This window comes from Aythya marila, assembly GCF_965140915.1.
Source record: "Aythya marila genome assembly, chromosome: 9".
Classification (NCBI taxonomy): Eukaryota; Metazoa; Chordata; class Aves; order Anseriformes; family Anatidae; genus Aythya; species Aythya marila.
This window is the reverse complement of record NC_139050.1, coordinates 7,684,851-7,756,939: the sequence shown is the minus strand read 5'-3', so window position 1 is coordinate 7,756,939 and position 72,089 is coordinate 7,684,851. Positions and strand designations below refer to the sequence as shown.

The 72,089-nt window shown below is 38.0% G+C and overlaps 3 protein-coding genes across 3 annotated transcripts in view; 1 reads left to right on the top strand and 2 right to left on the bottom strand.

Annotated features, from left to right (window-relative positions):
• The first annotated feature begins 27,400 nt into the window (after window positions 1-27,400).
• MRPS22 (mitochondrial ribosomal protein S22) lies at window positions 27,401-32,917 on the top strand. Its single transcript, XM_082766787.1, has 8 exons — window positions 27,401-27,552; window positions 27,716-27,870; window positions 28,508-28,672; window positions 29,863-30,006; window positions 30,491-30,574; window positions 31,120-31,265; window positions 32,415-32,523; window positions 32,748-32,917. Exons 1-8 carry the CDS (start codon window positions 27,423-27,425, stop codon window positions 32,838-32,840), a joined length of 1,026 nt encoding a protein of 341 aa, XP_082622913.1. The 5' UTR covers window positions 27,401-27,422; the 3' UTR covers window positions 32,841-32,917.
• Window positions 32,918-32,934: 17 nt separating this feature from the next.
• COPB2 (COPI coat complex subunit beta 2) lies at window positions 32,935-47,507 on the bottom strand. The gene is made up of 22 exons (XM_082766786.1): window positions 47,424-47,507; window positions 46,629-46,766; window positions 45,901-45,987; window positions 43,803-43,929; window positions 42,682-42,830; window positions 41,684-41,830; window positions 40,499-40,598; window positions 40,217-40,359; window positions 39,800-39,999; window positions 39,121-39,231; window positions 38,763-38,851; window positions 38,525-38,631; window positions 38,094-38,237; window positions 37,324-37,454; window positions 36,819-37,026; window positions 36,477-36,587; window positions 35,470-35,684; window positions 35,130-35,222; window positions 34,870-35,050; window positions 34,668-34,736; window positions 33,899-33,991; window positions 32,935-33,461 (listed from the first exon to the last, which is right to left on the bottom strand). The coding sequence occupies exons 1-22, from the start codon at window positions 47,424-47,426 to the stop codon at window positions 33,366-33,368; spliced, it is 2,742 nt and encodes a 913-aa protein (XP_082622912.1). The 5' UTR covers window positions 47,427-47,507; the 3' UTR covers window positions 32,935-33,365.
• Window positions 47,508-66,348: 18,841 nt separating this feature from the next.
• The window catches only part of RBP2 (retinol binding protein 2), a gene marked incomplete at both ends in the record, with an annotated part of 9,870 nt that continues 4,129 nt past the window's right edge, over window positions 66,349-72,089 (bottom strand). Inside the window, 2 exons of the mRNA XM_082767164.1 lie at window positions 66,349-66,402; window positions 68,086-68,187. Coding sequence (XP_082623290.1) covers window positions 66,349-66,402; window positions 68,086-68,187 — 156 coding nt within the window. The remainder of the gene's footprint in view (window positions 66,403-68,085; window positions 68,188-72,089) is intronic.

Sequence of the window (72,089 nt, the reverse complement as noted above, 5' to 3'; positions counted from 1 at the left end):
GATCAAATAAATAAGAAAGCAAGTGTGAAGACTTACCTGCTCTGAATATTTTTGGAACCAACAAATGAAACACTGTACTACTCATTTGTTGCACCCACTGCAACTCATAATATACTTTGATAGCTTTTGATATCTTCTGTCAGACAATGTACTTAGTCATTCAAAGGTGAAATTAATTACAGTAAGAAGAAATTTGAGCTATATGCTATTACAACAAGCCTTGAGTCTGCATAGTAGAAAGCCTCCTTTACACTGATTCACATCCTTCAAATATGTTATGATCAACCTTGTCTAACTTACCACAGGAATTTTACATTTGCTAGTTCTGAAATTAGCTTGTTAATAGGCAGTAGGCTTTACTTCTATTGGGATCACTGCTAGTCTCATCTACCCCTCAACTTGAAGAGGACACAAAAAAAATAGAACTCTTCTGTAACTTTGCAATTACTACGGTAATGCAACCTTACCTTTGTCATAAGAAACAAATACAATAAAACATTTGTTATGCTTGTGCTTCTGCAACTTGTCTGAAAACCAAACTTACCTGTCATGGCAATTGTTCTCTAGACCATGCCCAGCATGTAAGTATATAACATTTTTCTTTGTATAGCCTTTATTTCTCTGGTTCTCTACGCAGTCTTAATGTAGTTACCTTCAAAGCAACACTGGGAAGTAGAGAAATGTGATTGTGTCCACTTTCAAAACATCTTTCTGTACCTTTGTTTGAAGAGAGCTGGGGAAAGGTGGACTGATTCAACCTACTTTTTCCCAATGCCTAAGCCTAGGTTAGCATTAACAGCTGAAAACCTTGTGACTTCAGCAATGCATGTACAACTAAGCCTGCAGAAACATGCCTGCACCACATGCCTGAGATTCAAAAAATGGTGTGTTGTATCAAATAGTAGAGATGCAGGAGCATGCATTTCAGGGGAAGCTAGCAACCCATATATAGGATCTGCAGGCTTGTGCACTAAGATCTTTGGAAAGTGATGTTTGAAGCCAGTTTTCACTGACAAAATTCTGAAGATTTTTCTGAAGCAGAATGCATGCAACACAACAGAACACATGCTGAAGACTCTTCCCTCTCATTCTGCTGTTTTGTGTTTAGAGTTTTATCATCAGTTGAAACCTTAAAATTATTTTTCAAATGCTTGTAAATAAACTGTTCTCTACTTTTACAAATAAATACTATCTATAATGTTTTTTTTTCTTTGTTTCTTTGTTTCTTTCTTTCTTTCTTTTTTTTTTTTTTCTTTCTTTCTGCTTTTATACTGTGTCTCATTGCAATGTATCTTTGAATATATCCAGAATTTTACCCAGGACAAAATACTGATACTCAAGCATCTTATAAGGACTGAGTTCTGCAGTTCACAAAAGTGAACAAGTTCTCCATTCCTAACTGCATAAATACAGAGCTCAAGTTTCTGTAGAACTAGATGGAGAGGAAAGCATCACAAATAGTATATAATTACACATTTAAAAAAAAAAAAAAAAAAAAAAAGTAGAAGACAGAGTATTGGCTTGTCTTTGAATGTGTAGGGTTAATATTTAGATAGAGAGACTGATGTTTATATTTACTAACCTGTCATTAATAAACCACAACCACAAGATCAGCATAAAGTTATGTCCTGATGACTGAGTAAACTGCCTCAAATATGTAATTTTTCTTTGACTACCTAAATGGGTTAGGGAATCCCAAAATTCTGTTATGTCAGAGCAGGCATTTGTCTAATGCCATGTAGTGACACTCTGATGTCTAGTAGGCAATTGGACAGTGTACAGACATTTCAGACAAAATTGCTACACCATAGAAAGAAACAAAGTTCTCATTGCAGCATAGTGTATTACCTGACTCTCAAGAGTTATGTGTATTACCTAACTCTTCAATAGAAATTCAGCTATAATTTAATCTTCAGGAACATTATTGCCCCTAGATTGTTGGGTGGCAAAGAGATTTTGTTAACCACAATTAGAAAAGAAGAAAGTTAACCCAGGAATGAGTACGTAAAACTCCCACATGGGTTAATGTAAATGTCAGACATTTTCACATCCTAGTAATATTGTATAAATTAGCCCTTAATGTTATACAGTGCTTTCTGTCCACACAAATTAATATTTAATAAAAAATACTTACCATGACATTGCATGAGTTACCGTTATCAACTAAGAATGAAGGATCAATCACTAGATCAATTTGCTCCAGCAACTGCAAGGTTTGATGTGTTAGAAACTTTTTCTACAGCAGTGACCTTTCTTCAAGGGTTTCACAATGGAATTTAGAGTACACAAAAAAGACACTATCAAATTGCTTCTAAATGCTGAAATTCTTATGGTTAGAGAAAAGAGGGAAAAATGGACATAAAATTTACTTTCTAATGAGAGATTAACACAGTACTTCCAACATCTGGGTAGTGGGACATTTTATAGTCATAATTTGATGTTAACAGCTGATATTTTTTCTCACGGCAATAAATCTAAATTAAATGGGTTTAAAGAGGAAAAGATCACCTCCAGTTATTAAGAAGCAGAACTATTCCAAGGGAAAACATCAGCTCTGTCTACTTTAGATTAATATTCATAAGTTTCAAGCAAAGTCTGTAACTTCTTTTGAACCAAGTCAATAATTGTTATGAAATACAAAGTTATTTTAAATTTTAGCTTTTAAAATTGTCTTTTCCTGTGTCTTCCCTGCCACAGGACAAAAATTTTTGATGCTGCTATTCTTCTGAAATATTTGCACTGTTCAATTTAAGCAGACTGAGAATAACTTTATTCTAGGCAAATACTACAATTAGACAACTGTATTTACATAAGATTGCATATTTAGGATTGACTATACAAGTTAATTGTCTTAAAATACTTTTAAAGAGCTAAGAGAACCAAAAGAAATAAATGTGATCTTTATGAGGCCTACTGTAGGAACAGTAAACTGATTTTGATGTTATTGCAAACTGTGTGCTGTATGCTTCATTATTACTTCTGAAGTTAACATATTCACAAGAAACTAACAGACAAGAGAGGGGAAAACTTGACAGCTGTGGGCTGACAGGTTAGAAATGACTCCAGCAAACATGTCTTGCTATGAACTCCATATGATCTGATAGCCTACCATGCTTATCATGTGCTTGGCTGCTTTATTGACACAATTTTTATTCCTTGGTATTTTTTTTTTCCAGAATCAGAGCTTTGAAGTATATAATTTTAAAAGATATAAGATTGAAAGAAAACCTTACTATTGTTGCCTCATCCATCTAGATGTTCATCAGGTTGAAAGCATTTGTCTGGGTTTTTAGGCTCGTGGATCTGATTCGTGTTCACTTTATCCTTCTGTCCCTTCACTAATTAAAGAGTTTAAAAACGCTTTTTGTGAGCTATGATCCAGCATCTCTGAGTGCAGTACAACTATGCTTCCTGTATGGGTACTGACCCATAACTGTGAACAGATGTGCTTCTTCGACACAGACGGAGGTTACAGATGTTCTGCTGCCAGAAAAAATGCTGTTATTTCAGTGAAGCAAGAGGAACTTAGAGCACCTTGACCCATCTAAGGAACACCTTACCCTTTGCTTTACTGTTCTGCCAGGTTTTTCTTCTTCTCATATAATGTCGTTGACGAAGCTTTAATGTGTGGGAGACAAGGCTATTGCTTTTTATCAAGCCCTTTGAAATGTCCAAAAGCTTTGCCAGAACTGGGAAGCGCAAGTTTTATTGAACTGACTCTGCAATGAACTCTCTACATTATGGTATTTTTACTTCCCCCCCCCCCCCCCCAGCTGGTTTTATAATAAAGCAGCAGTTGACTCAGCAGATATGCCCTGCTCTTTCCATTATCATTTTAATAAGTTTAGAGAAAGGGGATGCTGTATAAAGTAGTTTCTCCTTTAGTAAACAAGAATGGTGGATTCAGGGGGAAGAATATTTTCCAAAAAAGTTTTTCAGTAGCTTTGTTACCTTGCTTCTCATCTGATTTCCCACTCATACTGAGATACTAGTGACAGCATGAAGGGACACAAAAAGAAATTGAGGGCTGATCCTTCCCATTAAGGGATAGTCTTTTGGAAATTACTTATGCTGCTGTTATGGCTGGGTGTGCTCCCTGTGAACACTGATTTCTAAGCGAGCACAAATGCTGAACTCCAATTCTACATCAAGAACATTCCAGGAAGACTTTTATAAGAAGGGCTCAGTCAGCTAGAAGTAACAATCCTTGCCAAAATAAAACATACAGTGGAATGAAACTAAAAATTCCTTTTGTGATTCCAAAGCATCTAGTTAAGCAACAGTAGAATATTTTTGTTTGTTTGTTTGTTTGAAGCCACAAAGAGGAAGAATAACAGAGTACTTCTTACCTATTTCAGATAAATGTAAGGGTTCCTGCTTCTATATCTCTCTATCAAGAGGTTAGGCCAAAATTTCTGCAAACAAAACAGTCATCTGTTGTCTATCTGAAGTATTTTGGGATACAGCTGGTAAACTGAGCAGTTCTTCATTTACTTACTAAAAAGTAACTCTTGCATTACTTCTGAAAGAGGATTTTACATTTATCTTTCCTTACCTTCTGGGAAAATAATTTAGTTAACTCCTTTCACAAAGTAGCACAATAAAAATTCTCTAGAAAGACAGTGATTTATTTTCCTTTTCAACAAATCCTACATTAATGATTATCAGCCTACATTAAAGCATCAAACATATGGCTTAATGATAAATGCTAGGACTAAAATCTTAGCTTTACACATTGCTATTAGGCAACATAAAGAAAAATGATCAGCAATTAAAGGACTTGGCTACATATTAGCGTTTAATTAAGATATATTCATTCAAGGAAAAGAGATCCTACCTGCCAGCTTCAGGTGATTGCTTTACAGAGATCACAGAACTGAATGTATTTTTTTTTGGGGGGGAGGTGGTGGGGGACAAGGAATTAGCGTGATTCCATACAGTTTATGCTGTTAAGGACTTGAAGAATCCTTAACTGTAAGGGCTGCTGACACAGGAACAAGTCCACAAACTAGTAAACTTGACCAATAGGTAGACTATCGGGCTTTTTGATAAAACACTGCAGCTGCACTGCCTCAAATCCTGCCTCCCTCCTTGCTGCCAAATACATTCATCAGCTCAGTGATTGCACCCACCTGCAAAAGACAGAAACTTTACCTAGGATAACTATACTATACTATACTATACTATACTATACTATACTATACTATACTATACTATACTATACTATACTATACTATACCTTCACATAGGAAAGGTATGTCTTGTAAAAGTGGAATGGTCTTTTTAGAGGTGATTCTCCAGCCCTCTGCTCTATTTGTAAGCAGATACAAGTCTGGTTTTACAGCTCCTCAGGAGATCACCTGCTACAGCTTATGAACTAATTTATTTTTATTGCAGAAACGTAGTATCAAGCCAGCTCCATCACACCCAGCAGAACTGTCTCTGCAAATCAGGGAGGTGTTTGCAGAGTATAAAAAACAAGAGGATAAATTAATCTGTGAAATAGGCATCTAAATGACTGAATGCACTAGAAGGACAATGCTTGTGACTGTGTATGCTAGCTACATGGTGCAGTAATTTTGGAAGTGACTATTACACTACTTATTTAAGCTGTACATCCCTTACTGCACATGTAAAAGCAAGCGCCTTTTCCTGTGTTAAACCTTGCTGTCCGATTTGTTACTAATTTTATATGTATTTTTAATGCTTTATGTGTATACCTCCATACACCTATCCAAAATAAATAATATTTGAGTTTCCTTTTGCAAAGTGTGTATGGCTACAGGATGTTTTTATTTCTATCCTTATTCCTGAAAAGCATCTTAGTCAAATTTCATTTAGGAAATTAAATTGAAATGTAAAAAAATTATTTGCATCTCTGTTATATCAATTTGGGAAGAAATTAAAAGGATAAAAACTAACTCCTGTCATGAAGAAAGAAAATGTGGCTGTGTAACTCTCCAGATGTCCCCAGCTGTCATCAGGGATATATCCAATTCTGTAATCAGTAAAAATGTCTCACAGAAGTAAACGGCTTTCTTGACTACAGATCTATGAGGTTTTTTTTATTACATGTATGTCTTTGAACTCAGATAGTCCAAGTACATAACAGCTGCTCTTCACAAAGAAATCAGACTTACTAAAAACAACAGAAGGAAAAGACCTAATGGTTTACGGTAGCACCACTGTTGAATGCATTTTCATTAACCAGACAGAACCATTGTAAACAACTAGATTAAATGTGGAATACTTAATGTAAAAGATGTAAAATTCTAATGAAGGCTGTTTTATATGATCTTTAACTTGTTTTAATAGTAATCAAAATAATGTTAAATGCTAATCAGATCACTATAGATATTACTCTTGATTTATAAAGTACAATTTTAAGAACAATTCTGCAGCTACAGAGCTATATTTGTCTTTTTAAACTACAAAGATAGAAAGGAGATTAGAGGGTCAAATGGACACAGAGTGATTCGGATACATGTCAGTGAAAATCATTGCATCCCTGAAAATTATTTATCCACTTCAGATTACCCATGAGCAGCCATGAGCAGGTTATTTCCTGTTATTCATTATTAGATTACAGGGTCTTATCAGAAGTTGGCATGACTTTGGGGGGTAATGTACTGTTGCAGTGTGAGAAGTGGCAGCTCTTTCCCAACTACAACCAATGTGAAGATACAGGCTGCAAGCACTTCAACACGCAGAACCATTTACTCAGCATTTGTGCACTGTGCACTTACTCAGGATGGACTTCATATATACCCTAATAGGAATGACTGAAAGAATAACATGATTATGTCCATGCCCATTAGGATTTAGATTGCTGTAGCTCATGTAGTCTAGGATCCCCAGCTCAGAAATGAAGCAGATATAGAAAAATGTTTCAAAGACAGGGTGCCAGTTCACACACACCTTATTTGGAGCCTGCTGTGAACTCTTCATACATCATGAATAGCAAATACTGAGATCAATATAAAGCACCAGTCAGGAAACAGCAGGTAGGATGTCTACAGATTTCTATCTCATACAATTAAAAATTAATTTAGAAATACTGTATCCTTTTGCAAAAGCATATTCAGGCTAAAGTTTTATATTTTGTGTGATAACTCTCTTAATGCTTTGCTACAGCCTAATAATTTGATAATCTCACATTTTAGAAGCCTTCAACTTGATTCTGATTTAAGCCAGAGTTCAATATCAGGATCTGTGCCACTTCATTTTCATGTTCATCAGAGCTCTTCATGGAGCAAGAAATGCACACCACTGTCCTCCAACTCTTCATTAGCCTTCTGCCTCTGTAAAGGGCTCAATTGAGTGTTGTCATTCCTTGATTTAATATCTTATGTTTTATTTTGCAAGGCAGTAAATTCAGGATCAGTCATTTGTTGCCACCGTAGGTGAAACAAGTCCTCTTCCAACCCCAAAGAATAACCAGTCTTACATTAAAACAGCTGCAATACAGCTGATTCTCCATTATATACTGCAATGGGAAGCTATGACAGTAAAAGCCATGGAAAAAAACATGGGTAAAATGGTTACCTGACTGCCTGCTGCAGAAACAGCTGTTTGGATCCAGTTTAGATCCAACAGACATAATGATAAGTTGGAGGTGCCTCTGGGTTTGAAATGGTTCTGGCAGAGGAAAGAGTCTCTCTGCACAACAGTGCACAGTGCTCCTGGTGGAAGGAACCAGTGGATGTGGCAGAGCACCAGCCCCCTGTGGCCTCATGTCTGCTTCATGGGCAAGCTTTCTGGCACTCGTAATACTGGGAATAGTGCACAGATACCCCGGCAGCTCTCCTTGGCTGTCCCTGGAACAGCAATAGCTAGCTTATGCTTAGAATAGCTGCAGACATTTGCATCAGACTTTGCACTGCTTATTATATGCACTGGTTTAGCACTGCTGAATCTTCCGTGCTGAATGCTCTCAGATCAGTCCCTGACAGCTGCTCAGCTTTCGCTGGCACCAGAAGCCAACGTAAGTCTGGCAGAGGTGGGCATAACAAACTCATGGTCCCCTAGGATTCCTGCAAAGCACGTAGAGCATTTTGGCTCTTCACAGGGCTGACTGTTCCAGAAAGAGTGCTGAGACTGGCTCTGTACAAAGCCAGCTCCAGTTTGCACAGCTTGACAACTCTGTATGTTGTGCAAGTACAGCTATACTTCTGGACCCCTGATCACCATGACATAGGTTGTGTGTTCTGCAAAGGCCTAGCTAACTTTGTACTCTTCTGCTTCTCTATTTATAGTATAGTATAGTATATAGTATATATACTATGTACTATAGTATATATAGTATAGTATAGTATATATAGTATAATATAGTATAGTGTGAAACAAACAAACAAACAAACACCCTTGCCCACAGATTTTTACAGAAGCATATAAAAACTTCTAAGTTCAGGTTTTCTGCCTAATAGACTCACAGTGTTTTTACTCTTAAGTGTGTTTGATGAATGACTTAGACTAAACTTCTTGAGTAGGATATTCAAAGATAGCTACAGGAATGAATTGCCAAACTGCAGCTTATTCTCAGATAGTCTCTGTCCTCTTTGAAAATCATGTTCTAACTACCATCTCGAGTCACTTTTGATTTGTTTACACATGCCACTGAAACCTTTCCTTAGTGCCCAATTTTGCTGATGTTAGCTCAACTCTACTGAGAGTTGTCAAGCCTTCAATATCCCACTGATCACTTGAATCCAGCAGCTGGGTGATGCTGTTCTCACCTATGCATTCTGAGTTTTAACACTAATACTATGTCACTATTACTTCACATTGCAACAGACCTGAAATCCTAATAAAAGGCAAGAAAGGTATCAACAATAAATTGGCTTAGAAGCTACAGCTGTTCCATGTTTCTATTTAGTTTAAACTCAATGTTTTTCCCCCAGACTGTTTTTACAGACTGTTTTGTGTTAAGTATCTGTTGATTGTGACCTGGACAGATGTGTAACTTTTATATTGTATACCATATTATCACTTCAATTGGACTACATATATGCTACAAGTGCTCTGCATACCTAAGAAACTTGGTAAGATGAAGTCTCTAGAACCTGGTCTTACTCTCATCAAATCTGTTAAGAAAACTGACATCACTGGGCAAAATGAAAATTTTAAATCTTCTTCTTCATCTAAAGGTAGATGACAGACTCTGCATGTGACAATGTCTGACATGGAATTTTTATTTTTTTATTTTATTTTTAGAAAGAAAGAGATAATGCTTACACCTAGAAATATTCTGGAGTTATTTTTCACTTTTAAACATCTGTAAAGCAATCTCATTGCTTGCAGAATTTCCTACTGAAGTCTACAAAGGTTTCACATTCTAAATGAATAGACATTTAACAAGTGCTCTAAATTTCATACTTTAAATAAAGAAAAGGGTGTTTAGCAAAACCCATTTGTTCCTGTTTCTGCTCAGTTATTTAGATATAATTTAGAAAACAAGAAGATAGAATGAAATTCCATAGCTGCACTGCATTAGAAATGCTGTCAAGACTGGCTGAAGATTACTTATTCTGCTTCAGTTGGAATTTGTACAAGTAATGTTATCTAAAGAAGAACCATATGAGGGCAAATTGAGCAGCACAGAATGAAAACTATTAAAGTTTAACCTAGCGGCAAAGTACTTAAATAAAGAGTAGACATTCAGCAGTACATATGAATACATGCACTTCTAAGATACCTAATATGCTCGCCAAATTCCTCTAATTTCCATTTATCAAGCCATAGTAAAAGTTCATAAAATCTTAATAGAATCTTATGCAGTCACAGATTCACAAAGAATTACTTTCCTTTGAAAAAGTTGTATCTATTAACTTGTAATTCACTAAAGAGTACTGGTTCTTAAGAATGCCACTTGATGGAAAATCCATCATGTTGCATATGTAAATTGAAATATGAAAATTACTTTATTCAAATAATTTAACACTATAAAGGTCTATTGTATTTTTTAGCACACGCAGCTTTCTGCAGATCCATACCAAAACTGCTTCTCTGAAAGCAATTTTGATTTGAAGAAGCAAAAGCAGGTAATTTTGAAGAGGGAATCATACAATAAATTATCTCTATCTGTAAATAGCCTTTGGTTAACATATAATGCCTGCTTTTATTGAGCTTTTATTTTCTCAATGCTGAACAGTATTGGCATTCAGCATTGGCACTGTTCACTGTACAATACGATGCGTACTCTGCAAAATACAGTAAAGAAACAGTTGTAGATCTGAGCTGCCACAGCATAACACATGGCAGCAACGCATGTAGTAAACTGAAGCAAGATAATACCAGAAAAAGAAAGATAATATTAGTCAACACTTTCTTCAGCTAAGAAATTATTGGCCTTGTAGTTATAGCACAAATGGAGGAGACAGGAAATCTGGGATTTATTCTGGGATCTGTCACAGATTTCCTGTGTGGCTTTGAAAAAGTCCTCCGAGGTTAACTTCAGCCATCTGAGGCTTTCTTTCCCTTAAGAGCAGCTTGTACCTATATCTTGACAATAGCTCTGTAGTGTGAGCTAATCAACACAAAAGGTGAGATGTTACCAGTGCAACTTGTGTACATTGACAACAGCGAAGTCAGGCTCTAATACAGGTGAAACAATATGATCAAAAGCAGAAGGCTAGGCAATAAAAGCACAAATATTAAGGCAGACAACATACCCCTTCCCAGGACCTAAGGGGAAGGGCAACGAACTGTGCCAGTCAGTAGTTATACGGGTGCTATACAGGTAATCGGGAAGAAGCAATTTATTTTAAGTGGAACTCAACACTCCTTATTCCTGCTTCCTTTCAAGGGGAAAAACAAAGGGGAAAATATAGGACTTGCCATTTCTTAAAACACACCTCCTTTGCAGTGTTCACACACAGCACATTCTCCTTACAAAATCTAGCTTCCAGGGGTGTGAATCTGAGATACTCATTCTTCTATAAGATATCTCCCCATGCTTTACAAAATTAGCACAGTTTTTGGTTACACAAAGTAAATGTCGTAGAGTCATTTCAGCAGGCCTGGGCAGCTTAATGTCTCAGATTTGAGCAAAATGGAATAAGTACTACATGTTGCTGTCGTGAGCTCATATCCTTTGGGGTTCTTTTGGCTGCAGAAAGGGTCCCACCCATGCTCTCAGGACTGGTGTAACATTAAAATAACCAAGCCACAACAAAAAACCAGCCTGTGTTTTAGGTCACTTGGTTTTATCTATTATGCTCTGAGCTATTTACTTTCAACCTATGAGGGAAATACAATTTCAGCAAGATGGCTCAGTGATGTCCTCAGCTTCACTGAAACGTCCTTAACAAAGCTTTACTCAATACAATTTTCCATGTGCCAACCAATGATATTAAATGAAAGTAACTATTTTTATTTGTTTCAGTGATGCTAGCAGATGCTCAGATGCTAAGAGAGCACTTAATGCATATACAACTTTTGGTTATTAGTAGACAATAAACAACTAAAACAGATATCTTGGGCAACAGAAAATGCAGTCTAGAAAAACATTATTTTTGATTTGATTTATGTGAAGAAGGTTTTTCCAAACTTTTCAAGAAGAGAAGAAAATGATTTATTTTAGCATGTGTTCCAAATCTTAAACTGAAGATAGACTTGCTCAAACTTTCATTTTAAGAGAAAGAGAAGACAGGAATCAGACTGTAGTGTCATAACATAATACTACGTCCCAATCTCCTAAACTATCTTAAAAAGTGAAACGCATGTGACAACATACGACTGTATCCATGTATCTCTGTATCACAACATTTGTTAACAAACTGTCTTTATAAGCCATAATTAAATTTCTAGGAGACCTGAAGCCACATTTAAGCACAGTAAGTGAAGCACGTGGTTTCTCAGAGATATTCAGCTGCTATTCTTCTCCCGGCATTGTTCCCAACTGGACCTGGTGGGCAATTTTGAGAAAACAGACACAGAATACTAGTTCTCTTCCAGCCCATAAGCAGCAAACTCCAGGAAAAAAAAAAAAAAAAAAAAAAAAGAAAAAGAAAAAAAAAAAAAGAGAGAGAGAAAAAAAAAAAAAGCACGAGGAAGCAAGATAACAGCTTGTGTCCTGAGCTTCAGGCTCAGGACTGAAATAAGATTTGAGTAGAGATGTAAATGCAAACCTCAAAATCAAAGCTTTAAAACATAACAGGAAGTTCAGGATACAGGGCCATACACTCCTTTTGTCCACTATAAGTCCTCTCCTTCTGATGTGGAAGCAAAACACATCCCTACAAATTCCTTCACTGCATTGCAGGGGGTGGATCTGTTGCTCACACTCATCCTGCCTTCTTCCTTAGCCACATGTGCAAACTGATCCTCCCAGAGCTCAGCCAGTCTCCAGGTGCCAGTCACCATGCAGATTCCAACACCATGCCATACCAAAGGCCCACCGTCTGCTTTGGACTCAGCATTCAGCCCTCTTAACTAGCTTCTATGTATAACTACTGGGACATTTCCAGTAATGACTCAGGTCCAATTATCTATCAGATGACATTAAACATTCCACTGTCCCCCAAAAGATACAGCATTATAACACAGCATAATAACTGACAATGTTTTTTTCTTCCTTTCTCTGGCCCAAATGACAAGTACAGGGATTGGAGAACAGGGATAACTGCTGGGCTCTCTGGTATATTGTCTCTGGACTGTGTGGTATCTACAGACTCCTTAACAGATTTCATATGGGCTCCAAGGACACACTAACAAAAATGTTCTGGACATAATTTTTCTCTTTTAATGCATAGTAACTCTAAAAAGGTCAACAGTAAACAGATTTCAGACCCGAGGCATAAAACCAACAACTTTCTGATGTTTCCAGCATAAGTTCTATTGCTGATGGACACAGCATTGATCATAGAATCATAGAATCATAGAATATCCTGAGCTGGAAGGGCCCACTGGATCATGTAATAGTCTCTTCCACTAAAATGTCTGACTGCCATTTATTTTTCCAATTATTTTTTTTTCCTCTGGTGCTGTATACTCATCTTTATGAATATTCCCAGATAGTTGGTTTTTGTTTTGTTTTGTTTTGTTTTGCAGAATGTGGGATGCAAGTCAGTCAAATCTCTAAAAAAAAAATCTCATAAGTAAAAGATTATGAAATATTTCTTCTGTATGTTATGCGTTTTATGTTTTTATTTTCTGTTTTCAAGAATTCAAATCCATCTATCTTTACACAAATATTATTCACATATATTTGTGTATTCTAGAACTAGCACTGTTACTTCTCCATTTTACTTTACTTCATTGTCTATGACACGCAATTTTATCCTACCTGTGGTTGGTCTTATTGGCCTACAATAGGTGGAATTTGTCCAATTTTATACCTGCTGGGCTTAGGGATTCAGGTTGATGTGGTGTACCACAGCGTCTCTCCTCAAGAGAGAACATTTCCTGCCCACATTTCACTGTCTTCCAGTTTGCACATATAAAATGAGAAAGACTTTTCACATCTTCATTTAAGAGAACAACAACAACAACAAAGTCTTTACTATAGTTTCAATAACAACACAAAAATTCTAAATCAAACATTCTTTCCAGTGCCGTCCTTTGTTAGCTTAAATCATTCTCTCTAAGGCGTCTTGGGAAGGCTTCTATACATTGTGAAGAAAAGGAACAATAGAAGAATCTGTCTTAATTATACTAGTAGTCAAATTTAGGACACATCTTTTTCAAATATATTTTTGTAAAACATACAGCACAGTGGGCCTCTACTTCTGACACAGATTTCTGTGAATATGGCACAAAAATGAAAAAACAGAGAGGATGAAGGTGCCACTGTGGTTATGACTGGGGTATTCAAAGCATGGACACAAACCTAAACTCATTCACAAGGGATTAGAAAGCCAGATTGTTTACTATATAAGTAAAAAATGCGAGAAGTTTTTAATAAATATTTTTCCATGCTGTTAGTGGATTTTGACAACAATATCATTATGTTAAAATATCATAAGAATAGTTTATTATCTCACAACATCCCTTGAAAAACCAAACTCTGTTGACTTCCACGGAGTTGTATCAGAAAATTGACATCAGAATATTGTCCATCTGCTGTCCATCCTAGAAAACTGACACCTCAGAAATAAACTAAAATCAATGATCATGAATGTGAAAAAAACAACAACAAAAACAACCAAACATACTATTGCTCTATGTGCAAATCTGATTCCTGGAATCCTCAGGACAACTATTTAGCAGTGCCTGTTTCTTATCTGATGTGTTCAACTCACAGTCTTTGTCTTTCATATTGATTTGGGGTGGGTATGGTTGCAGACTGACCTTAATATAAAGAAATGAGGTTTGGGTATACGGGGGTAGATTCTGGCCAAATTCCAGTTATGGTATTTACACTTTGCCTTTTTGGATTCTCTTCTCTTAACTGCAGTTGAACATAGGATTCTCTGACAAGGTTATGTGCAAAAGAAAAATTCCTGGGAGTCTACATAATAAACAGAGGAGACTTTATATATGTTTGTAAGGCATTCTGAAATACTACTAGGCAAAATAAAATGATTACACTTACCCTAAAAGGATCAAGAGATTCTGATCATGTCAACCTCGTATGTGTTAACAGTAATGCAAAATGAACGTGATAAACATGCTGATCTCATTGATATGATTTGCTTATTGGTGCTTTATTACTCTAAGCACTAAAACGAAGCCAGACCTGAGTAGGGTACTGTCAGTTTGACTTTGTTCCAATAAGAACTGGCATATATTAAGCATATGCGTGGGTGGATGAACAATGCTTAAACATCTTTCCTGTTTGACCTGATCTTAACAACATTTTTCTTTTCTTTAGTATTCACCTTTACCCGTTCCGAAAAACTTTATCCAGAGATGAACCATGATGAAATTCCTTACAATCAAAATTGAGTTACAGCAAAATATTGTGCACAGGGATGCGGCTGCCAATCACGTTGTCTCAGAGCCAGGTCAGTAACCAAAAGCCACACTCAAACAAAAGTGCTGACCCTAAAGGTTGCTGCTGAAGGTACTCAGTTTGAACTGTGACTACTCCATGTGAAACATGACATGGTCAGATTACCTGGAACTGTGTGAAGTATGGAATAAAAGAAATATTTCTTCTCTCTTTTTTTTTTTTTTTTTTTTTTCAATCCCTGAATGCTTTTAAGCTTCCGTGGCAATTACTAAAAGTCCTCTTTCTTATTAGCCTTTACCTTGTATATAAAAGGTGGTATGCATTGCCCTTAACATATTGCTGTCATTTACATTTATTCACTGAGTTGCACCATTTCTCTGATTAAAAAAAAAAAAAAAAAAAAAAAAAAAAAAGAGAGAGACAGAGAGCTGAGGAAAGGTACTAGAATATATCATAACAAGTAGGCTAAGCACCGCTTTGATTCTCTAGTGACACAAGTCCAGATGCTCAGATGTGATGGTTGTTTCAGCAGCCCTACTTTTGCTACAAAAGCTGACTAAATGGCCCAGGAAAGCTCACTTTTCTCAGCCACGGGGCTTTCTGACCTTCTATGGCAAAGAGAAGGCACAGCAGGCAAATGATGCCTGAGCTGAAACCCAGATATAAGACGCAAATAAAAACTGTTGAAAAGCTGCATTAATGAGTTGCCTTTCCCCCTTGCATTTCACAACGCATTGTTGTTGTGGGAAAAGTGGTGAGCTAAAGACAATCCAAACCAATTTATTTGACTTGATCAATATTTGGATAATATGCTTTCCCACTATTGGTGTCTAAATTGCAGTGTAGTCACTATCTTGCTTTATTAAATATGACTTTTCCCAAATATTTTAACTAGATAAAACTTTAAAAATATTTTTACCTTTTTCTTTATATTTATTATCATGAAACAGGCCTTCAGCCACATTAAATAACCGTATATCATAAGCTTCAAAAGAAGTTTGTCTTCTATCACTAGCTTCTTGCACTAACTATTTTTGCTATGTAATTATGAAACTTAAAAAAAAATAATCTTATCTGTTTCTTCTAGGAAGAGAGAAGGCTTAAGTATTCCTTTCTAATTATTACCTTTTGGCTTTCTCAGAATACTTATTTACTGTCAAGATTTGTTTACATTCACTAATACATTGGTTTGGTTAATTCTTCATTTATTTTAATGTTATACTCCAAGGATATATTACTAAAAACTTACTGTAAGACCTTCAACTGTGGCCACCCACAACCTGAATTTTTCCCCCTACCTAATCCTAACTTATGCCATAACAGAGCATATAACATTATTATTATTATTATTTAGTTTACAAAATACTTTTTTTTTTTCCAGCAAAATATGCACATCCCATAGTATAAGTTACTTCAAAAAGAATGTGTAGCATTTCACAGTATGAAATATAATAATATATTTCACTCAATCCCTACACATATACATAGAGCTATTGTTGAAAACTTTTGTTAAAATTTTGTAAAGGAAGTCCATCTGCCACAGCTCAGGATGTCCTGTTTCTGTGAAGGGCTTTGGATATTGCTTGGCCATTTTATCATTGAAAATATAGGTAGAAGACTGGAAAGCATTTAATCTTGGTACTTATTCCAAAACAATCTGATTTGGAAAGGGTGTTTTGAAGGTTTTTTCCCCAACAGCTGAGACTTCTGAGATATGGACACCTCCTCAGACACAGCACTTTTAGTTTAGGATCCTCTTTCCTGTTGCTGTCAATGAGAAACAATTAGTTCTGAAGGAAAGGATACATTCTGGTCATTGACGTAATCTGAAAATACATCTGCTGTTCCCAAGCAATATCTGAGTCCCTGGTTGTCTCAGTCCAAACCCTAATCCTGCCTAGCCAGGTTCTAGGGGTTCCTGTCAGTGTCATTCCAGCAGAGTGGATGGGCTGGAGTTCTGCCCCTGGCCTAGCCAGCTGCAGAAAGCAGTGGTGCTTATGAGTGACCTGGTTGGTCAGAGCAGGTATCAGCTTCTGACCCAGCAAGGGATATGCATGCTGCTCTCCCCTCTCAGAGGGAAGAAACAGGGGTCCTTGGCTTCTAAAGTATAGAGACATCATTTGGGGTTAGCATCATCTTAAAATCTATATTTTCTTACTTTAAGAGATCGGTTGCTTTGTAAGAGGATGGAGGCAGCTCTCTGGCTCAATTGGACTTTAATTTTATTTTAAATTATTGAAAGGCAAACAATGAGTTCAAACTCTTTCATGATTGATTGGTAATATTTGTCTTAGCGCTGCTTTCCAAAATGTTCAGTTTAAATTTTACAGTTGATAAGCCTTCAAAGTGTAAAAAGTCCCATATCCCATTTCCACTGAGCAAAGGCTTTCCTTGTTTTTTGTTCCTTATTTGTAAATGAAGGATTATAGCCTCCAGAGGTAACAGTTCACACTTACACACAGTGCTTAAAATACTCAAAGAAATTATTCTCCATGGAGACAGGTGTTGACCCAACTGAACAACAAAACTAAATGCCCCAAGGGTATGCCATTCTACTAGGAAAAAAAAAAAGGGGGGGGGGGGGGGGGAGGAGGGAGAGAGAGAAAGAGACATTGGGTGGAAAAAGGCGTGCCCATGAGAAATCAAAAATGTCAAAATAAAGAACCAGTGGGGAACATGGAGAAGTGAATAGTGAAAAAGAAACTGTGAGTGGAGAAGGGTCATTAATATAATTCTGAAACACCTTATTCTTCCCATGCAGAATATCTTACTCTTCCCTCCTCAGTTAGACATGTTTCCAAAATGGAAAGGCTGTTGGTGTTTGTCATAAGACAGCATTGGATGCTCTAGTGGGATGGAAAAGGCAATAGGCAGGAACTGGAAAAAAGAAGCCTGGTCTGTTACACCTCTCCTTTTCAGTATGGAAAGCAGCATTGCTGATAGCAAGAGAAAGAATTAGCGATGCATTCATCCAACTCTATGATCCAACAGAAACTACAAGCCACAGGCAGTTCTTCAATCAGATTCACTGAAAGAGGATATGGAACAGGCCCTAAGTTCCCTTACCCCAAGGGCCCAAGCAGATACACAACCTTCTTGCCCTACCAATAAAACACCAGTGGAGAGAGCGAATTGAACATTCTCTGCTGTTTTAGACATAATTTCCACCTATAATACTACTGAAGAATCCTCACCATTAAAAATCTCCCTCTTGTCTGTAGAGCAATAATAACCTGTGTGCCAAATCATACAGAGGCACATTAAAGTTCTGTCATCATCTCATTTATCTAAAGGTTATTTCTGCCTCCATCCCTGTAAGGTGAGATAATTAATTTTACAGGTATAGGACAGAATGATGCCAGATAGAGAGGAAGCATTTAAAAAAATAGGGCTGTTTGGAGAAAAATTAAAAGGGCACTGTGAGGTTAATAAAAGATTTTGCTAGAAATTATAATAATGCTTTGTCAAAAGTCTGCCTAACATGGCAGCGACTCATGAAACACTTGAATAATTTTTATGTTTATGTATTTTGTTAGTCCTAACTAAAATGACAGTAAGAGTAAACATAATGCTTATTTTTTCCTATCCATCCAATCAATCTGTATTTTAAAGCAAAAGGAATTAAGAAACACAAAATGGGAAAGTGACTGATTTAGAGTCACCAAGATATCTGTGGCAGTTAATAACAGTACACAGCTCCTAGCTAGGAATTGCTTTTATCTCGTTAAGAAATGACCCATGCAGACTGTGGAAGAGAGAGACCCAAAGCAGTGGGAGAAGTAGGATATGATACAGAAAATAACACACTACGGGCAACTTAACTACATCGCCACAACACACTCAATATTTTTTTCTTACAGACCCTAGCAGGATCAGGCTCTGAGTAATATGTTACTTTTGTAAGATAAGCTTTTTTAAAACTATTTATTTTGGAGTAACCCAAAACCAATTTAATACTGAAAAAGTAACAACTGTTACCCTGGTTGTCTACAAGATATTTCTTCAACTAAAAATAAAGATATAAGGTTGTTGTTGTTACCTAACACCTTCTGCTGTTACTTAAAAGGAAAAAAGTGCAATCTCATCAATGCCATGAGACGAGTTAAAGGTTATTAGAGGAGATAGAGAAGGGCAGCATGCTAACTACCCTTTCTTCTTTCCTGTTCTATAGTAAGGAGCCTGCTGATGATATCATGGACTGAAAATTCCTCCTTTTGATTTAAGTAATCAATTGGAGAACTTTACAGTAGATTAAAAAAATGAGCAAATGTACTCACCAATCTAACATTAAGAAATGTTCCCCATAGTGCAGGAAAAAGAAGGCATGCAATGGTTTCAGAGTGCAAAAATCGAGAATTTGCACTTTTTAATTGTTTTCATAATAAAAGGACAAAATATTACAAATATTTTTGAAAGATGGAGATTCTTTCATGAGAGAGACTTTTGCTACTGTCATTGCTGTGTTTGACGCAAGGCCGCACAGTGCCATCTAGTGTTCCGTGGCCACACAGGGAATAACATGTTGAGGACTTCGACAGAATATTCCAAATTATTTCACAATAATAAACTCTGTTTAGTTTTTATTTTCAGAAATAAGGTACTACATGATAAAACAATAACATCTAATATTTCACAATGAAGATACTAATCTTTTTTTTTTTTCTTTTTTTTTTTTTCTTTTTTTCTGGGTATCAATGGGGAAATTATTAGGAGAAAGCAAAAGAATGTTTGACTGTAAAGTAAGCATCATTTTTTCTGTCATAATTGGGAGATATAATCATATTTAAAGCATGCATCAGATTTCACAGAACCACACATTGTTGTACCAGCATTTAGAAATTAGATCATAAAAAGAGACATGAGATGAGAGGGAGAAGTGAATAATTAATTAAAAAGATGCCTTCCTCTAATGGCAAATATTCCACCCTTAGCATTCAAAAATGCAAAGTAACTGCAAAGTTAATTTTGGACAGAATTTCCAAAACTATATTATACTGATCCCATACTGCTCTGTTACTCACAGGATCAGAACTAATTTTCTGTAGCCTCAGCACTCATATTGTCCTTTTTGGTTCTGGATCTAAACAAAACCATCCAAGCAATATCCTGCTTGATTTGTAAGCATTGATCAAGAATTCCACTGCTTACTTACAAATGAAATGGTACTGGGGTTGGAAGTAATTCTGCTGCATTGGAACAGACAGGAAAACAAAGTGATCTCAGTGCTGCAGCATTCTGTTATAAAATACCATGTGGACTGGCTGCATCTCACTAATACCTTCTAAGGTTTAGGAAAGATTCATACTGTTGCAGAGACACAATTGGAACAGATTCTGTTTTGCTTTATAATGCAGCATATAAGCTACCTTTCAGAGTCGGATCCTAAGTTTGTATGTGGTCCGAACTACTGTACTTTTATTCAAAATTCAGCAGAAAAAAACGTCAAGTCTGCTTTAGTGGCTGTCATGAAGAATAAAATGTTTCCAGCAAGGAAAACAACCCAAGTGAGGGCTTGAACAGAAGGTGTAGAATGGTCTCAGATCAGTTTTTGCCAGTTGTAAAACTGTATCTTGAGGCTATAGTTACCTGAAACACTGTGACACAATCTGGAGGCTTGCTGCTAATGAAATGAGAAGATCCCGCTTCTATTCTTTTCTCCTCAGAGGCTCTGGCATTCATTAGACCCCTCTGTGACTTCATTCAGCTCAATAACCTGAAAGAAAATTATTCATTGTTTCTACTTGTGTAATAAGCTAAAAGAGTTTATGAAAAAGCTATGAGTTGTGCTGGGGTGGTTGCAAAGAATAGAATCAGAATCAGGCAGCCCAGAATTGGCTAAATAGAAGGGAAGCCCAGGACATTCCCCTTTTGTTGTGCTGCTGGGGAAAAAAAGCACAAACCTAATCAGACACAAATATTTGAGCACTTTCAGTACTCTTAGTTTTTGATCTCAGTGCTTGCTTTAAGGTTGTTCTTTGTCCCTTCCCCAGTGAGGAAAAAAATTCCGTACTTTGTTTTGTACACTCATCCCTTTGACAAACAGGGGCTTGCTGCATACAGTGCGTGGGGCAGTTAGGTTGGTGTTTCGTATGTTTCTGCCACTAATATTTCTCCTAGCATGCTGGTTTTTGTTTGTTTGTTTTTGGTTTGTTTTTGTTTTTTCCTTTTTTTTTTTTTTTTTTTTCTTCCTTGAAACATTTTATAACGACACTACCAGATCTGTCCAGATTATTTAGATATGTAATATACACCTTCATGAAGATCTAAGCTATCTATTCCACTCCAAATGTACAAACATGGACATATGTTAATGATCATATCATGTACCGTAGAACGGCATGGATAAGCATACAAGGATTATGAATACATGGGAGAAGGAGCCATGGTAACTAATCAGTAAATGAACAGATTAGCCAAAAAAAGTGTACAAGTTTCTGCCCACATAAATACTTTCTGACCCCACTCCCTCCCCCCCCCCCCAAAAAAAAAAAAAAAAAAAAAAAAAGTAATTTATTTACCAAACAGTTTTAAAACAGTCTGTAAAGAAAAGATATTTTTCCCCAGATTAAGCAGCTATAGCACCCACTGAATCCTTTTTCTCCGTGCTGCTCTAGAAATCAGCTAGTGACATCTGGTACCCTACTCTGAGTGTTTGTCCAAAAATGGATGTTAAGTCTTCCCTTTAATGTTAGTGGGCAACTTAATAAATGTCAAGAGGTTCACTTGGAAATAAATGGTGAAAACAGTCCAATAACTATTGGACTGTAATAATATTATGCCTATTTTTATTTTTTAGGAGTTTATTTATTTGCTTGGTTAGAAAGAAAGGATCAATAATAAACATAACTGGAAACTGGTCTTGTGAGATACATTCTTCACTAAGCAGCTAAATAACCATTTAATCCTGTGCCTAAAGACAACCTTCATATCAAACAGGTGGATGGAGTTGTTTGGCTGCCAAGTCGAAATACTTTTGCTTAAAAAAATGAGAAAATGATAGATTTTAACTGGCTAATGGAGAAATAGCTGAGATTTAAACTGATGCTAGGTTCTTTTAGATTTGCTGAAGATTTATTTTTTTTTATTTTTTCTTTTTTTTATTCTGAGATAAAAATATCATTTACTTTCTGAGCCTTTTCTTTCATTTATTTGATCATGAAGAGAAGATACTGTAGATTTATGTGTTGTTTGTACTGGAGAGCACAGCTGTTTTAGCTTTTCTGTCAGACCCTCAGGATCCTGTCTCTATAATGACTTTCTTAACTTCACAGACTGCACGGTGGTTTTGCCTAAGCAAAGTTAATTTGTATTAAATTCTGAATCCAAAGGAAAGGAGGAAAAGAAAAAAAAAAAAAAAGAAAGAAAAAAAAAAAACAAAACAGCAAAAGAACTCTCCAACAACACCTTTAAAAGACAGGGTGTTTTATGTTAAATAGTGTAATAGCCCGTTAATCTGCTGTGGTTAAAAGAAGCTGCTCCCATCATGGAGGCTATTTAAACATATAATAGTGAACCAAAGGCATATTTTGCTCCTGGAAACAACAAGAAGAAAATAAATTGAAAGTTGAATATTAATAAATAGTGAAGTACGGATGCTCATTTCCATGAACGATTAATTTTGGGAAATAGGAAGGAGAAAACAAGGTGACAAAACAAATCCTAAAAAAAATCCAGATGAACTCAAAGCAATATAAGATGAAAACAGGAAGATTACGGCCAATATGAAGACCAATAAAGAGATTTAAAGAACAATAATTGCATACACCAGAAGAAGGCAACTTGTGAAAGAACTCCAGAGACAGATGGAGTGTCAGAGGTAAAAAGAACACAAAAAGGGAATGGCATGGAGTCAAGAGTATTTTTTTTGGCATCAGTAAGCAGTAAGAAGGCCTGTTTTGAGAAAGCTGTTCTTTTAACTGGATTAAAATAAAAAAAGACAGAGAACAAATCAGTCTTGGGAAAAATCAATCTATTTAACAGTAACATGTCATCGGCAGAAAAAGGTATTCACCTACTTCTGAAAGAATTGAAGAATGAAGTGGTTGTGTCTGCTAATAAACTTTGCTGTTACTAGGAGAGGATGGAAGAAAAAAACACACTGCAGTTATTGTTGAAGAGGTACTAGAACAGCTTATAACCAGGAGAATACATAACAATTTGTGCTGGACACCAGCTTTAGTTCATGATGCCCTGCTTGGATTCAAATGAACAGAACTTTAAATAGAAATGGAATGAGAAAGAGGTTAAATATTGATTAAGAAGGTAGATAACAACAATTACTCAAATTCTTACTTTGAATAGTACTGAATATTTACTATTTCCCCCTCCCCCTGACAATATTTATTTTTAAAGATAAGTATTACAAGAGCAAAAAGAAAGAATAAGATTTATTGAAAAATATGGACTTAATTCTGAGCTCACTGAAGTCAGGGAAGGACTTCCAATGGTTTTAATGGGCTTTGGCTCAAGCCCTTATAGTGTAGCAAAGAAAACAATATAAACTGAAGTGGGATTTATATCCCTACTATAAATAATGTATGTAATCTCAATTACTGGAGGCGGAATTTGTGTATATCTAATTTATCATTATTAAAGTGAGATTATGGCAGCTTTATGTGAGACAGGCAAATCTGGGTCATTACTGAAAACAGTTCGTTTACATTATCCACTATAATTACTCGGGCACTGTCATTTTTGATGTTTAAAAACTCAATCTCGCCCCCTTGTGGCCCAGAAAAATATAGTGCATAAGGAGTAGTATAAATATATTTGCCTGAAACTAAACGAATTTAAAAATAAAGACGATGTATAACCAAAGCTACTTTTTAGTTTTGTATTTTTTTCCTTCAAATTGGAACAGGCTGCCCAGGGAAGTGGTGGAGTCACCATCCCTGGAAGTCTTTAAAAGACGTTTAGATGTAGAGCTTAGGGATATGGTTTAGTGGGGACTGCTAGCGTTAGGTCAGAGGTTGGACTCGATGATCTTGAGGTCTCTTCCAACCTAGAAATTCTGTGATTCTGTGATTCTGTGATTCTGTGAAATTTAAAATATAAATGACAAATAAAGCACGGGATACTTGCTCTTCCACATATATACACTATCATAATTTTTTAAATTAACAGTACCGAAGAAAAAATCTTGGTAGACTTTTGCAGTCATAAAGTTTCCCCCACTGCCTCTCACTAAGAAGCCAGAAGTCAGCTGTTCATGTAGGATGATAATGGCTTCAGGTGAGCTCAGCTTCTGCGGGCATCTCAGTTGTTCCTTGTAAAGCTGTGCTCTGCCCAGCAGAACTACCACAGCCCTGCCCTTGGAGGTAGATTTGGCCCTGTGGCCCAGGACTGAGTTCTACAGCCACCGTCTTCTGTCCCTGCTGCCAAGTATCAAAATGAAATTTGAAAATAAAATGGTTTCACATATCTGTATGATATCTGTATGGTCTTTAAGATGAAAAATGGCCACTTTGATGTATTAGCAAAGGCTCGTGCATCATCACCTTCATTGTCACCACCAAAATAATAGCATTGGATTTGGGTGGAAGTTGCAGGGGCAGCTACCAAGGGCTCTGGATGGCAACGCAAATCCATGGCTACAGAGCTTGAAAGACAATTCCAGAGAAAATAATACTTGGTACCTTAAAGAAAAGACACTGGCAAATAAGACGCTTACAGGTAGTATGCCTGAAAATAGACAACTGCAAACAACATTTTGAAATATTACACACAACAACCCCAACCACTTATAGGAAAAAAAAATAAAAATAAAATAAATAAAAAAAAGTGCCACTCCACCTAGGGATAGAAAACCAAAACCAACCATGTGTAATGTTATTCCTTTAATGATTTACCTAACAGTATAATAAGGTTTGTGTCATTTCTCTTGCTTCAGCACCCCCTGCTTTCTCTATTAAAAAAATATTTTCTCTTCAGTTTAATCCACGCAGATTTAGTGAAACCAGCTTCCAGCCCTGTCCATTGTGTCACTCAGAAAAATGTTCCAAAGGATTGCCAGATTCTTTCTTATTAGGAACAAGAGAGCCAACCATTAATTTTAAAAAGGTCATGTCATCAACTGTGGACATGCAGACAGGCTGACTGGGCTCAGGCTGTCTCTTCTTACTGCAACTGGGTGCACAGTTACCAAACCTTGCATTTTGTATTTTTCGTTGTATTTTTTTCCAAGAAAATTCTTTCTTCCTATCAATGTCCTACCACAATTTTGCTATATTTATTATTCGGAAAAGCTAGAAAACAGTCCCTTATTTTATTTATTAAATAGGCAAAGCAATGATGCAAGCTCCTAGGCTCCCCATTGCCTTCTTTTTCCCTGAGATCTTAACCAAACTGGTTCACTCTCATTTGCCATCTGATCCTTTTGCTCTCCTGAAACTACCAACAAAAAGGAAATTAATGCCAACTGTGGAGGTGATTTTGTATTGACACTTTTCCAATAGAATCCAGACTCAGACCACCAATGTGTTTCACAGGGGACATCCACCCGTCATCAGATGGTTGTAATTTTCTGACAGCAACTGTCCTGGGATGTATTCGAAATAGTAACTAAAGCTAAGAGATATCATTGTATCTTTATATCATTATACATTTTTACAACACTTATTCTTCAATCTGGTGTTGTATTTTTAAGTATACCAATATAAAAATATTAAAGTTGTTACTTCAGTAAAGCAATAAACTGTAAATAAAATATAACCAGTCTATCTAACATAAATTTATATTATTTGAGAAATTATATAAACCTGCTATACTTCTATCTACAGTACAGTTAGTTAATATTTCCTTTCATCCCCGCAGCCAAAAGGCTAATCCTCACAGCAGCTGTTACTACTCCAGTACAGAATGAATGTGAATTTAACCTCTCTTGGATATAGCCTAATAAATTCTCTTGTTTTTCTAAGCACTTCTGTGAATTAAAATGGACGTTGGCTTGCCATCCAAATTCATGAACAGGTCTGAAGTGGCTTTTAGGCAAGTCGCCAAATAACTTCCCAATTCCCTTATAGGGTATAGCTCTCACTCCAGAGATCTTCCAAGCAAGAACTGAAAAACAACATCTTCTCCATTACCTCAAAATTATTTTTAATTTTCTTGGCATTATTTAAATAAATTAAGCACAAAATTACATTAAAATAATGTTAGGGGTTCGTTTGCACTCTCAATGATTTCAACGTAATTATACCAATACAAATATGAGAAGAATATGCCCTCCTGCAGCCTTTCTGACAATGCAAAGGCCAGGATATTGAAAGATAAAACTTGAGTACAAAATTCAACTCAGCACATGTGTTTGTGTATTGAATAAGGCTAAGTAAAATAAGAATACTTCCCAATACAGTGAAGATCTATTATTATAAACAAATAAATATTTCAGCTGACGTTTAACCTCATTCTGACTAAAATCAACATATGCTTTAAAGTCTGCTTTTTCCCCAAAGACTTCAGTCTCCAGGATTTCAATTTCCATTTTCAAATGAAATAGAATTTAGATGTTGATTTGACACAGCAATGGGCAACCTACTAAGCTTTAAAACAAATGGAAATCTCCAGAATTTAAGCATATTACTCGTGTTTCCATATCTTCCCTCCTGGAGATGAAATACTTCCTATTTTGACAGGGAGTCACCAGACACTTGGCATCAACGTGTGGCTTTGAACATTTTAAAATCTGAAGCATTCAGGGCCTCTCAAGAGACGCTTGCCTTCTAGTGGTAGGTTTTCTTTCTGTTTCACACGCCCCTAACTGCTGTCCATAAGACTGAAATACACAACAGAAGATAGAGATCAGCCAGCAAAAATAAACTCCAAGTAACACCTATTGCAACATGCTCCGTTACAGCATGTCAGCCATTGCGTTAATGAAATAATATGCTGGTTTCAATCGTGTGGCCCCTTCTTCACAGCCATTAGATCTTATCTGCTGTATCTATTGGATACAAAGCTTTATTTTGGTCTGATGCTTGAATATGGTTATTTATTTTCCCTTCTTTACCAGAACGGCAAAGCGAAGCCCGGACAGCGCCACCTCAGCGAGTGCTGGCGGACAGTAACGGGTTGCCCGCGGCGTCCCCGGGGCTACTACGGGTCTGAGGGAAAATCTGCCACCAGCCTGTCCTTCCCGGCACCCCGAAAGTGCCAAATCCGCAGAGAGAGCCTCGGGGGGGTTATTTTGTGTCAGCCACCCGCAGGCCGCCCTGGCGCTGAGGCGGGTCGGGGCAGACCGCTGCTGACGGGACCGGAGCGCAGCCTCCTGCCAGGAGCGGGCTCCCGCCTCCGCCTCCGCCTCAGCGGCGTGCTCACGACACGAGCGCACCGGGAGCGCCTTTTGCTTTCTCCCCGGGCAGCTGGGCCAGGTGGGGACCGCACCTTTTTGTCACTGAGGCGGTAAATGGGGAAGGGGGGAGGTGGGGACAGCGTCTTTTTGCCACCCGGGCACAGCGGGCGGACTCCATTTCCCGGCGTGCCCCGGCGGTGACGGGGAGCGCCCAGAGGCGGGGCGAGGGGCGGGCACAAGATGGCGGCGCTGGGCGCGTGGGGCCGGGCGGCGCGGCGCGGGCGGCTGTGGGGCGCGGCGCGGGCGCTGTGGGGCTGGCGGCGGCCGCAGCCTCAGCGGGCGCTCGGCCAGGATGCGGGGACCGCGGGCGGTACGTGAGGGGAGCCCCGCTCCGCCTCTGGGGGCTGCCGAGGAGGAGGGAACGGGGCTGTGGGAGGCGGCGCGGAGGGTCCCTTCGCCACCCCCCCCCCCCGTTGTCCCCGCGGCGCTGCCCCCTGCACCCGGCTAATGGCGTGTGTACAATCCTCCGGCAGAGAAAAAGGACGGCAAGCCTTCCTTCACGGACGAGGCGGTGCAGGACTTGCTCTACAGAATGACGGGGCTGGACTTGCAGAAGGTGTTCAGGCCGGTGAAGCAGGAGCTGAAGCCGCCCAAGTACAAGCTGCTGACGGAAAAGCAGCTGCAGGAGGTGGGGAAGGCGCCATTGACCCTGTTTTCCTTGGGCAATGGCACCAGATATATACATACACACATATATATACATATATATATACGTATATATACATATATATATATATATATATATATGTATTTGAGTGACAGTATCTCTTTATCATCACTTCTTACATCACCTAAGTGCATTTATGTGAGGTTTAAATTGCAGTCATGGGAACACCCAGCTGCCCTTTGCTCCTGGGGCCTCACTCAAGTCAGGTTTACAGTAACCACAGCTACTGTATAAACACTTCACCGTTGTTTATACTTTGGTGGAAATTTACCGTGGAAAATGCCTGAAATGTGACTTGAAAAAATGACTTGGTGTCTGCAGTGGTATACGTGCATTTGAATTTTAGAACTTCTTCCAGCAGCGTGCCTAAGTGATGGTAATGGCACATCGGTTTGAGGTGATCCCTCTACACAGGGATTGAATCTGTGTCTTGCTTTTTCCATAACAGCAGGAAAACAAAACAAAACAAAAAAAAAAAAAAACTTTAAATTTCTCTCTGAATGAAAACATTTGACCCAAAATTGTGTGTTACCTTTCCAATATAGTGATTTTCTTTTTTAAACTGTAAAATTAGTTAAACTACTTTTTTGTTTTATAGGCCACAAAAAAAGCTATCAAGGAAGCTAAAGAAAAGCTGACAATGCCCCCTGTTTTGGATGAACGAGAGCCAATTGATGATGTGTTAGCAGAAGACAAAATCCTCGAAGGAGTTGAAACTACAAAATATATATTTACAGATTTAACTTATTCGATTCCACATCGTGTAAGTAAAAATCCATTAACTTATTTTAAGAGCTTTTTCTTAATTTCAGAATTAGCTTTAGGTTTTATTAAAACATCTATAATGGTCTGCAAAAAGGACGAGGAGTTGTAAACTTGGTCTTTCATACAATGCAATACAAAGACACATATTCCAAAATGTGTACTTCTAACCAATGACAAATTACATTCCAGTACTCACAAACAGGTGTTCTGTTTGTTTGGTTGTTTTTGGAGGGGGGTGAAAAGCAGCTACTTACGATTTGCTGGGAGTGATGAGTGTATCCAAACTTCTTAGAAGCTTTCTGTGGACTTGAATTACTTAAGGTGTAAGCACATAGACCAAAAGACAGGGCTACTTCCAGATTGACAGGATCTGGTGGAAAACAAGAGAAAAGGTAAATGAATTCATGTGAAAGCTGTGAAGAAACAGTTGTAAAGTAGAACTGTGGAGTATGGCGATAAGGACAATTAGATTTCCTTTTATTTGGTTTGTATAATGAAACACCTACCTTCTCATAAGTAAGAAAAGTCTGGATAGGTACTCAACAAATAGTTATGATTCTAGGAAGTCAGCCTATAAATTCTTGGAAATGAATTGCCAAGTGTCCTATCTATTATTCCATCTGAGAGCTCTCTCAAGAAACCTGCTGTTAATTCCTCTGCCTTAATGTATTGAAAACTTCATCCCAACAGACTCTTACTTGTTTGCAGTCCTAAATCAAATATAGTTGTGGATGGATCTGAGTATACTGTTTTATTTGGTGCATTATTTTTGTTTTGAAGTTGCCCTTACGTGATTCTGGCCTCTATTTCTGAAATGAAGTTGAAAAAGTACAAAAGCACTTGCATTATCAATTTAGTACAAGTTATTAAATATGTAAAATCAGGCCAGAAACAAAACTAACTCCTTTTTCTGACTATTAGTTATGTTGTCTGTTAAACTTTGCAGAGCTGTAGCTTTTAGTGTATATGCATACACAGTTGCTGTCATACAGTAAAGGTATAGATGTATAAGGTACAGAGGGGAAAAATGATAAATTTAACACATGCTAACAATCAAAAAGATGCTGTTATTACTGGTGTCATCTTGGTATTAAAGCACTTTGTCCAACAAGAATCTCACTTAAAATGGTTCTGATTATGCTGAGGACACTTTGGGAGAAATAACGTTCCTTTTTATCTTTCTTCAAGGAACGTTTCATTGTAGTTAGGGAACCAAATGGTGTATTACGCAAAGCAACCTGGGAAGAAAGAGACCGAATGATACAGATATTCTTCCCAAAAGAAGGGCGCAGAGTTATTCCCCCAGCGGTATTCAAGGATGAACACCTTGTGGTAAGGTCATCCTGGTTTTGAAAACTGAATCATTTTTATGTATTTGATTGTGCTGTGATAGTGATGCTGTGCTGTTTGAACAGAGTAGTAGCTCTGAATAAGTCAGTTGGTTTGTATGTTTCAAGGTGCTTGAATTATTGATGCTTGAACTAATCAGTGTAACTTGCTTAAAATACTTAAAATGGAATTCCAGGTCGCAACAAGATACATCAAGGGTAGTTGTAAATATTGTCATACTGGAAATCCACATTGTTGTGCATCGATGGAACTGAAATATGAAAATGTGAACTGGTGTTCCACAAAAAAAAATTAAGGAAAAATTTTATTCATGTCATCAAGGCAGTTACTGCACTTTCTGCTTTTTGTCATATGACTAAGGGGATGCTTGCTGTGTTTGTTGTCTGGAAATATTTTTTTTGCCATTTTAATTTTAGATGGAATGGTGTGATACAGAATCTATTCTGAACTTGAACTGTTGTTTTAGACTGTGTTTCAGCAAGACCGTCACGAGGATATCCTTAACATGTGCATTGCTCAGTTTGAGCCAGATTCAGCTGACTATATTAGAGTAAGTTCATATTTAATTTTTCTAATAAAATAACATTAGCAAAGGACTTACGTTGATTTTGTAAGCATGTTATCTGGGGATCAAAGTTGTTAAGGTGTGTGCTTTTTTTGTCCTCATAGGGATTACCCATTATCTTTGCGATGAGCTGTTCTTAACTCTCCCAGAATAGGGTCCTGCTTAAATCATAATTAGAAGACCACCATCTCTTTCCCTAAAGAATGGATTTGAGGGCAACTTGAGGGCAGTTGAATGAAGGTTCAGAGGTTATGTTCCTCCTCCTCTCCCCAGATTGCCAGTACATAGCTAATACTTAGCTTTCTGTCAACAAGTATCTATATAGGAGTACTAAGAACTGGGTTATCCCAGTGTTACTCCAAATTATTACATGCGTAAAGCTTTAAAGTAATGTGGTTGAGCATGTGGCTTACTGCCACAGTTTAGAGAGGCCTGAAAATGAATTAAAAAATACTCCTAAGAGGTATAAGGGAGAAACTGTCATTAAGCTCTGTGTATGGTATTGACACTGGAACCTTTTCTGTATATAGGTTCATCATCGGACATATGATGACATTGAGAAACATGCCAAATATGATCTGCTCCGTTCAACAAGGCACTTTGGAGGCATGGTTTGGTACCTAGTCAACAGAAAGAAAACAGATGGCTTACTAATAGATATGATCCACAGAGACTTGTAAGTGGTGTTTGTTAGTTATTAATTCTGCTTATCTAAACAAATGGAAAACACTAAGGTCCAGTGTTTGAAAAGAAAAACAGTATTTCTTCAAGATGTGTAAAAGTTGTATTTGCATGAAGTTCTAGGCTAGCTGTGATTTTATCTATATAGATTCTGAAACACCAACTATGGTATAAGCAAAGCTGTCAGTTTCTGCAGAAATCAGCCTTTTACAGTTGCTGTTTTTTTTTCTTTTATTTCTGCTGTACACTTCCACTTCTGGCACTACCAGTCTTAAAATCTTGTAACCACATGCTACTGCTATCACTTTTGGCTTTTAAGACTGACATAATCTGGATTTTGGAGCAATTTCTAAGTAGCTTTTCTTCTTGACTGCAACTGCTGGGTGAGACAAGAGTAGCCAGTAAACACATATTCATTTTAAATGGATGGTTTTCCATAACAGCTGATAAGCTTAGTAGTAAAACAAGTTTTATTTAGCAGTTCAAAAGGGCTCTAGGGCCAGGAGAAACTTCTAAAAGTGTAACTCAAAATTGAGAAAGATCATAGCATTCATTTCCTACTGTTGAAGTTAGAAACTTCTAATGGTCAGATATTACTTTAAAACCTCAGGATATGAAGAAATAGAGGGAAGTTTCAGTTGAAATCGTAAAGAGAAAATTAAAATATCTGGACTTAAGCTACCAAACCTTGGAGCATCTTTATCTGCCATAATTTTTATATGAGCCATAACTGTTTAGGTTTATGCAAGTAAATCCCCTTTTCCAGTTTTAAATTAATCACAGGCTAGGTGTGACAAGATATCTAATACTGCAGTAATGCCAGTTACTGCACTGTTAAAAGACTTCTCTTTGGCAGAGTTGTTCTGCTAAACACCTGATACAAGTTTGTTCTGTTTTACATAAACAGCTTTATTACCACTGAACAGTGCATCAGGATGAATTAGTTTATGTACCTTACCTAGCACAGGTTAGTGTTCATGTGCTTCAGGTCTCCTCACGAACAGGTTGCTATATGGGGTACCTATTTAGCTCTGTATTCTAATGACTGTATGCTAGGTGAGTGTATGAACACCTGTGGGTGTGCAAACAAACTAAATGTATTTAAATGAAGTAATTGCTACAAACAAGCCTTTATTTGTTTTAGGCTAGATGATGCTACAAGTTTAATCACGCTATATCATATGCTTCATCCGGAATGTCAGTCAGCAAAAGAAGCTGAAGAAAGGAAGCTTCAGGGAGTTGATCTGATCAAGGTATGCTTTTCTACTTCAAACCTATTTAAGTACAGAAAAGGCTTTTAAACACCAGCAGCTTTGTGAGGTTATTTTTTCCCCCTTATTTAACTAGAACTATCCTGCTTTTAAAAAAAAGTGCACCATGATTTCAGTTAGAGCTGGTGGATGGAGTATGGGAATGATGAAGTCTGTGTGCATATATGCTCTTAACTGTACCTTAATCTGTTCTGTCCTGTTTCTAGGTCTTTGCGAAAACTGAATCACAAAAAGAAGGCTATATACAGTTGGCCCTCCAGGCTTATGAGGAAGCAATGGCTACTTCTACAGCTTCATGAAATAAAACATAGTTCATCACTTGAAACTGTTTACAAACCTCTGTACAGGACTCCACAATAAATACCTTAGAAAACTGTGTTTCAGAGAACTCTGTACCAAAACATAATGGGAATCATTACACAAGCTTGCTAGTTTCAAACATACAGTAAGTGAACTCACAACAGTCATTCTCTCAAACTTGGAATTAAACTGTGTTGGATTCCTTTAGTGATGTATCTTGAAGCTAAAACATTGGCCATAATTCATTTTACTTTTCAAAATACTGGGAAGTGGGAATAGAGTATTTAAAAGGGTTTATTAAATTGGTTTGTAAATGAAAATGTTTTGAATATGCACTAGAACAGGCCTACATCTTGAATTTCACCACCCTGAAAACTGATTTTTTGTACAGTTGCTAGGTCTTCCCCTCTCACTACATGGTCCATCTTGTGTATAAAAATCAAGTTAACATGGAGGATGCAGTCCGTAGAACTTCATTCCTTTATCTGGAGTAAGTAGTTGATTTGGTCATTTAAGAAGTGTATTCACTCATCTAAGATCTCTTCATCCAAATTGATATCTGTGGTATCAATATCCTCCAGGTCCAAGTTATCCAGGTCATCTTCCAAGTCCAGAAGTGTCTAGGAAGAAAGTCCAGGTTACAGGGATACTTACATGGTTGGGGGTTAGGCAGCTAATAGTAGGAGCTGCATTCTGTATGTTTCTATATGAGGTATTAGAACATTCTGCAAAACACTAAGCCTGAGGCAATGCAGCTGATGCATAAATACTAAAATAACCTGTAGAAAAAAGCTGCCTTCTTTGGTAAGAAAGCAGCTTTCAGTGCTGCTACTTGTTACCGTGCTCTAACCAACTGTGTTTTGCATCCACTTGTTTGCTTGTAAGCCCACAAAGCTGTAGGGATGGGTCTACAGTGCTGTGTAGTTTCTGCACACAACAGGAAAGGATCCACACCCTCTACTAGACCTCAGGAGTCTGCTTCATATCAAACTAGAAAGTGACATTATTACTCTTTAGGCCACAACATTCCTTCCCTTACTAAAACATAATACAGTACCTTTTGATCTTTTGTTGGAAGTAGATCGGAATTCTGCAGTACTGTATTCATCACTTCTGGTTTAGGAGATGGAACTGGTTCTTCAGCCTTTTTCTAATGAAAATGAGATCCTTTAAGTTCTTCCAAATTTAAATTCTTTTGACAAAAGCAGGTAAATAAATAACAGCAGACCCATAAGCACACATATGCACCTCCTCTAAGCCTTAGTTATCTTCTAAAGTTTCCCTCCGTAATCCTGGACTCACATCTTGAGGCTACCAAGTGCTCTAGTCTTCACTTCGCTGGAACCTATGACTTTTTTTTCACCTCCATTACTTCAAAGCAGTAGATGACTTCAAAGCAGTAGATGATAGAACTGATATAATAAAAACAGCCTCCAGTGTCAGTTAATTTCAAGAACTGAAGCACAACTGAAGAACACTGGTGGCTGTGGTTTCAGCTTCTAATGCAAGATGATTTTAACTTAACATATTACAAATTACATTCAGAAATAACAGTGCAAGTTACCACAAAGTTCTAACAGAAGATAAACCAAGGTAAGCATACACACAGAATTCATCCTGTAACTACTGATTGCTTTTCTTAATCTACTTTTGTAGTCAAGTCTGAGGGAAAAGAACATGAACTGGACTGCAGTGCTTGCAGTCCAGTTACCAAGAGCAATAGCTTGCCCATTGTGGTGAAATACGCTCCAGGGTAGATATTACTGTACAACACAGTTGCCTCTTAGACTTCATCATTTAATACATCATTTAATAGTAACACTGACCTGAGATGCCATTATTCCAGAAGGCTCAAAACCTTTTGCTTCTTCAAGTAAGTTTCTTTCTTCATTGGGCTAAAAGAAAGAAGCAAAAAAAAAACTAATGACGCATTCATGAAATTTAAGTGGTTTAACTGATTTGATTAAAGTTGAATTTATCTGAGATCAAGTATTTGTTTCTTGAGAAGAACTCCCACTTCTTACTTACAGTGACAAGGGGGTATTCTGTGGCCGGCCGCAGGTCAGCAAGACTTTGTTTAACATACTCTTCAGCAACAAAAGCTTCTTTTAATCCAGGGAAAAGATTTTCATATTCTGTAGGATCAGCAAGGGACTCAGCAGCTTTTTGGTTAACTTTAGAGAGATTCTCCCGCCACAATTTAACAACCCTGGAAATGCAAGTCATATTTTTTGTACACAGCTAGTTTTGACAATACTATTCATACTATGCACATGATTTCATGTTACCTTGAAACCTGGCTTGGCAAATATGTCCGTGCAAGAAATGCAGCTTCTGGGAGACGCCCAGTTTTAATCAGGAGTTCCAAACATGAGTCAAGCCTGTAAGAGTTTAAAATGTGATTTTAATCAGTAAGCTTAGAAGACTGACTTCTGCATTACATTAGATTTATTAATGTCATGGAATAAAACAGCTAATGTGCTTTCATTTCAGATTTTAAAAATAGGCATCATAAAATAGAATCAGCCCTTATCAAAAGGTACGTGCCACTATCTTTGCATGTATAGTGAGTCGGCTGTAGTGAGGCATTTGGAGAAAGCCCAATGAGAACTCTCGCTTGCTACTTACTTTCCCTGGAGGAAGTAGCTCATAAACGCAACATTATTCTTGCCATCTTTTTCTGCTCCTTCAGCCAGCTTATTCACCATGTTAGCGTTTCCTGAAGCTGTGGCCAGGAGCAGTAGTCCTCCGTAGTCTTGTGCATGGTGGAGACACTCCTGGGCTAGGCCAAACTGGCATTTACTAATGGCAAGTTCAGCAAGTTGCTTCCATTTCTGTTCTGACTAATGGCAGAAAGGAGGGAGGGAGGTAAAGAAAAATAAAAGCTCACATTTTTGAACAGCATTTGAAGATTAAAGCAATCAAATTTACCTGTTAAGGTACCGTACTCTATCATTACACTTGTCTTCCCTTTAAAATACAATGAATACTGCACCTTCACAGCATGACACTGTTACATGCAGATCATTACACAACCATAACTTCCTACCTTCTCCCTCCATGTTTGATGACAAACATTAAATGTCGAGATTAGTCTGGAAAATTAGACAGTAATATTCCCTTAATGAAAGTTCCCAAATTAACCATCAATATGTATGAAAGGCATTGTGTCTGTAACTAATTCTTTATCATTTACTCCATTATTTTGCAAAAGGAACATTGAGATCATTAATCTTAATAATAGCTATAGGACAAATCACTGCCTTCAGCCTTCCTAGTACATCAGAAATTATCCAAGTTTGCTAAGGCTGGAACGAAGGCCCAGAGGCTTCAGTCATGACATTCCACCTCTCTCTGTTCAACACTAAAGATTAAGGCTTTGTTCTTCTTGGGCAAGCATCTGAAGGCTCCAGGAGGAGTTTCTGTATCTCTCTGAGCAAACAACATTCTTCAACATCCCACAGCTCAGATGCCTTTGAATTACAGGCAGAACTCCAGGGAGAAAGTTGGGGACATACATACATGTACACTGTTCAGAGAGGTGTACTGTGTCCTCACATTGCTTTTTCTTACAGGGCCTCTTTGATTCACTCATATTCAGAATTAGTATGAACCACAAAAAATTGTATGCTTACCTCTGCTTCTACAGCAAGCTGATAAGCAATTTTTAATTCTCCAAGCTGAAGAGCAAGTTCAAAGCGGTGCTCTGGATCCATAGATACGGCAAGAGCTTGTTGTTTGAAGCCCTAAAATAAAAGTCCACAAGTAAAACCATGACCTGTCTGGTCAAATAACATCGTAAATGTTTTAACAAAAGCCCTCTGAATCAAAAATTAATAACAGTGTTATCAAATAAATATGGATGATTAACAAGAGTTTACAGAAAAAAATGCATTTGTTTTTGATTAAGAAATTCAAACAGAAATGTGAATAAGCTGATTACATTTTTGATGACAAAAAAAATACAGTTCTCTTGCCTGTTTTTCAAGAAAATGTGCAACTCTGGTTCTCTGTTCTTTTGGAATTGTGGGAAGAACTTTGTCAGCCATACCAAAGTCTCTTCTCATCACAGCAGTTTGATATTCAAGCACTGAGACCAGCAAAGAGTAGCTAACAATGTTCAGCTCTTTATCACCCAAATAAAGTCGGTTGTCCTTAGGTATATACCCCAAAAGATACATTGTCCTGAAACAAAACAAGGAATATTCATCTTGGATAGGTCTACTACCAAGTACAACACAAAAAAAAACAATAGGTCTTACAGTAACAAGAACATGAACATGAAAAATTTAACTTTTACTGTATTTCCACACTTTCACATAATACTGTTTATTTTCTGCCTTAGAACATACATTATTAGCATGATGTGTAATAAAAAGTAACACTTCAGGTCAAGTGGGAGATAAGGTTCACCTTGACCTACTTCTTCTGGAAAAAAAATAAAGATGTAAAGGTTACTTACAACCTACTGCAGTAACTTACCTGTCTAAATGGGCAATAGTGACAATTTCTCCGCCAACATAGTAGTTGAGTCTGTTCACAGAACTGGTGTAAATAAAGCAGTCGCCTACCCACAAGCCTGTTTTCACTATCTCCTGAATCTCACCGAGAACCTGCAAAGTAAAATTGATTTAATTAGATATATAAAAAACTGCTTTTACATAAGTAAAACCATTGTGTTTTCAAATTAAAGGTAATATTCTATGGTTCAACAAATAGTTGGGCAAATTGCAAAGAACTCTGGCTACAGATTGGAATAATTGTAGTAATAGAAATAGATCTGGTTTTCTAAAAAAAATGTTGTGAGATAAATCTCTACCTCAATATTTAACTAAAACACAAATCCAGGAAAGAAGTACCAAACAAAGTGTTAAGTAAGATACTCCAAGTCAATTTTCCTCATGAAATTTGTTTCTGACATTTCACAGATAGTGGTGGTTGTGTTTTGTGTTTCTTTTTTTTGAACTTAATCTTCGATCACATTTCAAAACATAAAAATTGCAGAAAGAGCTTAAACTACATGAACATAATACTCAAGTGCGTGTTTTAAAAATAACCTCTATAATTATGCAAGTAGCAAACAAATGACTGAAGATAAATCTAGGCATGTGTCAACACTGCATTTCAGACAGTTACTTTCCTCAGGGATAACCCAAAGCATCCCAAATAAAATGATTTAACAGTGATCTTCAGGGAAGAGTTGCTTCAGCAATCTCTAATCTCAGTCACATTAAGCTTTTAAATGGAGGTACCTCAAAAGCATCTTCAATTCCATCTTCAGTGACTCCTTCGTGTGTTTCTTGGGCTGCTGCAACTTTTTCTGATAGATATTTCAGGATGAAGAATGACTCTTCCGTAGCAATGCAGACAAGTTCACCCGAGTCGGACCAGAAAATCTGTATTCAAATCAGAAATCAGAATCAATAATGGCACTATTTTAGAGACGCCCAAGTTAAGAAGGGAAAAAGTACAAACTGTAATTTGTACAAACCCTCATAGCAGCTTTAGAAACTGATAAGCCAACGCATATATAGGATTTTTTTTTTCCCCTTTAGATACAAGACAGAGATAAACTTAAGAATTTATGATTGACAGCTTAGCTTCATTAAAGAAAATCAGCAGTTCAGTCAACACTCAGTAAACACGGACATGGAAATATCTTCATTTCCCTCTCATAACTTACGTGTTTGGGCTGAATTTCAATTCTGCGAACCAATTCTGTGTTCTCCCAGTCATAGAATGCCAAACCATTAACAGATCTGACCCCCAACAGGAAGCCACCATAGATACCTGAAATATATATATCTATTATATATAATAGATACAAGAAAACAAAGGTGGAACAAATTTGCATTGTGCAAAAAAAAAAAAAAAAAAAAAAAAAAAAAGCATTAACGTGTATTCTGAAAGCAAATACTCACCTTCTGCTCCAAAATCAGGTTTGAATGATTTCTTCTCTTTGAAATTCTTAAATATCTTTACAACACTGTTGCTCTCCCTGATTGCGTATCTAAACAGAGATTGCATTGTAAAAAAAAATTATTCTCCTGTCAAAGTAGCAAACTACTAAAATACGCTGCTACAAAAAAAAGCACCTTGCATCTTGTTTTCAAAAGTCAGTGGAGTACGATGAACAGAAAAACTTTAAGTAGTACAGATACAAAGAGTTCATTAATCAAAACTAATTTTTGGTCTCCAGCTCAACTTACTGTTTGTACTGATTGAAACCTAGCAGCAAGAAATTTAAGTTAATAAAAAGGAAAAATTTCAAACACTTACTCTGAAGAATCGTGTGCCCATACAAACTCCTGGGCAGAACCAAAACTCTTGTTTCTCAAAGCCATCGCTGTGTAAATGATGTATTCACCATCACCACACACTACTACAAACCTAGAGCAAGAAAAAGATGTAAGTTGTCAGAGATGCGTTTGGTTCAACAGATGAAGCACACAAATTATCTGAAAAGGTATTAAGTCTCTTAACTAATGAAGGTATGTGATAATACAATCACTGCAAATGCAGATAGAATAAAAAAGCTTGGTATATTCCAAAAATATCACATCCGGATTTCCCTGCTTCATGTTGCTAGCTACTTGCTATCATTTCTTGCTTCTTGTCTCCACTTTGCTGCTGTTCTTACCTTGTATCCCTTTAACTGTTAACAAAAAGTGATTCAAAATAGTGATAGAACAACATAGTTTCCTACTAGTTGTTTTTTTTCCCTTTTTAATATTCCTTCTCCTGTCTACAATGTCCAACTTTGCTATTTAGCTGTGAGCTCTTACTAGTGAGGGCCATCTACTACTCTGATTTTCCAATGCCTAGCTCTGAGACACCTGATCTTCATATGCTCTCAGCTATAATCAGGGCACATGCAAAGTTTTCCAGTATAAAAGAAAAAAAGTAATAAAAGGAGAAGTCAGAAACGTTTAAGTATTTTTTTCCTGAAGTTAATTACCGTCCGTTAGGGTTGTGCTGAATTGTTTGAGGATAGATTTCACAGCTCCCCATATCCTTTACAGCCAGCGGCAATCTTTCTCCATCTTTAATTTCAGCATCTCCCATAGCTTTCAAGTTAGCCTGTTGCACTTCTGAATGTTTAGCCCAAATAATTTTTCCATTTGCATCCATGGACATGGCAGGTTCTTCACGACCAAGCTAGGAAGTGTAGCATAACAACTTAGCAGATGGAGAAAATAGATTTTTCTTTTCAGTTCAACATATCTAGTGAAATACCCTGTCTCTGTCTAAAAATGCCAATTAAAATGCTATGCGCTTAATATTTTAACTTATTCTCAAAGAATCAGAAAACAAGTTTCTCTGCACATAGGACACTGATGAATCATCATTACTCATCTCAAATAATTAATGGTACCTTAACAATAATGCTGCCTTCATCATAGCCCAAAGCCACGTTATTGGATCCTCTTAAACTGGCCACACACCACACTCTCTCCATACCATAGTTGAGTGTGCTTTCCAGCCGGTAGGTGCTTGAATGCCAAATACGTACAGTTCCTAGAGAAAAAAGAAATACATGTACTTTATCTCTTCTCTCAATCCAATGGCAGGAGACGTGTAGCAACACCACACAAAAAAAAAAAGTTTCCCACAAGTTCTTCCCCTTTCCTTCATATACCAGAAAAGACCCAATTACCGTCTTCCGAGCCTGTGATAATGATTGGCAATTCAGGATGGAAGCTGACACACGACACATTCTGAGCATGTCCTTCCAGTGTCTGTACGCATGTTTTATTCTGCAAAAAGTCACAAGGACAGGTACAGATAATAAACACACTGCTACACTTAAGCATTCATTCGTTAAAGAAAAACATTCAAAATCTCCCTGAAAACATTTTTTCTGGAGTTCTTCCAGTAACATTTCCAAGATGGTAAAGCACCAGCATTAGACATATTACAAAACTACAATCATGCTGAGTTAACATCTCTTATCCACAAGAAAGTATTTATTTCTCTTGACATTGTTGTTTCTCTCTATTTTCTGATGGGTTCTTTATTTTCTGATGGGTTTCTTCTTTAAAAAAAAAAATAAAAAAAAAATCCCTTTCTCTGAGTTCAGTAGCACAATAGATCAAAGCAAGAAAGAGCTGAGTTCACTTAATCAGAGCAAAATATATATCTGATGTATAGATGAAGAAAGATCTTGTATCTTTGTTAAGGGTGTTCACTCACAGTTGTGAAAGAAAAGTCTCCTCTACTTGAGGCAATGAGGAGTATACAGCTGTACAGGGTGGCAAAATTTTGAGCACGGTTAGCTTACAGTCATTACTACAATGTGTAGTTTAATTAACACTGGTAGCTTTAACTTCTGAGCTTCAATTTACTCTAGGACACTACACTTCAAAAACATGAGATTCCTATCTCACTTGCCCTTCTGGCCATTTATGCATTTGTACACAGGAAGTACTTATGAGCTCTAGGTTCCAGCAATTGTCCCTGGATTCAATCTGTTTCTTTCCTGTAGAGCATTCAAGTGAGGCAATAACGCAATGACTGACTTGATGATCCCTGTGAACTGTCAATACAAGCACGTGTGCATACAAAAAGAGGGAGGGGTACAAAGCTAACACTGATTACAACACGATAATGTCAAAATGTATTTAAAATAATCTCTAAATTAATTTGAAGAATTCACAGCATATTTTCTAATTGGTTAACAAGATCTGGAAAAGGTACTGTGAAATATTGCCCCCAATTCTTTCTTTGCAAGGAAGGATGAGAAAGATGTGTTGATGTTTTCAAGTCCACTTCCCTATTTCTTCATTACTGATTTTGCTATGGCAAAGTCTGTACAAGAGTTCATGGAAAGCTCAACACATACCTGGTAGTCCCAAATCTTAACCAACCGGTCATCTGCACCTGAGATGAGATACGGCTTGTCTCCTCCACTGTAATAGTCGATGCAGTTCACCCCTTTCTCATGGCCTTCCAGAGTAAAATTGGGTGAAGAAGAACCAAGCTGCCACACCTTCCCAGGGAGACAAAAAATAAAACCAAACACAACCATAAGAATTTATTGATCTTTTCTCATCAAGGTTCTCTCATCAACCTTGCCAAACAGAGTATGTATTCTAATGTTTGGAATTTAGAATTCCAAAGATACGGTTGATGCCTTTAGGTGAAGAAGATGAACAACTGCTTATCAAACTACCAATCCCTAAACAAAATAAACAGAAAAATCATGCTGAGTTGCACACTTTGGCCTCACACCTGAAAGCAATAAAATTGGTTTCTTTCAGCATTTTCTTATAGGACATACAACCAAATAAGACAATGCTCGTAAGCAGAAAAAGCCGTTTATGAAACCAACTAGAAGACCAAGAAAAAGCAATCTAATTTTTATGCATACAATAGTTCCATGTTTGTGCCCAATTTTACATTTTTCCAGTTACACTAAATGACAAATCTCTTTCTAAATGAGGACTCAAAATGAATCAAGTTGTAGATACATTTATATTTTCCCATGAGTATCACATCAATGTTTATACACATCTAATCTCAGCATCTGAAGATGTACAAAATCAAAATTGGCATCTTTACAGCCAATATACTGATAATTTATGTATACTTATTATTTATATATAATTTTTGTAGTGATAATAAAGTTTAGAGAACCGTATTTCAGTGATTAGAGGTGACAGGTAAACTTGCAAATATACTGAATGACTTAGTACATGCATAGTAACTCAATGTTCAGGTCTTTGCACAAAAAAAATCTATTATTGCACCTCCTTTTAAGAATTCTAACCCCACTTTCCAATTGTATTATTGGTTTGTGTGCTCTGTCTGATAAGTAATGAGTGAAAAAAAATTCTTTACCTTGATTGTCCTATCCAAAGAAGCACTGGCAAACTGATTATTGTCTTTTGGGTTTATGACAATCTGCATGACATAATGTGTGTGTCCTTCAAACACCTGAGAACAAGACCATTTTTTATCCCAGTCCCAGAGTTTAATAAGCATGTCATCTACAAAAAAAAAAAAAAGCTTCAGTTAGTTTAACATATTCTGAAGTTCATTCATCCCTTCTCCTTGAAAGGAGGCACTGCTAGTACTCAAGATAAAACTCAAGATAAATATTTTAAAATCTGTAAATATATAAGGGAATATAGGTTCACCTAAAAGATTCTCTGGTAAAATGGTTATAAAACTAAAAAATGAGTCTGCCCAGCTCATCTATATACCCTGTTCCTTTTCAGATCACATTGAAGAATTAGACTTGTGCTACCTTCCGCAGCATCTGCTGTCGTGATCATCAAGAAAAAGGCAGCAAAAATGACCAACCTGTCTTTCTGTTATCTTTATTTCAAGTGTAGGTATGTTAGTTTCAACAACAAAATGCAGAGAAATAACTACAGTGCTTCTAACACAAAACACTCTTTATATTCTAGTAGAGCTCTGACTGCATTAGCAAGATTTGCAGGAGTGAAAAGGACTAAGGACCACGAAATAGTACATGTTCTTGGCGAGACTTGCTGGAATACTACTGTTTTTCATTCTGAAGTAAAATAGATTGTCGCAAATAACAGAGCTCTGATGTATGTTGGGAAAACAGACAGAAGTTACCTGTTGCTTCAATTCAGATTGCCAACTGAAAACATACTCCAAGCTGTTATACAAATATTTTTAAAAATTGGAACTTAAGTACGGCAAACTCTCAAATAGCAGGTAATAAGCAGGTACACAAACTTTACATCGTGCAGTTATTCAGCAACAAGGTTATTAGGTCTCCTCTGACAAGAGCATAAGCTGTAATATTTAGGAAAAAAACAACTTGAATATATCTGGCAAAGAAATAACAACTGATGTGTTGGCTACTTGTTCAAGGATTCCTATTTCATCAGAAACTGGGAAAAATGTGCAATTCCTCATTAGGCATAGAACAGAAGCCTAAAAACAGATGATTAAAGAAATATCAAAATATACCAAAGAAGTCTTACCACTGCTTGTCAGTATGAAAGGCTGCGTGGGATGCACCGCGATACAACGAATATAATCTGAGTGTGCTTCAAACATGTGAACTCTTTCCAAGGTGTTGTAATTAAACACTCTAATTTGCATGTCATCCTGTGAAAGAGATGAAAAGCAACAATTAAAACAGGGCTCTTTGTATCATACATCTCATATTCAATGCAAGGTAGCTAGATGAAACACTCCACTATTAAAGAGTCTCCAATAACAATAAGTTTAAGAAAAATTTTCTATACCTATTTCACAAGACAAATTAAAATTTGGTACAGAAGTCTATAAATTACCCAATCCTATTCCAAGGCACTTAAAATAAAAAACACTTCAGTTAAGATTCCATTTTAAAAAAGAAGAATTTTAAATGGCCTTTGACTTAAAATTAAGCTAAGTGGAAAAACACTTTGAAAATTAATGCAAATATGAAAATTAAAAGCAAGGTTCTCCAACATCAGTTTTACAATAACGTTAATGTTGTTGGGCCAGAAGGAAATAAATTGTAACACTAAAACAAATGGGAAAGTGAGTTCAACTTGCTTCTCAACTGAATGGCAGGGGTGGGTCAAAAACAAATATAAAAAAGAAAACTTGAGTTTTCAGATTCAGTATTCCTAAAAGCAATACTCCCAAACCCTTTTATAAAAAAACAATTCTGAAAAAACTGTCTGACAAGGAATAGGGCATGTTGTAGAACTTTCACTAGTGACCGTGACGTACAAGATCATGAGTAAACGAAACTTTGGTGTTTTGATAAATTCTGTATTACTTGCTTTATCCAAAGAATTTTCTTTTCTACCCTTCTCTTTCTCACACATGCCTGTTTAAAAAACAACACTTACAGAAAACTTACAGAATGGCAGAAAAGAACAGGAGCTCCTATGAAACAAGGCACTCAGCACAATGCACATGCAACACAAACAATATGCAAGGACCCATGTCACATTTTCATATCCACTCTGATGAAGACTTGACCCTGCTGCTAAAAGCAGCTGTCCTGATTTTTCCTCATCATTTCTTTGCCACTGCACTGTAGCCTCCCTTGTGAAAGGTAAGGCTGATACAGCTCCAAAGTGAATCAGATTGAGGAATTGATCCAGGTGAAATTAAACTGATAAAAATAGATTTTAAATTTCATCAGTTCCTAATCCAGTTCCCATGCACGTCTGAACTCTTGTGCTGGCAAATGTTTTTCTTCTGGGGAAACAGCCCTGACTTCCAATCACTTGAACTAAATATGTCGTGGCAGCTTGAGACAGTAAAATGACTATACTAGAAAGAAAAAAATACCTGACAAAAAAATTCAGGCATTAGATATCAGTTTAGATTAAAAAAAAAAAAAAAAAAAAAAAAACAACAGAGAAATCTGACTTTTCAACAGATTACCCATACTTTCCACATACAACTTTTTAATGTCTAAGCTGAAAGCTGAGTCATAGACAGATAGAAGAGCCCTTCAGCAAGAGGTTACTGCATTAACACTCGTTTCATGTTTTGACACCTATCTCCTACTTTAATTTGCTGTAATAATAATATGGCAATAATTTGGACACCAGATTAAGAACCAATCAATGTTCACTCCATCAAGAGTAAAACGTTAGCAAGATAAGAATAAAACAATTCCTCTCAAAGCAGACTGACTGAATAAAACCAGAGTATTTTTCCAGAGGTGAACAAAACTTAGAAAATTATGCTTTGAATAAAGCCAGGAACAAGGGCAGAAAGCAACTTTTACATCATCTTACCTTTAAAAACCATTAGTTTCAGCTTAGCTAAAGCAGCACTACAAGTTTAGTTGAAATCGGGTGCTGACGCACTCCAGTTGACAGTAAAAGTTGAATCCAGACCTACCTTGCACTAGCCACAATACTAGGTTACTTTCCGTTCAAATGAAAAGTTTGAGGTTCTAAATTTACTTAAAGGAGAAAATTTTAGGGGAACTATAGTAAAGCATTCTTCTGTCTTCTGCAAATTCATATCAAATCATATTTGTTGTTGACATACAAAAGAACAGCATGAAAATGAATTTGAGAACCTAGTACTGCATATGGAAAGCACAAGAAGATGACAGCTTACAGCTCCTGTAACAACCCAGTTCTTCCTCGCCACAAATTTGGCAGCTCTCACTGGCAGGTCACATACTTCAAAAGTCTTCACAAGGGTCTAAAAACAGTAATAAATAAATAAATAAATAAAAACCACAAACAAACATGTTTATAGCACTGGAGAGAATATCAGTTTTGAACTCAGCTTTTCTTAACGCTGTCCAAAATGTTGTCATTCAAAACACTCCACAGAATCTTACAACACTACATGCACACTTTTTTTAAAGCAGGATACCTGGTTCAAGAAAGAAGATATTTGCCTGTTTGTTCACCTTTACGTCTTCCTTCCATTCTCCCCAGACATCTCCCACTCCTCACACGTAATTTTTAAAGCTGCTGCCCAATTTCAACCATACTTGACAGAGAAGCAAAGGTCTAATGCTTCAATCTTCAAAAATACAAATGTTAAGTACAAGAGAGAATCCTCTCATCTCTCAGAAGGAAAGGCATTAGTTTGCAAGGAATCCAGAACGGATTCATTCTTAAAAATAAATGTGTAGGAAATGAAGTGTCATTACGGCTACTGCTCAATATATTATTTATCTATTATTTAAAGGACTTTTGTATGCAAGTCAGGGTAGAGTACAGTCACCCAGTAGCAGTACTTTAAGACTTTTCTTGTATATATGGTGTTGAAACAGAATTAATATATCTGTCAGTTACAAAAAAATCACAGTAAAGGAAAACCAAAGTCATCACCTGTGTTTCATGGTTCCAAACGCAGACACTGCCATTGTAAAGGCTAGCCAACATCCATGGCTCTGTGGGATGCAAGTCTACGCTTTTCACCCGGTCAGACCGGGCTGTTAGCTTTCGCTTGATATCAAGTCGGAGAGGCTAGAGATGAAAAAAATTGAGAATGGTAAATTCATCAACATACAATTGCCTAAGAAAACAATGGAGGAAGAAAGCCTGAAATTAAACCTTGAAATAAATGGAGTCAATTCTGCTTTTCAGACAGACAGAGGACTACTCTTTTCTATCCATCTGCTTTTTTTCGTGTGTGTAGGGATTTCTGGTAACAGCACACCTCTACCAATGGCAGCAGGCTTGTTTAAGCTACTTCAGTGAAATTAATGACATTTATAAGCTTATATTTATAAACAGCATCCCCAGCACAGACAGAGGAGAAGATGCGGTGCCCATCTCCACACACACTTCTCTGGTGCCCCGATCTACTAAAGTACAGTGAATTTCCACCCAAAGCAAACAACAGAAAATGACTCCTTTTACACAGCAAAGAGGACAGCTGTCACCACAGGAAACATCTGCGCATTACAAATTCATTTCCACTCACAACTCCAACGCCAAGTCCTGAACCCTGAGCTCTAAGGGCAGGCCCTGGGCCGCCACGGACCCGCTGCTGCCGCCGCCGCCGCCTACCTGATGGGGCGGCGGCCTGGGAGCCCCCCGCAGCCCCCCGCAGCCCCTCGGGCCCCTCTCGGCCGCTCCCCGGCCCCCTTGCCCCCACCAGGGCCTCGCCCCCCCCCGCACCATGGCCCCGCGCGGCGCCGCCGAGTCCCGGCCCCGTCCCCGGCCCCGTCCCGGCCGCCCCGAGCCCTCCGACGTGGAGCTTCCGGGCCCGGCGCTCTCGCGAGAGGTGAGCCTCGCCCTGCCCGAGTCTCGCGAGAGCAGGGCGGGGGAGCGCGGGGGGCATGCCGGGACGTGTAGTCCGGGACGCGTCGTGCTGGGCGGCGCGGGGCACGCTGGGAGCTGTAGGCGACCGGGGGAGGCAGCGCGCGCTGTTACCTCAGGGTGGCGGTAACGGCCGTAACGGCTGTAACGGTTGTAACGATTGTAACGGGGGCTGCTGGCACGGCCGCGCAGGAGCTGGAACAGGTCCCTCACCGCCCTCAGCGACGCCCTGCGGAGCCTGTCCCAGTGCCCGACCACCCTCTGGGTGCAGACCCTGTCCCTAACCCCCAGCCTGACCCTCCCCTGTCCCAGCTCCATGCTGTTCCCTCGGGTCCTGTCGCTGTCCCCAGAGAGCAGAGCTCAGCGCCTGCCCCTCCGCTCCCCGTGAGGGAGCTGCAGGCCGCCCTGAGGCCTCCCCTCAGTTATACCTGAGCTGGACAAAGCAAGTGTCCTCAGCTTCTTAAAAGTTTCACCATCTTTGTTGTACTCCTTTGGAAAACATCCTATCTAACATCTTTATATCCCCTTATTTGTGGAGCTCAAAACTGTGCATACTACTCAAGGTGAGGCTGCACCAGTGCTGAATATGTTGGGACAAACACTTCTTTCAATCAGTTGTGCTGCGCTTAATGCACCCCGGGCTACAGCTGTTCCTTTTGGCCACCAGGACACCTTGTTGACTCATACAGAGCTGTCTGCTAGAGTTTAGTAGAAACACCATGGTGAACGTGAAATTTCAGGAAGCATCAGAGCACAAGCAGTCACTGTTGAGAAAACCTCCTGGCATTGCTGTCAGAAAAAAAGTCCCATCTTTAATTAAAAATTGCAACCCCAAATTTAATTCTACAAAGGAGAGAAATAGCACAAAGGATATTTATACTTATTGGGATTTGGATAAAGAAAATACTTCTTTTGATACAAGTGTTCACCTGGCAATTAGGAGCCCCTATCACAGAATCACAGAATCACAGAATTTCTAGGTTGGAAGAGACCTCAAGATCATCAAGTCCAACCTCTGACCTAACGCTAGCAGTCCCCACTAAACCATATCCCTAAGCTCTACATCTAAACGTCTTTTGAAGACTTCCAGGGATGGTGACTCCACCACTTCCCTGGGCAGCCTGTTCCAATGCCTCACAACCCTTTCAGTGAAGAAGTTCTTCCTAACATCTAACCTAAAACTCCCCTGGCTCAACTTAAGCCCATTCCCCCTCGTCCTGTCACCAGGCACGTGGGAGAACAGGCCAACCCCCACCTCGCTACAGCCTCCCTTGAGGTACCTAAAAAGAGCGATAAGGTCACCCCTGAGCCTCCTCTTCTCCAGGCTGAACAAGCCCAGCTCCCTCAGCCGCTCCTCGTAGGACTTGTTCTCCAGGCCCCTCACCAGCTTTGTCGCCCTTCTCTGCACCCGCTCAAGCACCTACGTAACAAGACAGTAAGAAGGATTACGTTGCCCTGGAGTGTTTACAGTTTGAAGGACATAAACAAACAAAAGGATGACAGATTGCTTCAACTCTTGTTACTTTCACTCCAAGAGAGCAAAGACAGACAGATACTTAAAATTAGAAAAACACAAGCCAAATGAAAATAAGTGAAAAGGGAAATGCCTGAAGCAAGAAGAGGGGCACAATGTTGTCAACTATTATGGGTGAGTTTAGACTTTCAGCCTTCATTTAAGGCTTTCTTTTCACTTTAGTTTTGTTATACTAATGATTGTGGAATAATGCTTAAAACCTATGAGTACAGAACTCCAGGATGTAGAATCTGGATAAGCTTGCTTAAATGTAATGATTTGAGTGAAATTTAAGGTATGTGAATCTAATTCATGATTTTTATACAGCTGAGGTGTTTGAAACAAGTTGGAACACTGAGAGAAGAAAGGTAGGGTAAAGATATCCCTCTTAGAGAATGCAGGTAGAGGGGGATGAACAACACATTGTGTATTTTTCCCTGAAAAACTCAACGAGGTCCTGCCCAAATAGAGATACAGGTATTACAGGGGAATGAGAGGTGACAAGGAAAATATGTGAAAGATGAAGAGCTAGTTAGTCAGGAAAACAACAGCAGGGAAAGGAAGAAATCAGTTTGCTGTTAGCATCCCCTGGGAAGTTGTAATAACGTAAAAAGCAAAGTGCAGAAACGAGACATGAGGTATAAGCCAAGGCTGACCTTGCAGTAGGAGAGAAGCAATGAAATAAAACCCAAACAAACAAATAATTTGGTATATTAAGAATAAGAAATATATTTCACAGCTGTTAGACACAAGGGTACCACTTCTGAATCAAGAAGAAAATGATCCACAAATTGCTGGAAATTAAATGGGTATACAGAGAAAATACTGTCATGGATGTGTTTTCCTTTCCTATTCTTCGCTATATATCCCGTACCAAGCACTGTTTCAGTTAGATACACTGCAGCTGGAACCAGAGGATATCTTTAGAAAGATGTTCAATGCAAAGACATTAAATAACCCCCAAATCTCTTCATTGCGTTCTTTGATGCAACCCAACAACTATTTTGATTGCCAATTTACTGAGAGGGATCCCCATTCTGAAGTTCCTTGTTGCCCCTTTCATAGCTCTGCCTGCTTGCCTATGCAATAATACTGCAGTTTACTTGGAACAACACATACGTGTGCTGGGCACTTGGCTGTTTCCTCGCAGGCCTGAAAAAAATAATCCAGCATTTTCTTTATCTTGGAGGAAGGACACAAACTGGGGTTTATCTGCCTGCCATTATTTTTGTGGCTATTTGGCATCTTTAACACCACGGACAGGGAAGGGGAGGAGGAATGATATATGGCAGATGACGAAATTGTTGCAGACCAGCAGAGTGCAATAATAAGCCTTGCTTCCTTAAGAAACCAGAATAAAGCTGTACAGGAATATTTACAATGCAGTGTCTAGTGCCATTCTACAACTGTCTTCTTGTTAGAAGCACAAAGAGCATTTCTGTGAAGTGCGGATATGTGCGGGTAATGAAGTGTGTAATAAAGGAACCGGTAAGATGGCATTGCAGGACACATTCTGTATTTGCAAAGCTACTTGGAAATTTCTTCACAGTCTCAGCACAAAGCATTAATTTTTTTGTTTGTTTGTTTCTGTTTTTTGGTTTGGTTTTGTTTTGTTTGGTTGGTTGTTTTTTTTTTTCATATTTAAAGGAAAGATATTTTCTATACTACTGCCAGCCAAGTGCTGGTAGTTGGAGCAATTGCATACTGACACATTAAATTCTGTAAAATTAAAAAAATAAAAATGTGCTGGGGTTCTGCAGCAGTGGAATTGTCCCCAATTTTATTATAGATGATTTAGTTAAAAACACTGCAGTTATAATGGAATTTCAGCAGGAGATCACAGAATCACAGAATTTTCTAGGTTGGAAGAGACCTCAAGATCATCGAGTCCAACCTCCAACCTAACGCTAACAGCCCTCCACTAAACCATATCCCTAAGCTCTACATCTAAACGTCTTTTGAAGACTTCCAGGGATGGTGACTCCACCACTTCCCTGGGCAGCCTGTTCCAGTGCCTCACAACCCTTTCAGTGAAGAAGTTCTTCCTAACATCTAACCTAAAACTCCCCTGGCTCAACTTAAGCCCATTCCCCCTCGTCCTGTCACCAGGCACGTGGGAGAACAGGCCAACCCCCACCTCGCTACAGCCTCCCTTGAGGTACCTAAAAAGAGCGATAAGGTCACCCCTGAGCCTCCTCTTCTCCAGGCTGAACAAGCCCAGCTCCCTCAGCCGCTCCTCGTAGGACTTGTTCTCCAGGCCCCTCACCAGCTTCGTCGCCCTTCTCTGCACCCGCTCAAGCACCTCCATGTCCTTCTTGTAGCGAGGGGCCCAAAACTGAACACAGTACAGATACAGCTGTTGTAAGAAGGAAGCCACTATGGTATTGTCTTGGCCTACTGGTAATTACTTCCGTAGAGGGCTCTTGCTGCTCAGAATACCCAGTCTGTTCAAGCTCACTTTTCTGATATCTCGGTTTATATCCTTTGGGCTATAAAATTATTGGCAAGCGTTGAATTCCTATGGTAAAGAAAAAAAAGTTTTCTGGGAACAGGATAGACTATTTGAAGAAATAAAATTTTGCATTATTGATCTTCCAAAGAAAAAGATCAAAGTATTTTGGAATACTGATCACAAACACCTATCCTTTATCCTCAGTGTACCAAATGTTTTTTAACATCATGGAAGGGGAAGACTAACAATAAAACACCAGTCCACTTTCTTTTTCTCTCAGATAAAGGCTAGAGGTCTGGAAATAGAGCCGTATGGCTCATTTTATAGGCTTGGAAATTCGTATGCAGGTGAAAATTTAACAAGTGTTCATAGTGAGATCCAAATGTGGCTTACCGAATAGAGTGTGTGCTGCTACTTGTCACAGGTGGCGGCTCTGTCCAGAGGAGGGTTTGATACATGTATTTCTTTGCCTCAATTGTTCTGCCCCAGGATACCACCCCACCACTGTTAGATAAATTCTCCTCTGTTTCATCAGATTTCAACCACTGCTTATTTTTCTCCATGGGCTTGTTTAGCATCTCCCAGAATCACTGCCCTTCACTTTGCAACTCAGTTTTCTAGCATGCCTGAACTTGACTAATTCTGTTATCTTGAGGTATTCTTGATGGAACGTTTAGTAATTCTCTAAGTATTCTGTGAGTTATTTTGTAACCTAAATCACTGTATTATTCTGACTAGATCTTTTCTTTTCCAATATATAGAGGCTTTTATATATTTAGAGCAACTCCATCGTATTTTAAAGTGTCTATTTCATATACAAAATAAATGTGAAATTCCGTTCATTGCCAGGAGTTAATAGTTGCAGTGCAGTGAGCTGAAGTAAAACTCATTGCAGCCTTAACTGAGAAGGTAGTAAAGACTGATGGAACACAGTGGGTTTAAAGAAAAGGTGTTATTAACATGTAGGTGGCAGAGCTGTGAGACAAAGTCCACTGTAAATCTGAATTAAAAGCTTCCTAGAAACTATACTGCTTCAGTTTGTTGCAGGTCAAGGCTACATCATTGTGGAATGAGTTTGTCTCTTTCAGTCTAACGTGTCTACCCTGTGTCTCTTCTCACTCTTGGAAACACGCTACCAGCGTATGCAATCCTGTCTCATGTACAGGCATCAGATTAGTACATTCACTAAGGTAATGAGGAATTAAAATACTGTAAAGAAATCAGAACTTTTAGCAGAACTGTCATGAGTGTAGTATTCATGTTAGAAAAAAATTATCCTTTCCAAAACCTGCTGCCTCTCAGTAGCAGCCTTATGGTGCATAAACTGGTAGTTTCAAAAAATAGTCATTTCAAATGCAACAGTGTATGTGGTGTATGCAAAGAAAATAGATATTGCAGTATGTAAAGAAGGGATTGGAAGTTTTGTATCTGAAGTCTCCTAAATTAATATCACCTGACACTTTCATTACAGGCCTGCCTTTTCAATTTACAATTCTGCCAAAGTTCAGCCATGTGGGTTTAGATTTTTTTTTTTTTTGTATTGGATATCTTCATCTGAACAAGGCACCTATGCCAGGTGTATTTTCAGGTTCCAGTAGAAACATTCAGTCATTTTAAAAAAGGTATTAAGGGAGCTCAAAATGCCATCTTCCTTAAATCAGCAACAGGATAGTCATCAATATTTTTAGCAGCATCTGATATTTAGGCAGAATTTGAGCATGCTAGAGTTTAAACAGAAAATATAATATAAGGAATTAATAGCGATAGCAAAGCTGCTCACATGGTAATAATGTGGAGAGAGATGTCCATAAACAAGGAGCACTGACAGAAATATAGGTTGTAACTGAGAGTAAATGGAACCCTGGTACATAATAGAAAGACACAAGTGCCTACCCTCTTGTGCTATAGCTTCTTTGAGTGCATTTGATTCATTAGATAAATGCTATCTCTACGTCATTTATATAATCACTTAACGGGAATGATCTTGATTGACCTGCTAGTGCTTCTGATTTATTAACACTTGCTTCTTCACATTTTACATTGTGGAGGCCATAGTCACAATTTTGGCACGAGTCCACTTCCATTAAAATCAGTGGCAAAAGAGCAGGCCTTGAAATCACAGAAGCAGACTGCAGCAGTATATATCCTCCCAGGTATTCCAAGTTTAGAGCATATCATTTTTTTTTTTTAAATCAGATTCATAATGCCACTATAGCTGAATGTTGGTATTAATGTTCTTCTATTGAGTTTTGAGGCTTCAGATAAACATATTCCATTTTCTCTGCTGTTCTTTACATCTATTTGTCAAACTGTTTCAAAGATCTGATTCACTGAGCAGTTTAGCTTGCCCTGAATATTGTCTTGAGATAACATAATGTAAAACAATGACAAAATTTTCTCCTTGGAGGAGTATCAGTCCAATAGCTACTTAGAAATTTCAGCCTACTCCAGCTTACTTTAAAATTTCAGTGATATTCATGAATTCAGGACAAAAATACCAATTTGTCCTCACTTTTAATTGCTATTATCTAGTATTACCTTATGACTGGTGACCACAGAGATGGAATGTGCTCAGGAAATGCTTCAGCATAGGGTTTTCCATAAGGTTGCACACAATATTTATTGAATATTACCAGTCATCAGAATGATCTGTTGCACCAGCCCTCTGGAAAGTGGAAAATAATCACATTTGCTTTCTCTTAATGCTAGACAAGATTGACACAGAGTTGTATCTTATGCATATATAAAGCGTGAATAAAAGCAAGTTTAAGAACAGCACTATGGACACTTTGGTAATCGACTACAGCTTTTGAATGAACCAAGTTGTTTGCTTTCTCCACACCAGGCAGTTTTGTGTTTTCCAGTCACAGAGATAAGGTCTCAGTCCCTGATGTAACATTTGGTTATGCAATGTACATGATGGTACAAAATCAAACTCTCAGACCACATTTTTATTTGGCTAAAATGAACCAGACAGTATTAATGTCTTAAATATCCTACTTTATTATATACTTCAAAGGGATGGTAGTGATGTCAAACCACTTTGAAGGAACTGTGGTGATATACATGTAAAACAGCAAGAAATCTTTCAGCTCTGTATTGTCTCAACAAGCAAAGGGACGGAAATTGAGGTTAAAGAATAGCTGCCATTCTCACTGCTGAGATGAATGTAAAAATGTAGTTATATACACAAGTCCAACACAAGCTCTGTTTCTTTTGTTTTCCCATTTGTGGTAGAACATGAATTGTTAAAGTTCTCCATGGACAGAGATACAGCCATGTATATACTTCAATAGCAGCAGTCTGTGCTATGTACCCTCTTCATCCACTCTGAGTAGTGCAAGCTATCACAACCATCCATGTCCGGTGTTTTTAAGTCAGACTGTATCAGTTCATGCCTTTAGCTTTTGCTCTTTTTCAGTCCTTTCGCAATATATTACATAAAAGGAACCTGGTATGTGGGATTTCCAGGCTTCAGATCTTCTGAACAAATTCTGATCTGGACAAATTCACTTGCAAAGATGAGGTATACAATCTGTTGAGGAATGAGGCTCAATATAAAGTCAATATAAAGTCTTAGTTCAGGCTAAGAAAGTTTAGGCTTTTAATTCTTTCCTTATGTTACTTTTGTTTGCTCTAATGCTGAGCAAAAACCTGTGACTCTTATGCTTCCCATGGCCAGTCATGGCTTTGCCTCATCTGCTGTTGAAAGAGTTTTCATACCGATTGCTTTTGCCTCAGCCTTGCTCCACCGCTAGTAGAAATGTTTGATGGTAAGCTGAAAATTGAGCTAAAGGAGGAAACAAAGTATATTATTCATGTCAAAGGTGGGCAACACTGTGAGTGGCTCGAGGTGATAGGAAAGCCTGCATTTGATTTTCTGTAAATAACTTTTTTTGGTGTTTCTAAAAAAAAGTAGTCGTTCAATCTACCTTTAAAACCTGTCATCTCAAGCATTGTTCTGCAATTTGGTTAGCAGTCAAAGCCACTAGCCTTGCTATCAATGAGAAATCTAGGTCTAAACAGGCAGAAGGATTGGAAGGTGTGTGAAAGATGACTGATTAGGCTTTAGGCTTAAGAAGGACCTTGAATGCCAGTTGGAAAGATTTGCTAAAAATTATTAAATGAGTTCAGCTGAGCTGTCTCACAGATTCTGTTCCTTTCCTGCTAACCAGAGGTTTTTTTTGTTTGTTTGTTTGTTTGTTTGTTTGTTTGTTTTAAGTCATCATGGTTTTATGCAACATCCTAAGGTGTATGTAGTCGGAGTAAGGCTAGATGCTTATTAACACCAGGAGTTAGATGGTAAATACATCTGAACGAACATTTTGAAGAATGGAGGTTCAATGCAGTACTTCCATTTTGAGTGTAATAAAACATTTCTTTATGTTCATGGTATGTTGAAAACATGTCCCTTTTTAACCTTTAGTATCAAGAAATTCACTGACATGGAGTAAGTGAAATGAATTGGATCTCAAATATCCGTATAGCAATCCAATCACAAACCCTCTTGTGTTGTTCTTGTTATAAATTATCTTGAATATGCTGTATGGTAAAGAACATGTGGTAATACAAAACCCTTGGTAAAAATGAGAGTTTAAAAATAATGTAGATAATTTTAATCATTAAATTGGTAAACTGCTTTTATAAGACTTGTCTTCTAGCAGGCAAAAGATAACCATACGATGTCTGCTTTAATTTTCTGAATGATTTTTCTTTCCATTAGTCTTATAAGCATTGCTAATGATTAAATACTTTCAAATTCTTGAGTTGCTGGTTTCCAGACAGTTTATTACCGTAAGGAATGAATCATCTTGCAGCATAATCTTACTATTTCTTTTACCCTGTGGCAGTGATGCTTCTCTGATTGTGTAGTGAGTAGACGTAGGTAACAAAACCCAGAAACATTTTAATAGAGAACTGTTCATTTTTTTTGACGAATTAATTTTAGCTCCCTGAATTATCTTTCTGTGGGTTAGATGAATACCTGCCATGACGTAGCACATAGGGTCAAGCTGTGAGATTTCAGGAAGAAGGGCCTAGAAGGAGCATCATGTAAGACTGGCATAAGCTGTCGTGGAACTGCATGTTATCCTCTTGAAGACGCAACGGTTCCCTAAGACATGCAGTCAACTCCCCCGGCCTGCAAATAGTAAGAGGAGCTACCACCTAGGCATGGTTTTATACCCTTCACTTTGTGAAGAGGCTACTTGAATTCTCCTATCCAAAATGGATATGGAATATATTTATATGGCCACCCGAATTAAAACTGATGTTTTTTAGCAATATGTAACTAATATGTAGCTGGAACTTAGTCCCCTCAAGGTGCACTTGCAAAGTCCCCTCCACTTGTAAAGCTGTGATGTGTTTTAGTGTACACACACTGCCTTAATAGTTCACAGAATCACAGAATCACAGAATTTCTAGGTTGGAAGAGACCTCAAGATCATCGAGTCCAACCTCTGACCTAACGCTAACAGTCCCCACTAAACCATATCCCTAAGCTCTACATCTAAACGTCTTTTGAAGACCTCCAGGGATGGTGACTCCACCACTTCCCTGGGCAGCCTGTTCCAATGTCTAAAAACCCTTTCGGTAAAGAAGTTCTTCCTAACATCCAACCTAAAACTCCCCTGGCTCAACTTAAGCCCATTCCCCCTCGTCCTGTCACCAGGCACGTGGGAGAACAGGCCAACCCCCACCTCGCTACAGCCTCCCTTGAGGTACCCATAGAGAGCGATAAGGTCGCCCCTGAGCCTCCTCTTCTCCAGGCTGAACAAGCCCAGCTCCCTCAGCCGCTCCTCGTAGGACTTGTTCTCCAGGCCCCTCACCAGCTTCGTCGCCCTTCTCTGCACCCGCTCAAGCACCTCGATGTCCTTCTTGTAGCGAGGGGCCCAAAACTGAACACAGTACTTGAGGTGCGGCCTCACCAGAGCTGAGTACAGGGGGACAATCACCTCCCTAGCCCTGCTGGTCACACTGTTCCTGATACAAGCCAGGATGCCGTTGGCCTTCTTGGCCACCTGAGCACACTGCTGGCTCGTATTCAGCCGACTATCCACCATCACTCCCAGGTCCTTCTCTGCCTGGCAGCTTTCCAACCATTCCTCTCCCAGCCTGTAGCTCTGCTTGGGGTTATTGCGCCCCAGGTGCAGGACCCGGCACTTGGCCTTGTTGAACTTCATGCAGTTGACCTCAGCCCATCGGTGCAGCCTATCCAGATCCTCCTGCAGAGCTTTCCTACCCTCAAGCAGATCGACACACGCACCTAACTTGGTGTCATCTGTGAACTTACTGAGGGTGCACTCGATGCCCTCGTCCAGATCATCGATGAAGATATTAAAGAGGACCGGCCCCAGCACCGAGCCCTGGGGGACGCCACTAGTGACTGGCCTCCAACTGGACTTGGCTCCATTCACCACGACTCTTTGGGCCCGGCTATCCAGCCAGTTTCTAACCCAACGAAGCGTGCGCCAGTCCAAGCCAAGAGCAGCCAGTTTCTTGAGGAGAATGCTGTGGGAGACGGTGTCAAAAGCCTTGCTGAAGTCAAGGTAGACCACATCCACAGCCTTTCCCTCATCCACCCAGCGCGTCACTCTGTCATAGAAGGAGATCAGGTTCTGTTCTTAAAAAAGAAAAAAAAAAGAAGAAAAAAAAAAAAAGAAAAAAAACCGTTGATTTTATATGATTTTATTTAATATATTATGGAGACATAAAATTGCGATTAAGACCGTGTTTGCTGTTTCGAGTTCGGGAAGGGGCCTGTAAGCTCAGCCAACAGCTCTGCTGCCCCCTTAGCTGCGTGCTCAGGAGCGATGAGCCACGAGGTGGCGCCTGCACCCTGCTCAGCGCGCACTTCTCTCCCGGTGCTGTCTGCTCCTGGGCTCCTGAACCTGCTTCCTTAGTAAATCCAGCTGGGGAAGAATGCTTAAGAAGATGGTCGCTTATTTTTAAATGATAGTCTTTAAGGCCTTTTACTGAATTACATAAAATTATTTGAATATAGTATTCACTGCTGCTTTTAAATCCAGTATCATGTTTATTTGTTTGTCATCGGATTTTCTTATTCCATTTTAGTGGAGTTTTTAATTGCTTTAAATTTAAATAATTGCTAGTGTAAATAACTATTTGTAATAATAATAATTATTATTATTATTAATCAAAAAGAATGTTGTAAGTAAGTTTTAATTTAAATAATTGCTTGTGTTGGACAAAAAAAAAAAAAAAAAAAAAAAAAAAGGCTAAAAAATAATTGCCTGTATATATGTGCTTCATTTGGTTCAGTTTTTTTTTCTTTTCTCCCTTCCCAGGAGGGCGGGGAGGGAATAAACCATAGATCTGCAACACATTTTAATTCAGGTGTAACTGTATCCATTTTTTGTTGAGTTCTCATACTTTTGTAAAAAAAAAAAAAATCACTCATCCTGGTATTGACATATTTATACCTATAAATAATTCCTGTGTAGAGCAGCCTAGAGAGTGACTGAAACCTTGTTTGATCACAGATCAGTCACTGTGGCAAGGCAAGTGTTGTAGCTCCTGTTCCTCATTCATCAGTCTCTGCACTAATTACCTTCAGGTCCAAAGTCTGTGGTACACAAACAAGTTACTGTAGTAGGAAAAATTACCATGGGTCAGTTGATGACAGTAAACTGTGCGCATGCTTCTGCCTGGCAGTTTCTGCCTAAGGAAAATCACAACAGCCTCCCTTTGAATGAAAGACAGGGATTTTATTTATTTATTTATTTATTTATTTGTATTTCAATGTAGACATTTGCAGAGAAGCAGTTACTGCCATGAAGCTGACCATCAGGAACTATTTACTTTATAATATATATGGTGTGTGTGAAAGGGCTACATTGGGCCATACTTAAATAAAACAACAACAAACAAACAAACAAAAAACCAAAACCTTCCTCTACCAGATCTTGTATGATATGACACTGCTATTAAACCATTTTGCTGATAAAAGCCAGCCTCATTAGATGACTTTGTGTCTGCAAGAGATGTCCACCTGTAGCAATTAAAAGATACAGACCTGTTCTAATCTGTGATAATTTGGAAATTTTAAATTATTTGAATATCAACTTTAACAAAAATATTATCTGATTTTTATATGTAAACCATTTCATGGTAACTGAGGAATATTTTTATGTTAAATGTAACAGAACTGAGAGATGGAGATGTGTGAGAAGCTTCTCAGAGATGGAACTTGGAAGACTTAACTCTGCAAATAGAAGCTAGGAGCTTGTAGCTGCCAGGGTTATTGTATCAGTGGTGTTTTTATCGATGCCTGAGTGTTGGCTGAGAGAATTCTCTTGTTTGGGAAAGTAGATTTGGTTTGGACAAGACAAAAACCAGACTTTACTAGCTTACGTCAGATTTGTATGTATACCTTTAGTGATAAAAGGAAATATTTGGCAATAAGCCCTTGTAGTGTAAGCCGGTCTTCTGAGAAACTTACATGCTGAACAAGACAGTATGGAAAAAAGTCATTGTATGGCTCATTTAAAAACAATCCAAAACACAAAACCAACACTAATTAATTTCTCCTCTATTATTAAAACATGTTTTATAACTCCCCCTTATTACCTTTCTTAAAGCATTGTTATTTATTAAATTACCATATTTGATGTCCTTGGAAGATAGTAAATCTTTAAGTGCTTTGAACAGAACATGTAGGAACAACCAACTCCAAAGTTTGTAATGCTTTCTGCTTTGTAACCAGAAATGGACAGAGTTACACGAGGCCTTGACCATGAAAGATGCAGAGGACACAATACACAGTTTTCACCCCTCATAACTTAGTCCTAAGAGTGCAAAAAAAAATCACTGAATTAAAACATTTGTCTTCAGAGTGGATGTTTCAGATTCTTCTGTGGCTTCACAAACCATTGACTTAATAGCCCCTGAAGGACCATGGAGCCTGTTAGTAATAAGTATTTAAGAAAACTTACCTATAGCAAGCACTAGGGCAGGCATACTATACTTTGCTGCTTATTTCAAGATAAGAAAGATGGCTAAATGTAATCTTACATTCAGGAGAGCTACCTAAAACAAGGGTCTTTTGTTTGGTTGCTTTTGGTTTTGTTTTCATTCTCTGTATGATTAAAACTGCCAGATAAGATGAACTGGCATTGAATTAGGTACAGAAGTTCACAGATTGAGTCTTCTCCTACCTAAAGATGCTCTTTAGCATCTTTTTAATGTGGGAGGGGAAAAAAAAATGTGGTAAAAACACCAGGCTACATTTATGCCTTTGGTCAGTAGAGATGAATTGCTGTTGCTGCAGCTGTCAGGAAAGGATAGAAGCAGTAATGGTTTTCATTACCAAAACCTGTTGTCAGGGGAAGAAGGGTGAGTTGCAATCTTCTAAGAATCTGAGACCAATTGATTGAAAAATTTCCATATTTTGTTCTTCAGTCCAAGTCAAATCCAGAAAACAACTAAGTAACTAAAACATGCAGCCCAAGTGCTCTAGCATTGGTCTAATATTTAAGAAAGTCTTTTGGTTTGTATGCTGATTAAAGTGAACAAGACTGCTCTGTGTGAATCTGTACAAATACATGGCTGCAGAATACCAGATTCTTCAGTAAGTTGTGGCACTGTTGTTACATCTAGTACAGCAATAGTGATTTATACTACAAAAGAATTTTAATCAGTGTCCACTTGTATTAACAAACAAATTTGCAGTGAGAAGTGGATTATTTTGACCTTTTTTTAATCCCAATTCCAAGGTGTCAAATGTGTTCTGCTTTCCAGTAGAAACATATTCCTTATGTGTTCTATGTCTCCTACTACATTAATTTCTTGCACTAGGACAGCTACAGAGTTCTGTCAGATACACATATGTGAAGCTATTATAATGTATTCATGCATAGTCTAGTTTATGGTTTGTCTATATTGAGATCTAGAGTAAGCTGAACAGTTGTTGTTGTTGTTGTTTGTTTGTTTTTTATGGCTTTGGATCAAAAAGCAAACCTAATCTGTATCAATAGAATAAACAGATTTTTTCCTTATGGGAAAAACAAAACAAAAACAGTTTATGAAGCATGGCCAAGTCTGAACTCAAGGCCATCTGAATCTTCATTGCCTTGCCCTTACTTCATGCTGTGCAAGTAGAGCATTATAGAGGGCTAAACTACTATACTAAAATATGTCCTGCAATTCCTTTGAGTTAACTTGTTCCATTCAAAAAATTAAGCCAGTTATAAGACCACCTACTGATACTTATTACCTTCTTGTAATTCTGCAGTGCCCCTGTGGAATTTCATAGTGCAGGGATGTTTCAGTATAACACAAGCTAATCAAGGTGAGTTGGGGGGAAGATGATGTCACTGCAGCAGGTTGTAAGCCTGCTGCTGTAATCGGGTGTTGTATCTGCAGTTCCAAACTGGGACAGGGACTGGAGCTGTCCAGACATTCTTTGGGGACCACACTGGATCCTGTGGCCTGGTGGCCAACAGTTAATTTATTCCTACCATTGTGATTTGGTTGCAGTTAACACTCATTTTTCATGGCTGCAGAATGATTATGCAGTTATGGCAGTGGAAACTTTGGTTCTGCTTCCCATTTCAAATGGCGCAAGTTCTCTGAAACAGAAATAGTTCAATTATGATCATACAAAGCCCTTCTCTGGAAAACACTTATTTTCCTTTAGTGACTTTTGATGTGCTAACATTTTAACTAAGTGTTCATGTTTGCTGTGTATTCAGTTTATGCCATCAAGGAAAGCAATTTGCTGTAATGCTACTCAAGGCACCCATTAGTAGCAAACAGCAATCTGTGTTTTTAGAGAAGCAAGGCTGTTTTTTCAGAAAGGGAGTCATTCAATTCTGCCTTAATCCCCTACCCAGTAAAGCTTATCTTCCAGGTGTTATTCCTGACTAGTTTACTGATATTGGCTTCTCAAAAATGTTTAGCAAAGGAGAGTCAAATTTAGAGCAAGTTGCTGGTAATATATTTAGAAAAATTCAGCACAGTATATATCCACATAAATGTCAGATCTCAAACATTTTTTTTGGACAGAAAAAAATATAGCATAACAGAAAAAAAAAAAAAACAAAAAAAAAAACAACCACACACAAAACATGCTAATATTTTCTGTTGTGTGCTTTGAGCATCTTAGTGTAAAGAGAAATGTTTGGCTTAAAAACCTTGCTCCTAAAATCTCCATGAAGTTTATTGCAGTCTTTCCCTATTCAATCTTTGAAGCAGATACCATTGACAGTGAATGGTAATGCACATTTTCCTGACACTGATACTTTGAACTCCAAATGCATTAAATCCTGCAGCTTCAGAGTCTCTATAGTCTATATTATCAGTAGATGTGCATGACCTGATTTCAGGACCTGATCTGACTGAATGGAATGAATGACTCCACAGAAGTGCTCTGACTCAAGTAGAACTGCTGGTGAAATGACACTCCAATCTACAGTTTGATGCCCGTATAATTATGCATAATAATGAAATGTAGATAGGAAAAGCATACAGAAAATATAAAATTAGATTTTATATACAAGAGTATACACTTGGCTTAGTTGTCACACCAACTGAATTTTACAACGACTACCTGCTTTTGTGATTAAAGCTCAATAGACTTTCTCTGATCAATCTAGAATATGTTGTAAGTGGAGTAAAAATATTTTTCAGTTTGTTGAAAAGTTGTATTTAGGTATTCAGTTGGGTTTTAGAACAACAGCGTTGGAAGGTGTCTTGGAAGAACACTGCTTCGGTCTGGTCACGCTGCAAATTTAAGCAATCTTTAGCTTTAGGATACCTCCAGAAAAAAACATACTTATTCTTCAGTTGTTACAGTTCTTTTTCCCTGCACGTGTGGAAAGAGATGAGCAAATTTTGAAAAACAAAAACAAAAAACAACTGATCAGATACACAAAATTATTTTTTCTAATCTTCACCATCTGCAATATGTATAATCAGCAAGCTGAAATTAAAATATCTGCAACCTCTGCCCTTCCAATCAATCAGGAATGAAACCTGAAAAGAATGTGCTCTAGTGGAAAAAAATCTTCAGAATAAATCTGAATATCTGAATGCTTCCATCTTTTCTATTATTTTTTCCCCACTAAAGCAAAATATGCATGCCTGGTTAAAAAGAACACAAACAAATGTAATTAAACTTTTTTTTTTTTTTTTTTTTTTTTTTTTTTTGTGTGTGTGTGTGTGTGAAATTCTATTTGTCTTTGTCAGATGTTAAAGTAATGCTGATTTAGAAACCTCAGACTTTTCAACAGATGGCAGTGGAATAGATATATTTCACATGCAGCAAATGAGCAGAGTGGGTAGTTTATTCATGGAAAACTTGAAAACCATTCTGTGCACATGCTACCTACGTGAACTTTCAGAACTTAACAGAAAGATAGCATCTTACAGAGTAACCACAGAGCATTACTGGTGGGAGCACTTACAACATTATCCTACAACAGTACTGTCTTCTTTTAACCAGTTGGCTTTGAGGGAGCAAAATTGGCTCGATGCAGAGAATTTTTAGAAATCTCATCATAAACATTTCCTACACACACCTGTTTCATTGTCATTTGAAGAGTCCAGTGACAAGCAATGGTATTGACTCTTTGTCAGTACAGTACTCACTAGGAAGTGCTTTTGTTATAATACAGGCTTTTCTGCTCTCTGGATCAGAAGGACCCTGGTAAATTCCCTTTCTGTTAGCTACATTTGAGTAATATTCACTATGAGGAGAAGAATCAATGCAAATGGTAATCCTTCAAAGCAGCTGAGACAGTATTGCATGCCAGAGGGCTGAAAAAATGTGAATGAGCATTCTGTGATTTACCAGCGAGGTCTGTTCTTTCAGTGCAAGTATTTAATCTGCTGACAAGGAGATAAGGGACTTTGTACGGCTTAGAGACCAACCTAACATCACAAATAAGATGCAATTGAGTGTACCTTTGGAAGTAACTATAATGCAACATAATGAATATTTCCTCTGTTTACTGTTTCCTCTAGTTCTGCGTGTACATTTATAAAGAATGCTGCAAGGTCTTACATATCAGTATGTGCAGGAAGAAAATTTTGTTTTGGAGCATAAACAACCTTTAACATTTCCCCCCTCCCTGTTAAAAAGTCTAGAATTTTCTTTTTCTAAGTTTGCGAAAGAATAAGGTCAGATGTAGTTTTCTCCCTAATCAAAGTCTACTCAAATGCCCAGTTGCCTACTTCATTTCCTTCCCATCCATATCCACTAGACAGAGCTTGTAAATGCCATAACGAATGAAGAATGCTCATTTTCCATCTTCAAACTAAACATTTCTATATTTATGACAATTCTTCCTAATACACGAGAACTTTTCCTTTGTTTTGTGATTTGCATGAAGTTACGAAACCCTGCACTGTGAGGTCTTTCTCCCGGTGAGAACCAAATGTGAGTAATATCACTGATTACATCATGCATATGTTTTTTTTGGTGGTAATTACTTAGTTGTGGTAACATTTTGAATGCTTAACTAACTGTGGTCCTCCTAAGCCTAGTAACTAGTAGAGACTTAGAAGTAGGAATTAAGTCTATTTCTATCAGAAAGTCCAGGTTAGGGCTGAAAGAGAAAAAAAATAAAAAAATAAAAAAATTTGCTAACTCCAAGGTTGGTATCCAATTTATTTCAGGAGAAGCAAGGTCTAGTTCATAAAAATGTCTCTACATACGTATTTACACATATGCACATGGCCATGTACGTATTAGTGAGGTATTAATCAGCTCTGGACTTTGCAAATGATTGATACAGTTGGAAAAAACAGATGGGCTTGGGGCAGATGAATCCTTCTTCAGTTCTGTGTATCGTTCATACACATTTTATTGAATAATTTCAGTTTCCATCTACTGAAGTAGTTCTCACCAACCATGGTTAATTTAAACTTGCCTATAGCAAAGAGCATGAAGTCTTTTGAAAACAAACAAACGAACAAAAAAATAAAACTGAAGAGAGTAGGATGGAAATGACTTTTCTTTTTAGCCTTTAAAAGCTAGCTACAAGGTGAAGACTGCAGTATGCTGGGTACTCCTCATGCAGTCTGCGTAAACTCTGCAGTTTTCCTCTGACAGCCATATGTACACCTTAGTATTAACTTCATGGAGTAACTCTTGAAAAGAGAGTGTGCTTCAAACAGCCGACTTCTTAACTGGGATTATTAGTAGGATGCCAGTTCTAACTGGAGGTCAGCACTGTGTCAATGATCTGTTAGGACCAGATCACGTTTCGTGTTGGCCATGAGACATTTATGAGGTCTAGCAGCCACAGATCTGGGCCAAATTGATATTAATAATAACCGTTATGTGGAAGGCTGTGTGTCTTGTTCAGTGCATCATCCTGTTGCCTGAAACTGTGGACTTAGAGATCCAGGACTAAATTAAATAAAAGCAGTCCAATGAATGCCCAATTTTACTCAATTATCCAAATATATTGTGATGTTACAGCACGGTGGAGAGATATACCGTAGTTGAGAACATTGTGACTGTTAATTTTCAGCCTTGTTGCCAAAGGATGTTCTTCTGGAAAGAATCACAGGGATTGTAGAAAAGCATTGTTTGAAAGACAATTTTATTTAACTCCAGACTGATAAACAAAGAAAAAAGAAAAACAAAAACAAAAACAAAAAAGAAAAAAAAATGTTTATAACCTTTTGATGTTATTTCCGTAAAAAGTGCTTCTCTCCATAAATGTGCACAAAAATGCATTCAAACAGCAGTGTCAAAGAATTATTGCAAATCTGGTTTGTTTGCATGTTTTTTAAACAAAACTTAACAGCACAATAGTGTGATGAAGATCTTTGTTGTTTCCTGGTCAGTTTTATTTTTTCCTCTTAAATATCTGATGGCAAACCTGGTCTTCACATGTCAATTCCTGTAGTATTAAAACAATTGGTAAGAACATAGTGGTACAAGTTGCATACCCAGCAGCTCTCCCCAGAAATTACTACAACTGTGCCACTGCATTACAAAGATATGCTTATGAAGAAGAGAACACAAGGAAAGAACGGTGAATTATATGTGACCAATCAGCAGGCATGCACCACATGTTGCAGTAATCAGATTTTGACATGTGAATTGAGCTCTACAAAAAAGAACTTGAAAAATGCATAAAAATTGCTCTTTAACGCAAGGCTTTTTCATGTTCAATTATTAAAACAACATACTGTAATAGTTTATATTTCACGTTACTTCATAATTCATGAGAAGTACTGAAACAGGGAAATTTAAACTAAACAAACAGAAAAAATGAGGATTCTTCAAAAGGATGGGGACATTTGCTTCAGAGATATGCCCAGCTGTATTTCAGTGGCTAGATCAATACAGGATTTTTGCCTGGTACTGCAGCTGATCTCTTGAAGTGTGGCACACAGTGCACACACCTGCACATTGCAATGCACTCAGCTGGGTTAGCCTTCTGACTGTGCCAGATACGACTTGGAGGTGAACTGAAGCTGGCCATGGAGTTTCTGAAGACTCCTGTGAGAATCTGCTTGGTCTCTCTGCTTCCCCCAGTCTTAGGCTGAATGCTGGAGCCAGCATGTAGCATCTTTGTTAGGTCAGCTTTTGAATATGTGAATATGTATTGAAATAGGGTTGAAAAAGTGCTCTGGACAGTTGACTTTCAGTTAGGTGACAGATGGTTTTTATAATTCATTGCCTCGACCTTTCAAGCATACAGACTTCAGGCAATGTGTCTAGCCATACCAACTACCTGTAGCGTAAACTTGTAAAGGCGTAGATATCTAGATGCATATAATGAGACAGAAATTAATACATTCTTTTCCATAATCTTTCTGCATCCACCTACTGCACCATCCAACATTGTATTGCCCATTTCTTGATTGTTCTCCCAAGAAACTCTGGAATCATATTCATTACATACTCTGTTATTTTGAATTTTTTTCCATGCACCAGTGAGTGCTCATTTCCTGCATGGCCCTTCTGGCCTCTCTGGGGCTCACTGTATTTGTCTTTGAGCCCCAGTTTACCATCTCTGATGTTTGAATGTTTTATCTTTTTATTGTACTAACACCTAACACAAGATAATTGCAATGTAGGTTGCTTGCAGGATCCTCTTGAGTATCCAGAGAGTGATTTCTGATCTGGATCACTGCATAGTTCCTGCATAGTACTTTCATTCTTTCAGGACAAAAGTAACATTTTTCTTGCAATCTTTTTCCTATAGTTTTTTTTTTTTTTTTTTCTTTTTCTTTTTCTTTTCCTTTTTTTTTTTTTTTTTTTTTCCTTTTCTACCAGTGATTAAAAGAGAATGAGAAGACATTAGAGGTGCAATGTAACAAGAAGGGTTAATAGCCAGAGGGCAACGGACTGGAGCAAAAAAGGCACTGCGGGATTTTGTCTTAATTGGGAGCAGTTGGAAAGAAATTGAGCATTCCTGAGATGTAGCAGAGGGGGGATTTCCTTAGAGTTCAGAGATCAGAGCTGTCTAAATAAAGACCTTTCTAACTAGAATAAGTAACAAAACCTTTGAAATGGAAGAAATGTACTTTCTTGCAGTCTGTTATGCACTATGTGTCTGTATATCAGCCCTTACCAGATGCAACTGGTCTCCTTCAATCCAGTGCTTCCAGCCTCGGTTTTTCTTATCGCCTTTCTGAACACATACCAGTTTGTCACCGTCCCAGGTCACTAGTGTCTGCATGAATCAAGTAATTAGTACAGATATGTTAACAAGAAACTTACAAATACATGAAAATAAGTTAATTCAATCAAACAATGAGAAGAAACAATTACAGTTTCTTCCTACCATTCCTCATTTTCCTCCTAAGGAAATAGAAATCAACCAGTCATCCAAAACTCTGAATGCTTTCAAGATGACATCACTGTTTTGATGTCAAGCTTTTACAGTATTTTGTAGTGAATTTCCATGTATTTTTTCACGTACACTAAGGTAGAATTCATATCACCTAGTGAATTGCTGAGCCTTTTTTTTTTTTTTTTTTTTTTAATGAAAGTGAGTTTTTTTTTCTTGCTGTTTAAAGTCACTAATAAAAAGATCATAAGGTTTCATGAGTGAAGATCTGCGGGCTTATACCAGATAGTGCTGTGCTAGCACTTCTAGCTCTGCATAAAATAACAAGAGGAAGTATATGTTAATATAGTCTTGTACAATACATTTATTTACTTTATATCATCTTTCCTGCACTTTCACAAGAGGGCTTTAAACAGAGATATCATGACCCAAAGACAGAAAGAAGCTTTTACAGAGGAATTTTAGTTGAGTCACTGATGCATCAAAGGTGAAGGACAGGGGTCTGGATGTGAGCTCCAGGTGGAACAGTGACAGATGCAGGAGTGACTGTGTGACTTAACCTCCATTCTAACCGTGCATGTGGATGGCACAGCACCGCTCAGCTGGTGAATATACTCATAAGAGGTCAGAAAGACATAACAGTATTAGTGCTCAGAGATGACAAATAACTAAAACAGGAGGTTGGTATATTTGGAGACTAGTCCACAAGAATCTGGAGAATGTGATTTGCCAAAGTGTACAGATTCGTGAGATAGCTGCAGCTTTGTGGGCAACATGAAGTTGAAGGATTTAAACCTACAGTGAATAAAGTTTAAACTACTTCTTGCTCTGCGTTATAGTAGTCATACTTGAATTTCTCCCTTCAAAGAGGTCAACAGTAGCTTCCTCAAATATACTGTCCCATACAAAGGCTTATTTGACCTGAAGGATCTTGTTAATGCTAGTGCCATCTATCAGAACAAACCCCAACTATTGGGAAAATACTCACTGGAAGTTCTGGTATCCAAAAATTCTAGGAGCACTATGAGGTTAATTCATCTTTTGATTATTCCTTTTTGAGGGCGTCTTATTTCCTTTATGGGGGATTATTTTCCCAATGGGGGAGTCTTTCTCAAAAACATCTTTTGTAAGAAGAGAGGCTGAGAGATCTGGGGGTGTTCAGCCTTGAGAAGAGATGGCTCAGAGCAGAATCTCATTAATGTGTGTAAATACCTAATTGAAGAGAATGAAGATCGGGGAGCCAGACTATTCTCAGTAGTTCCCACTGACAGGGCAAGAGACAATGGACACAAATTAAAAGACATGAAATCCCATCTGAACACAAGAGATTGCTTTTTAACTATGCGGGTGGTCAAACATTGGCAGGGGTTGCACAGGGAATTTCTGGAGTCTCCATCTGTAGAGGCAGTCAGATCTTGACTGGCCCCAGCACTGAGCTATGTGCCCCGGCTGACCCTGCTGGAGTGGATGGGTTGGACTACGCGACCCCAGGAAGTCCCTTCCATCCTTAACCATTCAGTGGTTCTGTGCGATTCAGAGTCTGTCACTAATAAACAGGGTATTGGACACACTGATTCTTGTCCAGGAGAAAGAGGATCATATCTGCAATGAAAAGTTCTCTTTACAGGATGAATTCTTTACTTAGATATGCTACAGTAAATTCAGAGGAACTTCTTTTAAATTGCTCTAGATTTGAACCATTGTAAATTAGGGAGACATTTAGCCATGTATCGTAAGCAAATCCTCATCAGACCAGTTGCAGTCAGTGGAAGTTCAGTTATTAAAAATCTCCAAGAGTATTGGGAGCCTAATTCATATTCTGGTTCAGTGCTGGATGATTTATTTCTCTTATGAGGGAGATTTCTATTAATAACAAGACAAAACTCATTCCATTTCAGTTAACTTCTTTCATATTCACGGTATTTTTAAGCTACATGGTCTTTAAATTATCTATGCCCTCTTTACATTTAAATGTTGTCTAGCAGTTTTATTACCTTTATCTAACTTCAGTGTGTTTGAGGCATTGTTTTGTTAATAAAATGACCAGAAAATTATTTTAGAGCAGTCCAGAGATTAATGGCATGATGTGTTTCCTCTTTCCTCCTCCTCTTGTTAGAAACAAATAATATAATTTATTCAGAAAAGAATATTAGGCAAAAGTGATTAAACCAGGTAGGGTAACAATTGTACAAGCTGTGCTTCCTTCCTTCCAAATAATTGGTAATGAAGAGGAAATCAGTAAGTCTGCAAGTGAACTGATTTTGCACAGACAGAGAGAAAATGGCTTTAATAGTGGCAAAGATTTAAGGATTTAAGGAGTGGTGTAACCGATGATTCCTTAGATCCTTAGCAATGCCTTCAACTGATCTAAAGAGATGTGGGGGCAAAGGTTTAAAGCACAAACCCCATCACAGGAGTATGTCCCACCCAGTGCTCACTGGAGAAAGTGATAGGAAAAAAATAGACATAGAGATATTTGATACTGGAAAATGGGTCTTATTATTTGATGGCTTGCAGTACTGTGACTGAGAAATAATTTGGAAGAAGTCATAGAAGTCATAGGAATTACACTGCACAAAACTGATTTAAGAATGAAAAGCGATCCACAGTGAATAAGCAATGCACTCTGTTAAATCTGTGCCACTCCAGTGAAGGATTGTGTGAGTTCAAACATGAATGCGTTCTTTATGCTGCCACTTTCCTGTGGCAATTGCCGAAGCAAGATGGGCCTTGTTGGCAGTGAGTGTTGATCTGAGCTATTGAGAGTTTGGCAACAAGGTCTGAAACTTTGTTTATTGGGAAGATAATAGTGGTAATGGTGCAGAAGGCAGCCTGGAGAAGAACAGGAGAGCTGATTGCTGAGTGGAAGATGTGGTAATTGTCAGCAGAGTTGATAGGGGTAAATTCAGTGAATGATGGCCAAGACAGGCAGGTGGTGCAAGGAGATTTTCAAAACCCTGAAGGGGACAGTAAATGGAAATTTGAGATCTATCACCCTTTCTACCTTCAAAAATCTTGCTTAAGTATTTTAGGTGTGAGAACAGAAATTAAACAGAAGCATGGAGCTGAATTCAGTAAGTGAATTTAACTGACAGTCATATCTATTCTCCTTACTGACTTCCCTGACATGGACTGGTTTGAAAGCCTCACAAGATTTACTAGCTGATTCTGCTGTAGCAGATAAGGGATGTGCTAACACACAATATGGTCCTTGATCCAAACATTCCTTGTCCACACAGCTCACTGAGAGGTGTCTGAAGATATGCTACCCCCCCTCCCCCCCCCTCCCCAGTTTCCCTCAGGAACTCTGAGCTGGGTTACTCCTCCAGTCCTTGAAAGATCAAAGTGTGCATTGCGAGGCCTTCTTGCCTGTCACTGCCTGCAGGCCTGCATTTGCACCTGTACCAAGGGTAACGTTGGCTCACGTTTTCTTCTTGTCACTTCTCCAAACTAACCTATATTTAATAGCTGAGTGCACCTGATTTTAAGCAATGGCCAACTGTTAAACTGTCCAACTGAGGCTGAGCAGGCTCAGACTACAAGTCCCATATGAACCTAGCCATTCCGAGCTGAACATCTATATTGACACAGAGAGTATCCTAAAACCGAAATGATAAATTTACAATTTCCTTAAGGAAGATACATAGGTAATAATAAACTGTTTTTGTTATTTTCTAAATTAAGGCATATCATAGAAAAGCTGAAAAAATTTCCCATCAGAAAAATATTTTATTAATTATTGTCCTCATGTATCTGAGTATGCATCCTAATTTGTATTTAATATA

Excerpts from the sequence above, each read along its gene's own strand:
- MRPS22 (XM_082766787.1), top strand. The coding sequence starts at position 27,423 with ATGGCGGCGCTGGGCGCGTGGGGCCGGGCGGCGCGGCGCGGGCGGCTG. Across the intron at positions 30,007-30,490 it reads TCAAGGATGAACACCTTGTG|ACTGTGTTTCAGCAAGACCG; the intron begins GTAAGGTCATCC and ends CTGTTGTTTTAG. Across the intron at positions 32,524-32,747 it reads AGGGAGTTGATCTGATCAAG|GTCTTTGCGAAAACTGAATC; the intron begins GTATGCTTTTCT and ends TCCTGTTTCTAG.
- COPB2 (XM_082766786.1), bottom strand. Across the intron at positions 38,632-38,762 it reads ACCTGATTTTGGAGCAGAAG|GTATCTATGGTGGCTTCCTG; the intron begins GTGAGTATTTGC and ends TATATATTTCAG. Across the intron at positions 34,737-34,869 it reads CAGAATACCCCCTTGTCACT|CCCAATGAAGAAAGAAACTT; the intron begins GTAAGTAAGAAG and ends TCTTTCTTTTAG.